At 39.0% G+C, this 72,089-nt stretch overlaps 2 pseudogenes; both read right to left on the bottom strand.

Moving 5' to 3' along the window:
• Positions 1-34,064: 34,064 nt before the first annotated feature.
• Positions 34,065-36,154, bottom strand: LOC148050562 (uncharacterized; annotated as a pseudogene).
• A 1,231-nt stretch (positions 36,155-37,385) lies between these two features.
• Positions 37,386-42,144, bottom strand: LOC148050561 (uncharacterized; annotated as a pseudogene).
• Between the last annotated feature and the right edge of the window lie 29,945 nt (positions 42,145-72,089).

The following is a 72,089-nucleotide window of genomic DNA, read 5'->3' as shown; positions in this document are numbered from 1 at the left end:
GAATATAAGTTATTGCATTTAACACTTTCTTGGAAGGTGCTCAGGTACAGGGTAAACAGGCATGCAGCAACATTTGCAGATGACACAGTAATGTGTATGTTCCATATATACCATCTGAAGAAAATACTTAAGTAATATAAGTAGTTAGAAAATGATTGTTTTTGTCACATCATCACTTAAGATATCTTTCCATTAGCAAAACGGCAAGTTACAATTTTTAATTAAACAATAACATCACTAGATTTTTGTGGTAAAATGGAGACTTAAACTAAGCTGAGGGATACATAGAATGCTAATTGTATTTGTTACTGAAATATTGCCATACCTCTTCTGTCTTTTTTCTTTGTTGTTTGTTTATTTGTTTGATTTCTTTTTGAGAGAATCACATCTGTTATTAAAACCTGCAGCAGGTTGCAGAAAATCAGATGCTTCATGACTAGTGCTGTGCATTTTGCCAGCAGACTATTAGAAGCTGCCTTAGCTTGGGGGGAAGCCAGTTTAAAAGAAAAAAAATAATCCAGCAGTTTTAAAAGCCTGTTTGCTTTTATTTTAATCTTGGAGCATTCAAACCTTGGCTTTCCTAAAAATAGGTTTAAAAAAAGTGCTCAAAATAATGTCCAAGTCTAGCAGAGGCTGTTCAAAAGCATTCACTGGCAACCTCATCCTGGCTTTGTAGGTGGCCTGAAGATGTCTGTTTATAAGGGAGTTCTGTTGAGCTTGCATGTGTGAGTGTACTACACATCAGCTTCATAATACAAGGAAGTGTAAGCAAATGAATTGCCATCTGAACTAGTGTTCCTTTGTTGTTTTGCTAAGATATTGCTTATGTCAACATTGCAGTCACTAAAGTGTGTTTATAATTTGTTAGACATAATGGTGCTCTTATTCTGTGGTTCTCATTCATGTCCTCAGCTCTGTCTGTAAACAACCTCTGACAGGACTTTGAGAAGCAATGCACATTCTTTACACTTAATACCTCCACCTTCAAACCCTTTGACCTGATATGAACAGAGAGCTTTGGCTGGAACTCAGGAATAAAAGGAGAGTTTATGACCTTTGGAAGAAGGGGCAGGCAACTAAGGAGGACTACAAGGATGTCGTGAGGTTATGCAGGGGGAGGATTAGAAGGGCCAAAGCCCAGCTGGTACTTAAACTGGCTACTGCTATAAAAGACAATAAAAAAATGTTTCTACAAGTATATTAGCAACAAAAGGAGGGCTAAGGAGAATCTCCATCCTTTATTGGATGTGGGGGGAAACACAATGACAGAGGACAAGGAAAAGGCTGAGGTACTTAATGCCTTCTTTGCCTCAGTCTTTAACAGTCAGACCAGTTGTTGTGTGGGTACCCAGCCCCCTGAGCTGGAAGACAGGGACAGGGAGCAGAATGAAGCCCCCATAATCCAAGGGGAAATGGTTAGTGATGTGGTACACCACTTAGGCATGCACAAGTCTATGGGGCCAGATGGGATCCACCCAAGGGTGCTGAGGGAGCTGGCAAAGGTGGTCACCAAGTCACTTATCATCTATCAGCAGTCCTGGCTAACTGGGGAGGTCCCAGTTGACTGGAAGTTAGCAAATGTGATGCCCATCTACAAGAAGGGCTGGAAGGAGGATCTGGGAAACTACAGGCCTGCCAGTCTGACCTCAGTGCCGGGGAAGCTTACGGAGCAGATTATCTTGAGTGCATTCACGTGGCACGTACAGGACAACCAAGTTATCAGGCTCAGTCAGCATGGGTTTATGAAAGGCAGGTCCTGCTTCACTAACCTGATCTCCTTCTATGACAACGTGACCCACTTAGTGGATGAGGGAAAGGATGAGGATATTGTCTATCTGGACTCTAAGAAGGCCTTTGACACAGTTTCCCACAGCATTCTCCTGGAGAAACTGGCTGCTCATGGCTTAGACAAGTGTAATCTTCACTGGGTAGAAAACTGTCTGCATGACCAGGCCCAAAGAGTTGTGAATGGAGTTAAATCCAGTCGGCAGCCAGTCACAAATGGTGTTCCCCAGGGCTCAGTACTGGGTCCAGTCCTCTTTAGTGTCTTTATCAATGATCTGGATGAGGGGATTGAGTGCACCCTCAGTAAGTTTGCAGGTGACTCCAAGTTGTCTGGGAATGTTGATCTGCTGGAGGGTAGGAAGGTTCTACCGTGGGATCTGGACAGGCTGGATCGATGGGCTGAAGCCAATTGCATGAGGTTCAACAAGGCTCAGTGCCGGGTCCTGCACTTGGGTCACAACAACCCCATGCAATGCTACAGGCTGGGGGAAGAGTGGCTGGAAAGCTGCCCAGCGGAAAAGGACATGGGGGTGTTGGTCCATAGGTGGCTGAAGATGAGCCAGCAGTGTGCTCAGGTGGCCAAGAAGGCCAACAGCATCCTGGCTTGTGTCAGGAATAGTGTGGCCAGCAGGACTAGGGAAGTGATCATCCCCTGGTACTTGGCACTGGTGAGGCCACATCTTGAATATTGTGTTCAGTTTTGGCCCCTCACTTCCAGAAGGACACTGAGATGCTGGAACGTGTCTAAAGAAGGACAATGAGGCTGGCGAAGGGTCTAGAGAACAAGTCTTACAAGGACAGGCTGAGAGAGTTGTGGTTGTTTAGTTTGGAGAAGAGGAGGCTGAGGGGAGACCTTATTGCTCTCTACAACTACCTGAAAGGAGGTTGTAGCGAGGTGGGAGTCAGTCTCTTCTCCCAAGTGACAAGCGATAGGACAAGAGGAAACATCCTCAAGTTGCGCCAGGACAGGTTTAGGTTGAGTATTAGGAAAAACTTCTTCACCGAAAGGGTTGTCAAATATTGGAAGAGGCTGCCCAGGGAAGTGGTTGAGTCCCCACCTCTAGAGGTATTTAGAAGACATGTAGATGTGGTGCTTAGGGACATGGTTTAGTGGTGAATTTGGCAGTGCTAGCTTAACGGTTGGACTCAATGATCTTAAAGGTCTTTTCCAACCTAAGCAATCTCTGATTCTATGATTCTATAATATAAAATTCCTTTCCTACTTTCCCTGTTTATTGAAACTGGCTCTGTGACAGCTTTGAGTTCCACACTAATGAATTCAGTGACCATCCACTAATAAGACTTAATGAAAAGAGGCTTTTAGCTGTATCACCATGTATACTGCAAAAGCTGGCTCTCTTGATGAAAATTTGAGCACCATAAGCAGAAGGCCAGCACGGAAAGGCTTGCATCTGGAGGTGTTAAAGATTTCCTGGCTCTAAGAAAGGCTCAAGAAAAGTGCTGTTAATCCTACTTGAATAGGCATTTACATTACTTCAAGACTGTAAGAGACACCAAGTTAGGTGTCTAAAATCCGAAGTACCTGGAGAAAGTGATTTGTCTGGGTCTGCCTATCAGCCAGTTGAGATGTTTTGGCTGAAATATTAGCAGTGCAGAACCAAGACCCCTCAAGGCAGTAATGGGCTGCTTTTCCCTCAGTGTGTGGGCAAATCTGGGCTCTTACTAGGAAGCTTAGAAAAGAAACCTAAGAAAAGTTTGAAGATATCCTGGTAGGTAAATCTATTGTTTTAAATGCAGGTCTGTTCCTTTTTCTTTTAAGTTCCAATAATCTCAATTTTGTTTATGCTTCTGTATCTCGTATTTTCTGTCTTCCTACCCAAAGGAGGTAATAAATAATGTCTTGGATGACCACAGTAAATTAAATTAGAGTCTTGGTTGTCAGGTTGAGTAACTATAATAACCACTTTTTTTTTTTATGCAAGCCTGTATGAATCATAATATGCAATGGACTCCTGAGTTCTGAGCAAATGCAGGCCAGTTGTGAATGTTACATGAAGAATGTGGTCTTAGTTTTGGTAGACCAGTTGATTTGAAACCATGATACCTGTCTTTCAAAGTGAAATCAATTACATGCTTATTTCAAGCCTTTGTTGCTACAGAGAACTTAAAATGGATGGTTAATTCCATCTCTATTCAACAACATGTACATATTTAACTTTAAACACATGTTGAATATATCTTTTTAAGAGGAAATTGTGTTTTCTTCAAGGAAACTAGCAACCAGATATCATATTTGGTGGTTTTTTTTCAAGGTGGGGAATGTTTATTTGCTTTCAGATGACACTTTCCTTTCAGGTTCTTTCAGGTGTCTTGACTAAAATTATTGCCACAGAGGAGGGTGTTCTAAAAATTGTAAATAATGCATAAGGGAATGAATAAAAGAAAGAAAACGTTATGTCTAAAAATTTTACTGGGCTTCTGCCTGATTCAATTGGGAAAAGAATACTTGGTCCATCAACTGTTTAAGGGTTAAATAAAAGCCTTGTTATTGAATTATAAAGACTTAGTTGATTATAAAAATCTATACAACTTTAGGCCTTTAAATGCAAACAGTTGAAATAGCGCTTCTCTCAATATTCATCTTACGGTGTGTCTGTTTGCTGATGTTAAAGTGAATTTGACATAATGGTAAGTAGTTCAAACAATCTATATTGCTGGAAGCTTTCCCTCACAAACTATTGATTTTCCTGCTCCCTCCACAGCATGCTCAGAAACACTTCCCATTCTGTTTACCATTCTGTACAGCTAGAATGCATCGTTTCACGTTGTCTAATGGAATTAAGCAAACCTTGGAAGGCATTTTGCTAGAAACCTTGATATATTTATTTGTAGTTCAGCATAACAGGGAGAAAAACCTTGCTAATTTAGCACCAAAGCCACAAGAAGTTTTTATTTTGGTACCCTTCTGTTTTGTCTGGAGACAGGCACTGGCGTTACCAAGCAAGGACCATATCCTGAGGGAAGCTCAAAGTACCTTCACTGGAGATTAAAATTGGCTGAGTTCATCCACTTCATGTCATGAACAGTGAGGGTGAGTGGTGAGCCTCGGTAGGTCAGAGTGTGATATGGCTTTACACAGAGGATTGTGCAGGATAGGTGTCCTACCTGTCATGTTAAATTCCTATGGGGTAGGGAAGGATTTGTCCTGGGACGCTTGAGAAAATCCACAGGGAGTGTGAGCTCTGCAGTGGGAGAGGGAAACCTCTTGAATCACTTGAGGAGTACATTTGGAACCATCCACTCTACCCATGACATGGATTTAAAGAGAGGTGCCACAGTGACTTTTGATGGCTTGGCTGTTATTGTGAAACACTGGAAGTATAAATGTATGCAGAGTGTAAAGTGTGAGAGAATGCAAAGAAGAAATGCCATTTCCAGTAAATACAATTGCGTCGTGGCTAAGTTGCAAGTGGGATTTGGCTGGAAGAGCTATTATCTCTGCTACTTTGCTAGACCTTTTAGAGAGCGGGTGAGTTGTTTTGGAGGCCTACCTTCTTCCACACCCACTTGGGCAGGCTGGGTATTCATGAAGTGTTCTAATAAACATTCAGCACTACCTTGCTTTTTTGTTATGAACTCATCATAAGATAGATGAGCTCATCATGTCACAGATGAAGCATTACCTATTGCGGGTCTGGTTTTTTGTTTTTCCACCTCCCCTTGATGTGTTGAGATTTTGTGCACAACCTGATATGAATCTCACTTTCTCTGAGCATCTCTCTCAATCCCAAACACGGATGTGTGATTAATCCTGTTGGTAGATTTACAGGAAATGAAAAAAAAAAGGAGTTTCTTGATCCTACACATGTGACATGTTAAAACTCCTCAGAACTTAAAGCAGCAAGAGGCTTTGATCCTGGTGAGAAAAACAGAGCAATGGCTTTTAGAGCCAGATGCCCCAGACCTTTCTGAAATGGCACCCATATGATCAGTCCTGCTTTGTTCAGTAAATGAGAAAACAGGCTGATAAGAGGGAATGTGAGTGCTGCAAAATAAAGATGAAGAAGACAGCTGCTAAAGCACTTTAAAACATTAAAGAAGACTTTCAAAAAGATCTCCTGTCAATTTTTCCAGATGCTTTTGGATGACAAAATAATTTTGTAATGTTGCTAGTGTACTGCAATTTTTTTGCAAGGGCAAGGGAAGGGTGTCTGAACAGACAACTGAAGTAGTTTCTGCATTTTCCTTGTGTTTTGGGCATGAAGAAAAGAGCATGTTGTAGTGTGATTTTCTTCTTTCAGGAAAGATATCAATGGCAATATTGTATATCTGTGTTATTTATATCCATTCATTTGTTTATATCTATATTTTCCATAGCTGTGTGATTTGTTGTACTATTGCAAACTAATTCTGATCTATAAATAGGAATATATATGCACATATTACTCTTGTTGAGGTTTACAGTGGGAAAGAAGTAATTGCCTTCTGGGCTGAGAAAGCGTCCATTAAGTAGTACTATTGCCCACTGGAGATCAGTATTTTAACCAAACAGAGCAATAGTTTTACCTATAAAACAGAAACTCTAGTCTATATGTGTTTTATTATACCTTTTAAAAATGTGTTTTCCTGTAGCTTCAGCTACTTTCTTCTTAGGCTTCTTTCTTTTAGCTTGTTCACAGCCCTCAGTCCTACAGGCTGGCAAATGTTTTTCATCCTCTACACATTAATGGGGATTATAGGTAAAAGTAGGCATTTATCTTATTTTTTTAGTATTTATTTTAGCTATTCCTTCAGATTAGGTATTTTAAAGATAAAAAGGAAAATACTGATAAAGTGTAATACTAAAATCATTGTGTACTTTTCTTCATGATATCATTTTCCCAGAATCATACAAATGCTGGTTGGAAAAGACCTACACGGTCTTCAGCCCAAACTCTTGCAGGATTGTCACCAAAACTAGACCAGGACAGTCATGGTGCTGTCGAGCTGCATGTGGAAAACCTCTGAGATTCCTTAGCCTCTGCAGGTGGACTCTTCCTGTGTTCTGCAGCCCTCCAGGTGAAATTTTTTTTCCTGATGCTGAACCTCCCAAGTCACTATCTATCTGTGGTCATTTCCCCTTGTCAGGTTGTCTGACACTATAATTTCTTGCACAAATAAATAAATATTGCATGAGTAAATTGGAAGCTCTGTAGAAGAGCAACTAGCAAAAACATCCATGCTCATCCACATAAGCTATAGAATCAATATCCTATTTTCAGGAAACTCACAAGCTGTGTTTGAAATTCAGTAGGGTACTGAGAACTGTAGAAGCAGAAAGCTGACAATGTAACTGCTATTATAGTGCTTAGAAAATTGTAGACTCCTTGACTTTGTTATTTACATGACGTGCATTTCCACAAACATGATGTTTCTTATTTCTCAGCTATTTGGTGTGTGTTCACAAATAATGTTGCCGGCAATTACAATGATCCTACCGTTCCATTGTCATGAGTTGCTGGCAAACTGGAAAATGTGAATATTGTCTTCTACCACTTGAATGTAGAATAAACTTCAGTAGGAGAAGTCATTAGTATTACCAGTAGAAAGAAGATTACTGGTTTATTTAATGGGCATTTCCTGGGCATTTGAAATACTAACTCTGATTAAAAAAGCCTTTATGAATATAAATAATAGGACTAGCTCTTAGGAAAGGTGGACATATTTTTGATCACAAGACTAGGACCATATGTGGAGTGAACTTTCACCTGAGAGTCTTGGAGTTGCATTTCCTTATAATGAAATAAATGATTTTGATTAACATATTTAGGCTGTATATAATTTCCTGGCATGTTCTGATCTATTTTGGCATACATTTGTATATATAATGTCTCTCTGAGGTAAGACAGTTATCAGATTTCCACAATTGCTATACTTAGCAACCAGTATCAGTAGCAAGCCATAAAGTTAATTTTGCTTAATATGATTTGTCATACTTCTGAGAATTAACTCTAATTATATTCATTATCCACATTGGATGGTGTCTTATTCAGAATAGAACATTTCATCATTCAAACTAGAAGAAAGTTGCTTCCCTGTGCTGATCAGCACCGAAGCAAATTTTTTATGTGGACAGCTTTTTTTTTTACCCTTAAATTTAAAAAGCTAATGTTTTTGAGGAGAAAAGGAAGTATAAAACAAATATTTCAGTAAAAAAAATATGCTTTTTAATATAAGTATCTTTCATTAGCAAAAACCTTTATGAAGACTATTGTTATGAAGACAAACAATAACAGTCTCCTGAATCTTGAGCAGAGAATAGTGAAAACAAGAAGAATTAAACGTAAAAATGAGTAGATTTTGTCACTTAACCTGCAGGCACTATTAAAAATAACAAAGGAGTAGAAAAATATATTAAAAATGGTTTGTCATAACAGGCTTCAGAAGAACAAGAATCAACTGTCTGTTCTATGTCACAGCTCATATTTTTTTCATTTGAAATTGAAAGTACCATTATACACCTGTTCTAAGAGTAAGCTCAGAACAGGTAGGCGTCTCTGTGTTGGGAACTCACTGCTACAGAACTATGGGGACTGGGGTGAATTTACTAAAAAATGCTCAGTGCTGCAGGGCAAGTGTATGAACTGAATAGATTAGTTGGGGAAAACAGGTACTAACAAGAAACACGGCATGCACAGCAAGCAAATGGAGGCAGTATACAGTTGTGCCTATAGTTTTTCTTTAAACTCTGTATTAGATTTTGTTGTATGAACAATTTTGTGGAGAAGCCACTCCTCAGCTCAAGCTTGAAAGCCTGAAGTAGGAACACTTTAGACCAGCAGATTTGCATGTTAAGAAATGCCAGATTTGTCTAGAAGTCATAAAAGATGGAGTATGAGAAAATATCCTGCATATCCAAATACAACTTCATGCTTCCACCTAGGTTTATAAACATAATTTTTTTTTACCACTCTCTCTTTTTTACCAACCAGTCTTTTACATAGTCATACACAAATGAAAAAATACATTTTTGTTTTGATTATAGCTGGATCAGATGTTCAATTGAATTACTTTTCACTTTTCATTCTTTCTGTCTCTAAAGATATAATTAAGGTCTGATGTCAGATTGCAGCTCAGTGCTCATCAATTCTCTCCACTTAACCACTTTTGGGAAGACAGCCTCATGGCCATGATGATAAACAAACAATTCACAGACTTAGATGTTAGCAGTACCTTAAAAACAAATAGCTGATAAACTTCTGATACTAATGAGATCCAAATTTACTTTGGGGTCATGCTAGCAACCTATACACATAGACTTCAAACACGTAGAACAGCAAAACTGTACATAGCCACAAGATGAGCATTACCAGATACAACAGTAAGATCAGATTTAATAAAGTAGGTCTATTTTGCAGAATAAGCATTTCTGCTTTTAAGTTCAACAAGTCAGTGAGGAACATGACAGGAACAGATTTAATTTGATGTCAGGAGATACACGATTTATCTGAAGTAATTACCCTGCTATTCAAAAGGAATAAGCCATTACCATAGCAACTCTGTATAACCTGACCCTCATGCATAGACTGGGACAGATTCTGATCTCATTCTTGTCAATGTAAATCTGAAATAAACCCCATATGAATGATGAATGAGTGTGTATTACATAGAACATTGTAGCTGGAGACAGCCTAGGCCATCATATACGATAACTATGCTGCCCTCTAGAACAAATTAATCTGATATATTTCAACTAACCAATGTGTAAGGCCTATTTTCCAGAAAAACATGGAGGGGATAGTAGTTACACTGTTAAATTTGGTTATAAGAGCATTATTATTTTAACAGATCTCAGAATGTACTGAAGTTTTCCTCAAATAAATAAAGCATGAGTTGCACAACAAGGGATTTGCAAACGAAGGCTCTGATCCCACGCAGATCATAGAATCACAGAATCATAGAATAGAATGCTTTGGAATGGAAGAGACCTTTAAAGGTCATCTAGTCCATCCCCCCTGCAATTGGCAGGGACATCTTCAACTAGATCAGGTTGCTCAGAGCCCCATCCAGCCTATCCTTGAATGTTTCCAAGGATGGAGCATCTACCACCTCGCTGGACAACTTGTTCCAGTGTTTCACCACCCTCATCGTGCAAAATTTTTTTATTGTGTTTAGTCTCAGTCTACCCTGCTTTAGTTTAAAACCATTACGTCTTGTCCTGTTGCAGCAGGCCTGGCTAAAAAGACTATCCCCATTTTTTTCTAGACCCCTTTAAGTATTGAAAGGCTGCAATAAGGTGTCCCTGCAGCCTTCCCTTCTTCAGGCTGAACAACCCCAGCTCTTTCAGCCTTTCCTCATAGGAGAGGTGTTTCATCCCTCTGATCATTTTTGTGGCCCTCCTCTGAACCCTCTCCAACAGGTCCATGTCCTTCCTGTGCTGAGGACCCCAGAGCTGGACACAGCACTCCAGGTGGGGTCTCACCAGAGCAAAGTAGAGGGGCAGAATCACCTCCCTCGCCCTGCTGGCCACGCTTCTTTTGATGCAGCCCAGGATACCATTAGCTTTCTGGGCTGCGAGAGCACATTGTCAGCTCATGTCCAGCTTTTCATCTATCAGTGCCCCCAAGTTCTTCTCCTCAGGGCTGCTCTCAGTCCCTTCATCCCCCAGCCTGTACTGATACTAGGGACTGTCCCAACCCAGGTGCAGGACCTCGCGCTTCTCCTTGTTGAACCTCATGAGGTTCACACAGGCCCATTTCTCAAGCTTGTATTGTACATGTTTAAAATTACATGCTTGCACACCTCCCCAGGCAACTTCTTATAAGCTTTACAGAAAACAGTCTACAAATCTTTGGAGGACTGGGTCCTAATTTAAGATCTTAAATAACAAAAGAGAGTACCATGACTGGAGGAATAAGTAAAGAAAAGAGAAACACATATTTCTTGTCTGATGTGACCTGATTTACAGGAAGAGAGGGCAGTGGTTTGCACAGCCTGTACTTTAAGTCGGGGTGGAGCACAGTGGTAATGGAATTGGGGGAAGGACACCCTGCTAAGACTGAGCGCTGCATTGTCATAAAGCACAGTCCATGAACAGAGTGTCCAACACGTAAGAGGAGTGTATGTATGGACTTACTATTTTAGCTACAGTAAATGGCTGCTCAGTTTGGGTGATGACGAGGCACAGCCCTGCTGCAATCCTGAGGAGCTGCTGTTGGTGCCTAATGATTGCCCATTCTAGGCACAGCTGAGCTTCAGGGTGCACAGGAAGAGAGGTGTGATAGAGAGAATCTGGGACATGAATATCACCTGGTCCCCACATCTGCGAACATTCCAGCCCTGGCAACTTGCCAACACTATACTTTGCTCTAAACCTGAACAGCAGGTAGTCTTCCCTGGAAAGGCCTTACTGTGCATGACAGACACAAAAGCAGCTGGGTTTTGTGAGGAGCCTGAGTGTGGGCTGCTCTTTAACATTTTAGTACAAGAGTCTGAGTCCCAGAAATCCCTTATATATAAGATAAACAAGACTGAATCATGGAGCATACTGAAGATTAGTCTGCTCACTTTCTTGGCCTCTTATAGAGTGCAGTCACAGCAAATATTACTTAGGTACTAAATACCCCCATATATTTTGTAAGCTGTAGCTTTTAGAGTGCAGAGTAAACAGTCAACTAGTAATAATGATATTGGGTGATAGAGTAAGATTGAATGCCAGAGAAAGATGAAAGAAAGGTTATGAGGCATCAGACTCTAAATACAGCCTGGTCTGACAGCTGTCCCATGAATAGTCCCACTAATTCCCTCTAGAACCACATTCAGGAGTTAGAGCGCCAGAGATCAACAGGGATATCCAATCCCAAGTTCATGTGCCTTAAGTAACAGAAAGCTGTCTACACTACTCTGAAGGTCTCTAAAAAGAAAAAGCTCAAGTTTGGTTCCCTTTATGGTAGCAGAAGTTTCTGAGAAGGTTCTCTTTCTTTTTGACAGTCCTTTTGAAATGTTCATGCCTGTATATGTACTTATAGTACAGAGAGAGGAAATACCCAGGCAAATCTACCCTTATGTTCAATTTGCTCAGAAGTTTTTAGATCCTGTCTTGGTTCTTTGTGCATAGGTGTGTGTAGGCAACCTTAACAGCATATCTGGAGCATGGGGGTGCAGACTTGCGGCTTCCAGTTTCCACATAAACCTGTGCACACTTAGAGAATGAATCACCATATTTGGCTCCTCTATAGGCAATGGTGCTTTCCACACTGCATTTTTCTTCTAGTAATGAGATTCACTCTGGTGAGTGCCTCACAGGTGATGGGATAAAAAAATGTTACTGGATGATTGAAGATACTATGACTTCCCTTTACTGCAAATATGTAGCCCATGTGCAGCCAGCAGCTCCCTTTAATTTGCAGCATGTTCTGAAAATATGATTGATAAACAATCACTATGTGGCTTAGGTGTTGTCTTTCACTGTTGTGTGTTTTTAATATTGGGGTGGGGCACAATCCTCAATCTGTTATTTTATTTGCTTCCTTTTCAATCCTACCACACACAGAAGTACATCAGGCTAATACTTCAATGATTAACTCTTCTGACTTTCATTTCAGGCGGATAAAAAGTGCTAGTGAGTGTGCCTTTGAGAGCCATGTGGGGAGAAACCCTTTAAAGAGCTTTTATTTCCGTCCCATCATCTCAAATTATCTTGTTTACCCCCTGAATTCTGAGCAGGTGCCATTACTGCACTCAGTTGTCCACATCACTCTTTTGAAGGGAAAATTAATTCTGAATTACTGGCCCTATAACTGCCTACTTCTTCACATCATCTGTCAGCAAAATAAGCAGACAAAAGCTGGCTAAGTGGATTTCTGTTAGCTGCCATTCAAAAGGAGAGGGACAGGTGTTGAATGAAGCTTCTTTTTCCAACTGCTAGTTAACAATACATATAGGAGAAGTTTAATTGCTTGCATCCACCTGCACCCTTGTCATTTCTTGGCTTTATTGATTTTAATGAAAATATTAAGTGCACTTCAGGAACAGCAGCTAAGTGACATGTTGATTGAAATATACAGGAAAATGTATAATGGAAGTAGGCTATTACAGTTTTAATAGAATCTGAAAGAAGTAACATCTAGAGCAGCATTTTCCTCTGCTATTCTTATGCATATACCAAGTTCTGAGATGAGTAATTGGAAGCTGAATAAATGTTTGGTTGTTGTTAAAGAAGCCTTTCACCTTAATAACCTAATTTTTGTTGAACAAAGTGACCCAGGATTTTTGGCTTATTTTATTCCATTAGGTACCCTTCAGGGTGCCACATAAACACAACAAAATGTGTATGAATGCTATCCAAATCATGATAGTTCAGCATTGTAAACAATGACAGCTTTGTAGTGGAGACACTAACAGCAGCCTCTCTGTTTCAGTAAAAGTCTGTGTGAATGGCTTGGAGTTTGCCTGAAGCTACATTCTTCACTCTTAGTTTTAGAGGACTTTGGACTTAAAGGAGCAAGCAATATAAAAGCAACCATATCAGCTTTGGTTCAGGAATACCATTCAATGAAAATTGTATTTTTAGTTCTTTGTATTCAAGTTTCTTCCTGGTTATACTTAGTGTATCTAAAGCTAGCAAAAGAGTTAAGATACATAAACCCTTTTGATTGAAGAAAGATTAGGTGCCTTTTCCATAATAGAAGTTCCTGAAGGAACTTCTATAATGCTAATACATGTTTACCATGAAGGAAGCTACTCAGCTTCTTCTCACCCCCAGTTCAATGAATCTTATGCATTTTGAAACTGCAAATCCCACACAGCTGCAAATCCCAAACTAAACTATTTTACATATTTAAAAATCCATTTCTGATATTCTTCATCATATTAATTACCACAATTCTCATACCTTTAGAATCCCTAGTCAGAAACCAGTGTCCCTTGTTGCTTGGTGCTGCACAGCACAGATCAGAAAATGCTGCTACTCCAAAGGGCTCACAATCTGAGCATAAGACAAGACAGACAAGTTAGCAGAAGACAAAGAAACAGGTCATCATAATTGGCAAAGGTCAGCACATAAACTGCCTGCTTGTCTGTCAAGTTATTTTGTAGGACTTGTGCAAAAGCACAGATTCATGGAAAGACCCTGAGGTGGCCTTATCAGTGTTCACGGGCAAGTTGTCCCGAGAGTGAGGAATTAGATGATGGAAAAAGGACTTTCCTGAACACTTAATAATGCAGGAATGACCATACTGAGCCCACTATCCTGTCTTTGTTGTTAATGAGGATGCCTATAAGAACAGAGCAAAGTATTAACTTCTAACGAGTACTCTCCCAGACTCTGGGAAGGAATTTTCCAGGAGACATCTTATCTGGGTATGCCTTGAATGATTTTTCTTTCTTGAACTTGCTTAATGACTACCTGAACACCTGCACATTTTGAACCTTCACAATGTTTCCACAGCTTAATTACTGGAAGAAGTACCTCCTTGAGTTATCTTTGAGCACACCAATGTAATTTATTGTGCCTCATTCTTGTACTGGAAGACACATTCCCTATCAGGCCTTTCCAGGTTTTGCAGTCCTCTTCCATAGCTGAAGCATCCTTATATAAAAATCACTTTGTGTGTAACTTTCACTGTTACTTTTCTATACCACTTTTCCAGTTCTACCATACCTCTTTCAACTATGGACAGAACTCAGAGTTACTAGGACAACATGATGGAGATGCATAAAGATGTTTTTCGTTTTTTCTCTGTGCATTTTTTAATGACTGACATAGCATTCTAGTTGCCCTTCTAATGACTACTAAGTATTGAGTCCACATTTTCAAAAACCAGCTTTTATAAATTTAAGACTTTTCTTCTCAGCACTAATAATCTAATTCCAAACCTGTTTCATAAGATTTGGACTTTTTCTCCTGTACATCTTACTTTACATTTATCTGCACTGAATTTCATTTGCCATTTTACACCATTACTCAGGCTTTCATCCAGCTCTTAGTAAGTAGCCCTTGTCCTTGCCAGCCTGGAAAACATAGTATCATTGCTGTCTTTTCCAGATCACTTGCAAATATGCTGAGCAATACAGAGTGCTGTGGGATTCCACTAGCGAGCTACTTCCTACTTTTTCTTTTCTATCTCTTATTTCATTACATATAAATAGGAGAATATTTACTTTTATTCCAAGAGTATTTTAGCTTCTTTGTGAGACATCAGTGAGGGATTTTATGAAGAGTCTTTTGAATACCAGCTGATCTATCTTGTCCCTGTGTTCGGTGCCTCTTTTAAGAAGTTGCAATAGATTAGTGAGGCATTATTTCCCTGTGCAGAAGCCACATTGATGCTTCTTCTAGACATCATATTTAGTCATGTAGTTTATAATTATTTAGAATAATTGTTATTGGTCTGTCTAATATGCACATCAGGCTTCCTGGTATGTAATTCCCAAGATCTTCCCTATGACTTCTCTCAAATTTTTTATTTTGCTGGCCACCATCTATTCCTATGACACTGACAGAGTTTTAAATGAGAGGTTACATGTTGCAGTTAGTAGCTTGGCTGTTTCATCCTTGAGTTCTTTTAAAGCTCTTGGGTGAATATCGTCTGGTCCTGGTGATTTGTTATTGTTCATTACAAGCAAGTGGGATGTGCAGGTTGGATGGAACACCTCATTAGTGAAGACGATAGAAGAGGAATAGGTTGGGAGTAATGGAAATATCTTAAAAGTAAAGATAAGCAGTTTATGGTTGACGTAAAAGGCAATAGAGAGGGATTCAGTGCGAGGGATATGGTCACAGAGGTGGTTTTAGAGAATGATCTTTGCAGGAAAACTTTGAATAGATCTGACTGGGTAAAATTTGCCAATGGTACAGAAAAGAACACAGAAAAATAAAGATGAAATGTTAGCAGAACCTGGCCAATGAACTACAGAAGAGTACTAAGAAGACTGTGTTTATAAAAGCCGTGGGGAAAAATTCTGCATATGAGAGCTTGATTGACCAAACTAATTTGTGAGAGTTTGAGTGTCAGAACCTGACCCATAGGGAGAATTGGATACCCAAAAGGGTGCTGCCTTGGTATTGTAGTCTGTCTGCCGTTTGCTGAGATTGGCAGAAAAAGGAAAGGTTATAAAAGAATAGGGACTGAGGCACAATAGCTTAAAATGAAGGAGGGCTCTCTGCATGCAGAGTCATACACAATAAAGAAAAGTCATGACTGAACATGGGTGGGATCTCCAGGGGGTCCTAAAGAAGAGTTAATTGAAAGTAATGGACATTGCATTTAGTAGTACTGACATTGTGCTTTATTTGTCAAGTAAAGTACTATTATACTTAGAAATGCTTTGCAAAGGCAGTTTGCTCATGTTGGTCATAAGTTTTTTGAAAAGCTGAATTACAAAAGAAGAGCTTCACCACCTTCATGTGGTGCTGGGTAACTGTGAATTTAAGCTATGTAAGAAAACTGGGAAACAGGCCCAGGACAGCTATACTGTATATTCCAGCTGTTGAAAAGGGCAATGGATAACAGAAACGTAACTCAGAAAAAAACACTGAGAATATAAGAGAGTGTCTGTCTATGCTTCAGAATACAAATTACTCCTGATATCCTTTTGGTGAGGGGTCAGTAATATGTACTCAGCCAGATTCTGACCAAAAATGTCATCTTAATTTTCTGTTCTTTAAGTAGACTTAATAAGAAAATGCTTCATCTTAGTTCACAAGTAGCTATGCTTCAGTACAGAAAAAATATTTTACAGACTTGGTAGACATTGTTATTTATACTCAGTTGCCTCTCACTCATGCTAAAAATCCAACTATGTGGACATGGGAAAGAAGAGGACTCCAAAAGCCATATGACAGTAAATAAGGCTATCAGAAAATGCAATGTGAACAAACAGGAAGAGTTGCTATGATTGTTCCATGCAAAATCCAAACTTGAATAAGAAAGTATGAGAAAAGGAGAGGGGAAATACAGGCATAACCAAGACAGTTCTTGCAAAATGTCATGAAAAAAATATTCTCCTTTCCATACATACCAGTTTGTGGAAACATTCAAACACATACACAAGGCTTTTCACATAGTCATTGGAAGGAGAATGAAGAATTTGTTTGCATGCAGCTGAACTTTTTTGGAATACTGTGTGCTTGCCACAGCTAGATTCTTCTCTCTACATAGGCAAGTCTCATGTAAGTGAACTCTTTTTGAAAAAGTATGAAACCCTAAATCTTTTCATCATATAATTTCCTAAACATCACTTTCACTTATTACATTGTCAGCATATTACTGGTGTTCACATGATCAGATTCTAGCTGCATCTCCTGAAAACCTTAAATAGAAAAGGAAGCAAATCTGAAAGACAGAGAAATGTTTTTCCTAATGACATTAATACTTTTGTGTGTGGAGGCTATTGTATTTTAAATAATAATGTGAGAAAGAGGGTATTTTATTAAGAATAATGGTAGCTGAATTTATAACAAGTATGATGACTTTGGAGATAGGCAGATTACTAATTTTGAAAAGAATATTAATTTAGTAAATCTTGAAACAAAATCCAGTCTATTTTGTGTACTAAAGACATTCAAGTTTGGATATGGTTCTGAATAATTTTTGCCAGTATTCAGACTTTTGGATGCATTTTTCTTCAATATTATTGATGGAATCAGCTTTTCCTTTTTCATCTTCCCTTTTGCAAATGTTACTTTTTCAAGCGACATTTAATTCAGATGGTCAAAAAGTTTTTGCATGCCTATTGCCAAATGAAGTCATAATACATGTCTTAAAAAGACAGGAGGCAGCTACTAAGAAGAAAAACAATAATATAATTTATTTAGAAAAGTTTATTTAAAAGGAGAAATATTTCTGTCATTCTCATTGTAATGGAAGGCAACAACTTTAACTTGTTTTTAATAATGAGCATATCATTATGGGCTGTATAGGTTTTGCTTTTTAGTGACTTTTTTAGGACTCAAGGACTGTGGTAGTTAGGTGAGATGCAAAAAAGGAAAAAAATATAAGATTTTTAAAATTCTGAAGTTTTGTTATTGTTTTCATTGGTAGTATAGCTGACAAGACTATATCTGACTCTGAATATCCTGGTCATCAATGACTATTCTAAAAAGAGTAGATTTTCAGCTCCTGATACGGTGTATTGGTGCCGTGTCCTCAAAAACAAATTATTCCTTAGAAGCCTAAAATTTTCTCTTTGTGACTTCAGGCTGTTTTCTTAGTATGTTTCACAGGGCAGTAATTATACACTGAAGTTAAATGAGCCCAGGCAACAAATGCTTAAATATTTGATCAGAATTTGGAGAACTTATTTTCATGTATATTTTCTTTTTCTCTAGCTATTACTGTTAATTTAATTTTGTTTTTAATCTGGGATTAATTTTACTTCTTAGGAAAGTCCAAGGTAGTGATTTTGACTCAAATATTCTCATGTAAACCTCATAATATCTTTAGATCCCTCAATGTTATTCTTTTATTAAATTCAGGGCAACTAATGCCTTAACCAGAAAGAGAGGTATAGGAGATCTGCTGTCCATTTGGACTGATGATTGGCATTTTGAAAACAATAGGGGAGATGAAATAGAGTTCTTATTTCTAGTTTCTTGTGCAAATGTGTCCAGCGATGTGTGGGGTTGTCCATGGTGTGAACCACAAACTTTACTCACCTCCAGATTAGCAAAGATGATCTGCTCCAGCAACAGGGTAATAAGATGCTTCTACTTCTTCAGGGTTTGATGCTGCAGTCAGCATCCAACTCTCAAAGTTTAGCCACAATCCATCAAAAGATTTACTGTGGACAACAAACTTTCCTGTGAACCTATGTGAGTTTATTGGTTTGGATGTTATAGGATAAGAAACATCAAAAGCAAAATCTTGAAACCGCCTGCATTCTCAGCAAATAAAAATTGAACTCAGTTCATTACATTTTGGCAAGGTGTTATTTAAGCTCATGTAAAATTTCTGTAAATCTCTATATAAATACAAGGCATGTAGGTATTTTGATTTATAGCTGTATCTCACTTGGAAAAATCCCACTGCTGACTGTGCCCTCAAATTTAAACACATTCTGTACAAATATGAAGATCAGTGAATGTCTGTAAGTTCTGTAGATTGCATTATCACCTCTAACTATTCCTATGTGTTCTTTAGCTCCTAAACTCAGAGTAGAAACTGATTTTTAGCCAGTTTTAATTCCACATGATTTTTTTACTAAGGAACTTATTTACAGAAATCTTTGGAAGGAAGAAAAACAGTGGTTTTAAACAGTTGCATATATATCTTATGGCTCATACAGCTGCATTGGTTTGCCAGAATTTTCAGTAAAATAATAGCAAACAGTAATTACATTTAACCTCTCTAATGTAAAAGCTGATGTTCTGAAGAAAAAGAAAAAAAAAAGCATTGTCTGTTTTTTAGCCCTGAAAAGCAAAGGGTTATCAGCTTTATCTGCCAGCTGAGCTGCTGGTTCACAAAGATTTGATGTATACATTTTACAGTTAGGTATGCATGAAAAAGATGGGATTTTGGGTCTGTTTAATGATTTTTATCCTGTCTAATATTAATTAGTAATAAGATATGATTCTATCAGACATCTGGTGCCTAATCTACTATGTCTTAATCATGCAAGAATATATCTGTGTGCAAAAATTGTGACACTATTAAATAGCATGAGTTAACAATTAACACATTGCACATTATTTTGTTCATTTCAATGAGTAACATTAGAGAAGGTAAAGTTAGTCTTAGCAAATACGTTTTTGCTAGTTCTGGAGAAGATCAGCTACAACAAGCAAAGCACTTTCATGTGGAAAAAATAAAACAACTCTTGAAGTGTCTGATGAATATTTCATAACACTTGCAACTTGCAGAGTGTTCTAACATGTCTCTTTGTACTCTAGTCAGCACTGGGTTAGAGAACGTCACCTTTACTCATATCAGTAAACATCAGTCACATACAAAGGACTACATTTGAAATCGAAATGTAGGCTACACTTGAACCCTGTAAATTCTCTTTACTTTTTGGAAAAACAGCATGGGCTTTTAGGGACCAACTTTACAGAACCTGAAATGTTTTGTTTGTCATTTTTAGGATAAAAAGGCAAACATTCAAAGAAGGTTTTTTTCTCTTCTTATCTTTTACTTCCTTTAAAAATTAAATCAAGTATTATTTATTGCACTGTACCCAGTCTATCTTGGCATTTCATAATTTCCCTTCCTTTCCAGACTGCCTCTTTTCAATGTGTGTCGCATATATTAAAACCATCTTAAATTGGAGTAAAGTAACATGTCACTAATTTAAAGAAAAATAATGTTACAGCAAAGTTATAATGACATTGTCTTTTAAGGAAAAAATATAAATCCAGGGAGTTTTAATAGAAGCTTAGGAAAGTTAAGGTATAGAACACAATTAATGGAAGGTGGAAACCGAAAATTTTTCCTCCAGTCAATGATTGTGTAATAGTTCTAACACAAAGTAACGTTGCAGCTTCAGATTAGATTAAACTAATTTTTAAACAGAAGAATAAAAAATTCTATGGCTCTCTGAGTAAAAACTAATTTTAAAGAATTAAGGAATTAGGAATAGTTCTTTCTTATGAGTTTTGTGCAAGAAATTCACTAATTTTGAAATAGGTCTGCACAGGGGAAGTGCAGCCGATCATGCTTAAAAATGAATAGAGTCACAGAATACAAGGTCACATCAAATATAATTTGATCTCCTCTGCATCAGAAGCCGCTACATTTCATTCAGGTGTTTATTTTCTAAAGCAAATACCTTGACTGTGATTAGTGAGTGATTTGTGTACCGCCTAACCCTTGGCACTGCCTGGCATCTGTGAATGGGAGGGATATTTACTTTCTCATAAAGCAAAAAAATAGAACTACTCAAACACTATGCTATGAATTTCTGAAGTTATGATGGAAGAGCTAAGATGGTGATTCAGCTGTTATGTTGATAGGTAGACACAAGTTTGGATTTTATTTGCAGTTAATTTTTTTTAATATTGTTTACATGTGAAGATGAAACCTGTCCAAAAAATACTGCTAACATCAGCTAATGTAATAGGAAAAATTATTCAAGTAGCTTAGTATTCAATTCTGCCAAACAGATGAATTTTTAAACCTCATTGTATTGAATGAAACACAGCCACGCTGTGATTTTAGTTATGGAGAAATGCCGTTGGAAATCAATAAAACAGCATGTTTTCCCCAACACAACAGCTCTCTAGTCAATAAAAGTATCAAGTTATGTGATGTAAAAACATGGTATTTAGGTAGATTTCTTGAGAATGAAAAGCTAGGTTTTTTCAGACAGAGTTTGTGGATAATGCTTTTCCAACTTGTTTCCCAATATGGCTTTTAATTTAATAACACTTAAATGAAGTTCTGAATCAAGATTACAGATGTGTCAGGTCAAAACTACCCATCTTTTCCCCAACAATTCCTAGTGACAAATCTTTATATTTGTTTATTTATATTTATTATTTATTTATATCACTATCTGTTCTTGAGAAGTTTCAGCGTGCTGGAAATTTAGCTTTCTTTATCATTACACAAAAATTGTCAGTTCTGAATGTGAGTTATATGCTGTCTTACAGAAAAAAAAAACCACTTTTTGAAACTCTTCTGAATCACAGCTTATTTGTGTATCTATCTGACTTGAAAACAAGGATTCTGTTTCCCAGCTGTTTTTTGAGGCTTTGAAATGTGAAATAATTTCACATTAGAAAGAAGAAGAGTCCTCAGAGGATCAGCCTGCCCCTAAATGGGAAGCAAACACCATTCCAGAGCTGGACAGCCTGAACAGCATTTTTCTTTCTTGAGTCCTTTATGTGTGGCAACACTGAGCAACCCGCGTGCTTGATTATGCTTGTTTATGTATACGCATTGCAAGACAGCACCTTAGCTGGGAGGTAAAAGGAAGAAAAATACTCAAGTTGATTTGCATTTGCCAATGAAATAAGAAGTATATTGGCTTGGATAATGCCACCCTTGAATGTCACTGACCAGATTGGTGCTGACCAGCGCCATAAAAATTAGGTATCTATCTTGTAAATACTGTGTCCTGCAACAAGCTATAATGATTCTTCCAGTACTTGCCCCTCACAGAGAGAGAAAGCGGGGACTGTTCATGTCATGCATTGCAGTCAGTCACAGTCCTGGCTGTCCCGTTAATGTTGTGAGAAGGAAGTCTTCTTTCCTCACCCCTCTCTGCTGCAATGTTCTCTTGAGAAAATGCTGCCTTCAATGTGGATCTGAAACTTTATATATTATGTGTGTGTACATACACCCACTTAAATGTATGTATGTTTACATTTATATACACCCACTGTATATGTTCACACACACACATTATACATATGCACACCCTCTTACTATATATAAATAGCAGAGCATATGTGAGGGCAGAGCCTGTAAATCATAAATGAGACAACTGCTGACACACAGTGACAACGGTGAATGACCTGAGCCATTAAAAGGTGTAAGTCTGAGCCTGTTGAAAATACTGGCCAGGGAAAGTAGCACGTAGATTGTGCTATTCCCAGTCATGCAGGGAAAATATGAAAGAAAGAAGTGACCTTGCACATATTGGTTCTGCTTGAGAAGCTCTGAGTGTGTGGGGGAAGAGCTGAAGGGAAGAAAATAAAAGATAGGTTATCTGTATGTAGTTACAGTAAGCCCAGCTGAATCAATACAGTGGGTCCCAATCATCATTAGCTGGGCCTAGAAAGAGGGCTCTAAGAGACAAGGTTGCATTAAGAAATGTGTACTTCCTATTAATGGGGATGGATTGCGAGGATGCTTTCATTTTTGCTTTCATGCCTTCTCAGAGCATCTCCTCCTTGCAGAGGAGGGTGGGTATTCCCCACACTCTGGGCAATAACTGAGCTGTGCTCAGCCCCACCTCTCGTGAGCAACTGGATCTTCAAAGCTCATACTTTTCTGGAAGCTACAACAGGATCTAAAACTCCTGTGGAACTTTCACAGTGAAGAGACGATTGCACCGACCTTAATCCCCATTAAATCCTTTCCACTATAAAATCATTAAGCACCTTTGACACCACAGAAGCACAGAGCCTCAAGGTATAATTATTTGTATTGAATTTAATAAGCCCAGCAGAGGTGGGATTCAGGGATTAGAATGTTATTATCATGGTATGTAAAGCACACATTTTAACAAAAAGATGCTTGGTAACTTAGGAAGTCTCTGTAGTCTAAATACAAGTCTACTAGCAGATTGAGGTATCTCTGACTTCACTGGGGCAGTGCTCATTCCCAGATGTGCTCCAGCAGGCTTGTGAGTTTTCTGAACGTCTTACTGTTTTCTGAACAGCTTTGCACTGAGGTTAGTGAAGATGTCAGAGCCAGTCCTCTGGGAATTCAAGGTCTACTTTAGTGCTCATTTTTGAGACTTCTGTGAGTAGCTGGTTTGCTTAGCCTTTTTTCCCCCCAAACTTACTCCACTTCACTCCCTTGCACAAATAACAGAATGAAAGGAAAAACACTCAGGAAGTGAAAACACTAGGTACAGAATAATATGTATGTCACATTCCCCATCAAAAGGCACACTAAAGGAGATATAGATAACATTTAGTGTTCATCTTGTAATGCTTTAAACAGCGGAGTGCATTGGCTGCTAGTGCTTAGCGTGTTGGGGTAGATAAAAATGTACTGCCTTGTTTTTTCCAAAGCTGTCCTTTCCATCCATGCTCAAATATAATCCTTCTCTAATGAATCTATAAAGATAATAATCCCAGAATCTTTTTTCCTAAATGACTCCAATTTGAGTTTACTTGAAGAGTATTTCTTGCTGAAACAGCAAGCTATACTATTTCTTGCACATATATTGTTTCTGACAACAGATCATATAGACTTCTCAGTTATACATGGGTGATTTAATTGCCTTCACCCTTTCTTCATTTAATGGGGTGCACAGAGGTAACTGGGGACAGAATTGTCTCCACTGTGGAATCTCTGTGAGCAGTTCTGTTCACAACAGGCCAGACCCACTACATTTGTGCTCTCTCTCCCAGAAATAAATGGACTCTATCATACTAATATAAGTAAAAATGTATTCAGTGCAGAAATGAAAGAAGGCATTATGACTTTAAATTTGTATATGCAGGAACAAATGTAGATCAGAAGGAGCTGGGGAAAGGTTTTTTTCAGAGCAGAAGAACATTTGAGTATTTGCTATTCAGCTCAGGCTTCCGAAAAGGGGAGCAATCCATGTAATCCATGAAATATAAAACGTATTAGGGAGGCTTGCACTGTGATTTTCAATGATATGTGAGATCTAGGTCTTTTCCTTTAGCAATTCCTGTGTCAGCCTTCTCTGGTCTGCTTGTGAAATCCACCCTCTTACATGCATGTCAGAACTTGTGAGAAATCAAAACAGACCCTGTTAGTCAGTTTAAACAGTATCAGGTGTTTCTTAAGGAAGATGGTAAGTCTTCAGAGAGCATCGGATATGACTATGTGAACTAATAAGAAAGATGTCCTTTGATAACACTGACAGACAGGAAGAACACAAATGTGTAAACTTCAACATCTGGATCCTGATTCTTCACTTTTGTTGTCTCTGCCTAGAAGCTGAAAACAAGCAAACTCAATTTTATATGTAGTTATGGTGCAACAGAGAAATGTTATTTTGAGTGACTCCTGTTCACTCTTATGTGCTTTGGCCATAACCTCTGCATTTCTGTGAGTAAATAGACTGTGGCAGACGATCCTGAAAGATTTGGTCTTGGCAGAGATTACAGCTCACAGGATGGGTGAATGCATGAGGCACTTGGGGAGAGCATGAATGATGCCTTGTCATATTGCTTTCACAGCTAATCTGATTGTTGTAGCGTTGGCTAGATGACTCAAAAAGGATAATTCCAGCAGAAGCTGTCTTAATCACCTAGTTTCTGCTTGTTTGACAGTGTTCTGCTTCCACGAGCAGGCTCTTCTCATCACCTTTAGACTCTAGTGTGAAATGACGTTCACTGATGGTCAGTATTTCAAATTTGGGATATACCTCATCAACTCTTTCTACCATTGCACAAACACTTTCTAGTATTATCCTGACACTTCATTTGATATGTCCTAAAATTTCATTTACATTTCTCATGACTGCATTCTGTGAGTGTGATTCAAAGAAACATCCAGTTTTTTCAGTTGGTACAGCTAACAGAGATTTTCCTAATTAATTCCAGTGTGCATCACTTTCTGGGAGCATACTACAGAGTATGGTTGCTGTTACTCTTGTATTCAGGGTGACTTGAAAGTGAGTGTATTGGCCAAAGAAACACCCAGCCATCTCCCATACTTATGAAATCTTCCAGTACTATGCCATCAGCAAAAGTTGTTAGAAGTCTCCTCTCTGTACTGAAGTTATTATTGAAGCTAATTTTGGTTCCAAAGCAAGTAACTCCTCTAATCAACTCCCTCTAATCAAATAATTCTTCTTACTATCAGGTTAATTTAAGACAATGTATATTTGACCATATGAGATTGTATTCTTATTTTGCATTGCATTTCATCTCATTATCATTAATTTTTTTTCTTTTTTTTTTTTTTTTCAAAACACTAACGTTGCATTTTCTGGTTATGTGACCGCAACAGACATGTCTGTTATCCACTTTCTCCCTAGTTTGTTAGTGCAAGTGCTATGTTAACACATTGTATAGTCATACAAAACACCACACTTACTCCACCCCTTAATAGTATCCTTCCCTGTGTTAAATCCTCAATACAGAACAACGTGAGACATCCCTTTAGAGACCACTTTTGCTTATGCACACCTGAAGATGGGCTTGTGCACCAATACTAAGTTGTTTTTTTTTTTTAATTTATTTCCAACTATGTCAGTTAATATAAAATATTATGTTTTCCTGCAATTCTTGCCACATGTATTGGTTTTGGCTGGGATAGAGTTATTTTTTCTTCATAGTAACTAGTAATGGGGTACGTTTTGTATTTTTGCTGGAAACAGTGTTGATAATGTAAGGATATTTTCATTATTGTTAGGCAGTGCTTACACAGAGTCAAGGCCTTTTCTGCTTCTCACCCCACCCCACCAGCAAGTAGGCTGGGGCTGTACAAGAAGCTGGGAGTGGACACAGCCAGGACAGCAGACCCCAACTGACCAAAGGGATATTCCACACCGCATGATGTCATGCTCAGCAATAAAAGCTGAGGGAAGAAGAAGGAACAGGGGGGAACACGTTCAGGGTTATGGCAACTCATGAGTTTTGTCACTGTTACCCTTCTGATTCTCCCCCACATCCCACTGCAGCAGGAGTGAGCAAGCGACTGCGTGGTGCTTAGTTGCACGACACTTGGTGTCATGGTTTAACCCCAGTAGGCAGCTAAGCACCACACAGCTGCTTGCTCACTCCCCCGTTCCTGGTGTGATGGGGAAGAGAATCAGAAGAGTAAATGCAAAAACTTGTGGGCTGAGATAAAGACAGTTTAATAGGTAAAGCAAAAGCCACGCATTCAAGCAAAGCAAAACAAGGAATTCGTTCACTACTTCCCATCGGCAGGCAGGTGTTCAGCCATCCCCAGGAAAGCAGGGCTCCATCTCACGTAACCGTTACTTGGGAAGACAAACACCATCACTCCAAATGTCACCCCCTTCCTTCTTGCTCCCCCAGCTTTATATACTGAGTATGATGTCATATGGTATGGAATAGGCCTTTGGTCAGTTGGGGTCAGCTGTCCCAGCTGTGCTCCCTCCCAGCTTCTTGTGCACATGGCAGAGCATAGGAAGCTGAAAAGTCCTTGACTAGTGCAAGCACTACTTAGGAACAACTGAAACATCAGTGTGTTACCAACATTATTCTCGTCCTAAATCCAAAGCACAGCACTCTACCAGCTACTAGGAAGAAAATTAGCTCTATCCCAGCTGAAAGCAGGATACCAGGCTGTGTCCAAAACCTGTGGGGACCATCTTTTAGAAGAGATAAATGACCTCAATCCTGGAAGAAAGAAATATTTTAGATAGTAGAAACCTTACCAAAACCAAACTTTTTTAAATTATGAGTGCTTTTTTCCTACTGTTAATCATTATAGCAAAGTTTTATAGTACGGTACATTTTAATAGAGTATATTGCTGCACTATAGGCTGTTTTACTTTATTCTGCAGCTTCAGTGGTGAGGACACAGAGTCCTGTGGTAAGACTTGTATGCAGCAGAGCCCACAGTGTGTCTGCTGGGGAGTCAGGGCAGACAGGCAGGGATTCCACAAGGCACAGTGGAAGCATTGGTGGCTCCAATGCAGAGGACATAAAAGTGAATGACTGAACTCCAGAGGATTATCTCCAACTGAAACTGAATATAAAGGGTTAAGAGCCTTCCCATCTCTCTCGAGTTCTGTAAAATCAGCCTTTAATTTGAGAACTTGCTGTTCCATTCTTTATTCTTTGACACACTCCTATTTTTAATCCCTTACCACGTGATGCAGCATATTGTCCAGCAGCCACTTAGCAAGATTGTTGAACTCCTTTCATATGTGGTCTGTGCTGGATGATGCAGCTCACATTTCTTTAGAAGTAAAGAAAAAAAAAAGAAACCTTGAGTGATTCACAATGACCCGAGGTTCCTGTGTATACTATAAATACTAGCAAGGGCAAGTCTCATCATTGTATAAAACTGGAATAATGTTCTTCCCAGTAGATTGCAGGAGACTGAAAGGAACCAGAATGCATTAGGCTTGACATTACAACAGAATACTTCAAGTTGTCTAGCAATGGTGTTTCTCAACTGGAGAGCTGCCCTTGTATTGCATTTCCTGTTCCCTGCTGTCATTTGCTGTGTGCATATGATAGGGAAACAAAACCACTGCTTGTGAACACTACACTATATTTGTCCAAGGTGCTGTATCCTGTCTGTGCTTTTAGTATACATACATCCACATTATGTATTTTTATTCTGTACATTTACATAGACCATAGTTATATGGAGAAGCATGCCAGGCTGTGGATAAAAGCTTTCCCTGTTATTCTCTATCCACAGCACTTTGTGGAAAAGAGAAGGAAATACATATATGTATGTGTGTGCTTATGCACTCGGATAATACACGTGTGCTCTGTACTGGTATTAAATCAAGGACAACATTTTTAGGGCCACACCTCTGTCGTCTTCGGGTTTTTCTAGCAATTATATGGCAAAAGTAACTATAACACTAATGTAATATACAAGAAACAGAGTCTCTTGAAAAATCTTTCCTACACATACTTTTGCCACACTGAAGTCCTCCTTTTGCAAAGTAAAACTTTTAATTTTTTTAAGTGTCAGAGGGGAAGGAAGAATTTTGCAATGTTTTAAAAAGGAGAAAGAAGCAAAAGAAGCTGGTTTGGTTTTGCTTCCAGTTTCACTGAAATATAAACCCTACAAATATTCCTGGAAGTTGCTGATACTGACATGCAAGTATTTTAATATATAAAAAATACATTTAAAATTTTTTCACTAGCTCTTTTTAGCTCAGAGAGTGAAACAGACTTACTCCACACTAAAATCTAGTTCTGTCTCTTCTTACCCTGTACCTTCTTTTTTTCCCTTTATTTTTGTTGACAATCACTCTCTGGGAATATGTAACTAAAGGCTTTATCTGAAGCCTATTCAAATGGGAGTCTTTCCGCTGACTTACATGTACTTTGCACCAGACCATGTATTTGGTAGAGTTTACAGGAAGAGCTGAAAGTCATCTAAAATTAAAACACACCATTCACTATATAGGGAGCCCACTGTACAGACAAAGGTCTGCTGCTTGTGTCTGTCAACATTTCTGTAACTTCCAGGACAACAACCTAAACGCAGTAAGACCTGATTTTCCATTGCCTCACATCTTGTGTAACCATTTGCATCTCTACCTTATGGAAACTGATTCTTAAAACCATTCCTGTTGTTGTTGTCAATACGAATTATTACATAGTGTTTCATTATCCCTGCAAGAAAGGTAGAGAAATAACTCCAGGATACCAGTAGTTGAAAAAAGATTTTTTTTTAAAGGAAGTTTGCTTTCTTGTTCAGCTCTTTCTTTCAGGTGAACAGTCTAACTAAAGACACGGGAAATGTAAAAGCTTAGAATTAGATTTGTCTTAACTGAAGAGGTAGTGATTTAAAAAAGTTGATCCTCAAACTGTGCCCCTTTTGTATACAGTTTATATTACAGAGCAACAGAGAAGAATGCTCAGTATCTGTAAAATATTGATGACTAGAAAAAAATTAGCTATTGAGATTGTAATTATATCACAAGGAAGGTGCAGTGATTGTTTGGTCTAATGTCACTACTTTATGCAGTTTCTACGTGAGAAGCAGGCATTGTTTATTTTGCTTCATTTGTTGTTGATTGCTTGCATAAAAAATTTGGTAAACTTGTTTTGTTCTTTTGAATTCATAGCAAACTGTCTAGAATAAATGTATTAAACAGTAGCTTCATCATGAAGGGTTCTAGGTGACTAAGAACACAAGAACAAATTGGAAAATAAATATCTTTATTTGTACATTGTTTGTCATTCACTATCAAAGGAAAACACATCATAGTCTAAGAGTCCTTTAATTTCCTAAACAATTGAAAACACTGGACACTGCAACAGTTATCTGCAGTAAGTAGTGTTAACAGAGGCATTATTAATTATACAATGAGTGGGGTTTGCAAGATCACTTAGAATATCAAAACATTAGGTGTTACTTTTCATGGCTTGGAAGGCTGATGATTCAGAATTAAAAGAACAGCCTCAGAAGGTTGAACACTTAAGATTTCAGAGAATTGTTAAAGAATTTCTTTATCTGTTTTCATATGTCCATCAGATATATGCATGGCATAGGGCTGAAACCTTATCAAGGGGATTCTCTCCCAGTATCCCAATATCTGTTCATTCCAGTGATTACCACCAATATCTTAGGAAAGTGAGACTAAAGTTTCCTATCCAAACTATGATGAAAATGGATGTAAGTAGGATATAAAAGAGGATAAAGTACTGAAATGATCTGAGGTTGTTTTAGCAATAATGTTGCCAGGAAATAATTTCTGGGATGGAATTGTGGATCGGAAAGAGAACTCGCATCCTAATACTCACAGGAATCATCATCCAAGGGTTCCTTTACACCCAAGAGCCTCCTACAATATTTGACTTACTCCCAAAGTCTTTGTGCTGCTCAGGGATGTCTGCAGCTCCCTCCCTTTCCAATTCTGCACTCACTCTGTGCTTGCTCGGATTTGCTCAAGCAAGTTTGCCACAAAAATATTAGGCTTTGTTTCCATTTTTGGCCACTGAACAATATACTCCATTTAGACATCTTCCTTCTGTAAGTGTTGTAATGACTGCCATTTTTTGAAAAGTTTTGTGTAACATTTTGATACTATAGGTCATATTATGTTGTTTTCACTGTGTATCTTTGGGTATTTTTTCCTCTTGGCAAGTGGTTGTATCAAGCCAAATCCTGATCTGTTGCATGTGCTAAGTTTTTGTTATAAATTCTGGTTGTCTGGATGATGTTAAAAATGTTGTCCTCAAAGGGGAAAGAAAAACAGGATAGATAGGAATTTTTAAGCAGGCAACAGAAGCAGGAAAAAAGTAGTTCTTGCCATTCTGAATATGTTTTATTTGTTTGTTTTGGATTTGTTGTTCGGTTTAAAAGCATATCAGATACACGCATGACTGTGACTTGCTATTATCACTCTAATCTTCTCCCCTGTGATTTTTGCTAGTCAGAAGATCTTTGGAGAGACATATTAAAGTCCATTTATGTCTATTAGAATTTGAAATTCATCTTTTCTATAGTCTCTGTGGGTTTTGTTGTTTCTGTTGAAGAGATCGAGCATTATATCTAAAGCTTGGTACAGGATTCTCTGTTTATTTGTGCTCTAATGGAGTTGCAGAAAGAATAGAACTGTTTATTTAGTTTCTTCCATAAGGAAAGGGTATTTTATTATCATTTTGTAGTGCAGTATTCCTTACTGCTCCATTGAGCCAAGTATTGCTAGCACAGATAATTAAAAAGACAGACCTTGCTGCAAAGAGCTTGTGAACAAAAAAAACCAAGCAGAAGTGACATGGCAGAGGAGCTGGGCAGAATAAGGTAAGGGTGGAACCATCCCTTTTAGCACAATAACCAGAAGTCACAGGAAAATCTTGCTGTAAATGCTAGCAAATGTTTATTGTCTACTAGTGCTCTAATGGCAGGATCCAGTTCTCAGGAGGGATCTGAGTGAAGAAGACGATGGCAATGACTTTATGAAGACTGGAAGTTACATATTTTGCTCAACATATGTTTAGCAGATATGTTTATGATGGCTCCAAAAGACATGCATTATTATTTTTCTTTTCAGTGAGAGGAACTCTTGGAAAAAGTTTTGACATTTTGGTGTTTTATTGTTCAGCTTGTTTCAGTTGTGCCTGAAAAGCACTGGAATACCCTTGTAGAGCCATCTAACCAGGAGGTGTGTGCTAACTGCTGATTACTTTTAGTATAGTTTGACTATAGTTTAGTATAGTATATATTGCTTGCATCAGTCAGTGTAAATTAGTCTGAAAACCATAATACGTGTTTATTTCTGAGTTCACATGCAGAATGAAACCAGTGAAAAGGGTTAAGTAACAGGATCTTAGTCTCAGACTTGGACAACGGTTTATGTCTAATGGCATTATCCATATAAACTTTATAATAATTAATATTGAGTAGCTACACGGATTAGTAATGTTTCATTAATATTAATTCAGCATGCTATCAGTCACTTACCGATGATCTGTTGCAAGTAAGGGATCTCTCTGTCTTGGTCAGGGAAGGATCTCTTAGTCTCGGGTAAGGGATCTCAACCCTTGAGAGGCGTCTCTACTCAAGGGGGTAGTAACCTGCTGTGGAGTCCAGCTGCAATTCAGGGAGAGCTCAAATTGATCTCATCCTGGTGGCAATATTTGTAGAGTCAAGTGGTTGGCTGGTAGTCAATAATATAGACAAGATACACGTCTTCATTACCGCTGGTGTCTTGTTCTGTACTTTGGTTATCTTGCATTTTTGGGCTTCGAAACCAGCTTTCGAAATATTTTTCTGAGGCACCTTCACTCCCTTGTAGGTGAGCCAGGAGCTTTCCAGCTTGCAGGTTCACCACAAGGCATGAGGCCTGTTGCTCCTTAGTCAGCCTGAACTGAAGTACAGCTAGGGGACAAGTGTATGCATCACACTCCACCCTGTGACTACAGTCAACTTACTTCATGTCATAGAGTGGTGGTACAGTCATCTCTTGCCTCTATGCTATAAACATTTGACATACCATGTTGGTACGCTTGCAGATACACAGTAAGCAAAAAGCTTTTAGTCTAAAATATTACTATGAATTGCATATTATTTTTGTACAATATTGGGTGATTTCACACGATGAACAAGGAGCATTTGCTTTGTTATGTACCAAACCTTTACATACAGAATGATTATAAGTAATAAGCATAATATTCATAGAATCATAGAATTGTCAAGGTTGGAAAAGACCCTTAAGATCATCGAGTCCAACCGTCAACCTATCACTGCCAAGTTCAGCTATACCATGTCTTCAAGCACTGTATCTATCCATTCTTAAATACCTCCAGGAATGGAGACTCAACCACTTCCCTGGGCAGCCTGTTCCAATGCTTGACCACCCTCTCAGTGAAGAAGTTTTTCCTAATATCTAACCTAAACCTCCCCTGGCGCAGCTTGAGGCCGTTTCCTCTCGTTCTATCACTCGTTACTTGGGAGAAGAGACCGACCCCCACCTCCCTACAACCTCCTTTCAGGGAGTTGTAGAGAGCAATAATATCTCCCCTCAGCCTCCTCTTCTCCAGACTAAACAACCCCAGCTCCCTCAGCCTCTCCTCATAAGACTTGTGCTCTAGACCCTTCACCAACTTCATTGCCCTCCTCTGGACACGCTCCAGCACCTTGATGTCCTTCTTGTAGTGAGGGGCCCAAAACTGAACACAGTACTCGAGGTGCGGCCTCACCAGTGCCGAGTACAGGGGCACTATCACCTCCCTGGTCCTGCTGGCCACACTATTCTTGATACAGGCCACGATGCCATTGGCCCTCTTGGCCACCTGAGCACAATGCTGGCTCATGTTCAGACGGCTGTCAACCAACACCCCTAGGTCCTTTTCTGCCAGACAGCTCTCCAGCCACTCTTCCCCCAGCCTGTAGCATTGCATGGGGTTGTTGTGACCCAAGTGCAGGACCCGGCACTAAGCCTTGTTGAATCTAATGCAGTTGGCTCCGGCCCATCAGTCCAGCCTGTCCAGGTCCCTCTGCAGGGCCTTCCTACCCTCCAGCAGACCGACCCTTCCACCCAACTTGGTGTCACCTGCAAACTTACTGAGGGTGCCCTCAATCCCCTCATCCAGATCATCAGTGAAGATATTGAACAGGACCGGCCCCAACACTGAGCCCTGGGGGACACTGCTCGTGACCGCTGGCCAACTGGGTTTGACTCCATTCACCACCACTCTCTGGGCTCGGCTGTCCAGCCAGTTTTTAACCCAGCGTAGAGTGCACCCATCCAAGCCGTGTGCAGTCACCTTCTCCAGGAGAATGCTGTGGGAGACAGTGTCAAAGGCCTTACTAAAGTCCAAGTAGACAACATCCACAGCCTTCCCCTCATCCACTAATCGGGTCACCTTGTCATAGAAGGAGACCAGGTTAGTGAAACAGGACCTCCCTTTCATAAACCCATGCTGGCTGGGCCTGATCCCTCGGTTGTCCCACACTTGCTGCATAATGGCACTCAAGATGACCTGCTCCATGACCTTCCCTGGCACCGAGGTCAGGCTGGCAGGCCTGTAGTTCCCTGGATCCTCCTTCCACCCCTGTAGAGGGGCGTCACATTAGCTGACTTCCAGTCATCTGGGACCTCCCCGGTTGACCAGGACTGCTGATAAATGATGGAGAGTGGCTTGGCCAGCTCCTCTGCCAGCTCCCTCAGTATCCTCGGGTGGATCCCATCTGGCCCCATGGACTTGTGTGCATCCAAGTGGAGGAGCAGGTCAGTGACTGTCACCTCTTCAACAACTGGGACTTCACTCTGCGTCCTATCTCCGTCTCCCAGCTCAGGGGCCTGAAGAACCCGAGGATGGCTAGCTTGACTATTAAAGACTGAGGTAAAGAAGGCATTAAGTACCTCTGCCTTCTCCTCATCCTTCATGGCAAGGTTACCTTCTGCATCCAACAAAGGAGGGAGATTCTCCCTGGCCCTCCTTTTGTCACTGATATATTTATAAAAACTTTTTTTGTTGTCTTTAACGGCGGTGGCCAGTTTAAGTTCCAGCTGCGCCTTTGCCTTTCTGATCTTGTCCCTGCATAACTTCACAACATCCTTGTAGTCCTCCTGAGTCACCTGCCCCTTCTTCCAAAGGCAATAGGCTCTCCTTTTTTTCCTGTTAGAGCCAACAAAATCACAACTGTATGAAGCATTAGATTTAAAGTTCCTGTTGCTGTTGGTGACCATCTGAAAAAGGTATCCCATCAATGATGTTCTCCATCCTTTTTCACTCTTTCCAGAATGTGGTGTATTTCTTTCGCTTCAGGATGTATGGTAATCAGAGTTCTTTGTCCATTTTCTTGAATTTCTTTCAGCAGTCAGTAGAGATCATCGTGCTGTAATAGCATTCTTACCAATGTAAGATTCATTCCAATGGGGATAGGCAATAAATCTTGATACGATGTACAGTTAGATTGCAATAATTGATGAGATGTGACAGGAGCTGAATAGTTAAAGTTGCATCCCATAATTTCAGAAAAATTGCAGATACATATATTTGAGTGATTGTTTATATCTACAGTGATATTGCTCACAAATATAAAATCACAGAGGGTTCTCACACAAACACATCCATTTCCAATATACACAGTACAGTGTCAGAAGTTTCATCAGGATATATCCCAAAGTGGCAAACATTTTTTTCAGTGTCAAGAGAAATGTCTTGGGCTTTAATGGCATTGCTTTCACAAATAAATTCTTGTTATTCTTGCACAACACATGTATCAACATAAACAGTCTGACATTTGTTTCCATTTTTTTGGGCCCATACTCTGTGTGCCATTGGATAGAGTACCGTTCCATTGTGATTTAATCCCCATGCAATGATTGGGTATATGGTATATACCAAAGCATTGTGTATTGTTAGAATAAAAGTTGTGGCTTTACTGTCAGTAGGGTCATAGGTAAAATTGACTAGACACCACCAGGATTGGAATTCCCTTTTAAATTCAATTGCATTATCCCAAATTACGTTTCAAATTTCAGTGGGTAAGGTGCCTTCTTCACCTTCTCTCACAATCGCTGCCACAATAGATTGTACCTGTAGTTGAGCCTGAATACAGCTAAGAGCGAGAGAGACATTAATATGGCCTGCGCCTAGTGCATTCACAATTAGTTGGTGGTCCTTTTCATTAATTCTTTCCCATTGGGGTAACAGATCAGATAAGAGCCATTGGTTAGTTCCCAATGCCAATAGAGAAGACTTCAATGGGTGTTCTAATTTGTGTAAATTACTTGCTGAGCTTATTTTGTTTGCTAAAACTTCAGCGTCCATGGTATTTAATACTCTTAATCCTGTTCCTAACATACCAGTCACATCTCTTCTTGATCATTTTGGAGAGGTGAGGGTTCACCTGTGCGACCATGCTAACCATCCTGCATAGGACGTACTTAAGAATGGGGAGCAAGCAGGTTTAATTGCAGAGATATTGATCTGCATTGATAGTTCCACTTGTTTGAGGGACCATGATGGATTAAACAGCACTTGCTGTTGGCCTGTGTATTTAATAGCATAATGTCCAATTTCAGAAATTTATGGGGACAGAGCAGAAATCTGCGGGGATGGAGTTTCTTTACCTTTTACAGTTGAGGTGGATGTTGAGTGAGGAGTGGCGGATGTTGTTGTACTAGGCTTAGTAATGTCTATTTTAAATTTAAATAATAGTCCCACGTCCCCACAAGCCCAGAGGCAGATTACAAAAACAGGTTGTACTAAGGTAAAATTGTACCAACAGTCTAATTTTTCAGAGGCACAATGTTTTGTATCTGTGATGTTTGATGTAATGTTGTGCACAGAAATCTCTGTTGCTTTCTCATGGGCAGAGCCATTGACCATCCGCCATCCTATTTTAATTTCTTTCCCTGCCATTCCCTGAAGCCAGGGAACTTTATTAACATCAGTTTCATTTTTATCCCAGCTCCATTTGTTTTCTAAGTATACTTCAGTTGCAGGCATGACCACGGTGGAAAGATTTAAATCTCCCTTACTAGGGAGTATTCCCATAGTCCTGGTATACTTAACATGAGCTTGAGACCACTGCCACTGGTCATTGTTAGGATTTGGAACAGTAACATGAACACAGCATTTCCATTTGCCATCCTGTGGGGTGTTAGGTTTAAGTGCAGCATCTTTAGTAAGTCTCCTTAGTAAAACTGGGGGCATATTCAAAGCAGGCACTGATGTGGTTGTGATAGGTTTAGTGATTCTGAGAGATATTGTTCCTAGTATTACATTGCGTCCCTTTAGAGTGTTCCATCTGCATGATACTTCAACATCATAATGTTCCTTCACTATGTCACTGTGTATTGGGCAATGGCTTATATTACAGCATTTTCTTTATGGTGTGTAAGAGTTATTGTGAATAATCATAACATATATATATCCCTTATTAACAAGTGGTCATGTTTTACAAATCACATTTGTATTATCGTCTGTTAGTAACAAGAAGGGTGGCTTGTCTGTATTGACAAAATCACAGCTGATTTCTTGATTGATGATTAAGTTGAGACAGGTGGGTGTTCATGGAGAAGCAACTATTATTGAAATTTTCAACAGCAGTAGGATGATATATCTTACTTTCATGTTGGAGGAGGCTGTAAGACAAAAGGGTAAAATAGACTGGTCTCAATGGGGTTTTCCGGACAGGTTACTCCATTAGAAAGAAGGAAAAATCCACTGCGCACTAATTCTATGTTTTGCACCACTGCTATCAGTGGCTTCTCAGGCAAGTGGGCCATGAGATTTAGTTAGAGTCGTAGGTACAGTTCCAATTTGTGGTAAATTTACCATGGCAGGTTGTCCTGGCTGTAATGCTATCAGATATTTTCTTTCATCAGAAGGTGAAGCATCAAGCTCAGCTTTGGCTCACAGAGCTCCCAGTGGGCCTGTACCAATTATTCAATTGACCAAGTACTTTGGAAAGTCGAGTATCCCACTGGGCCTTGTGTGGCTTGACTCTTTTTCAAAAAGCCATTAGCTCTTTCTACCATCCCATTTGATTGAGGATAGTATGGGGTGTGGAATACCCATTGAATTTCTTCTTGTTTTGCCCATTCTTGCACTTCCTCACAGGAGAAGTGCGAACCATTATCACTTTGGATGACATCAGGAGTAGGTAGACTTGAGAACCAAAACGATAGCCCTAATACTGTATTTCATCCATTGGCCTTTTGGCACTTAGTCGCCATAAGCAAGCTGGAAACCACCACTCCTGTGAGGATATATCGATATTCCACAGAAGGTTTGAATGGTCCAATATAATCAATTTGCCATGTAGACCAGAAAGTTTTTCTTTGATTGATGTGTAGGGGTGGTGCTTTAGCAGGGTGAGTTGTTTTTAATTTTAATCTACATTGAGGACATTCTGTGAGAATAACTTCACAAGTTTTCCTGTTTAGGGGCAATCCTTGCTTCGTGCAGCAAAGTAAAGCACTTCTTTACCTGTGTGATCTAATTTTTGATGTAGCCATTCTCCCAGCTGATGCCACTCAGGATTTAAGGAGTTCCCTCTTTTTCTTTTCTTAATTTTAGTCAATTCATCTACTTTTTCGTTCCAGTTAGTAGCTCGTTTATTGTCCTTGGTGTGAGCTTTCACCCATCCCGTCTTGCATGGTGTTTTTCTGGCTATATTTAGTAATAGCTGCCAATCTTGAGCTCTCCAGACTGGAGTTCTGTTTACTTCCCTGTTCAGGGATTCCTGTTTACAGAGCCATTGTGTGGTGCCAGCCCACACAGCATAGGAGTCTACATATATGATTTTTGCTCCATTCTGTGCTGCTAAAACAACTGCTCTTAATTCTCCTGCTTGTGTGCTGCCTTCACCTTCTTCTATTATTTGTTTGCCAGTGGTAATGTTTAATGCAGCGGCTTTATATTGCCATTTACCATTTATCCTTTTTGCTGAGACATCAGTGAGCCAAATGTCTTCTGTTGGTGTTCTCTTGGTGAGGGGAGGTGCATTTAAAGTCGGTGAGGGTTTAAACGGTTGTTGTAATGCTAATGGATCTGCATTTATAGGGATCTGTAATTGGAAACTTTAGTATGTCCTTCGGTCAATTTTATTTCCTCTGCAATTTCTGTCAAGTAGGCTTACTATTTTCTGACCATAGGTTTTTGTGCAAATCCTTCTGGGGGAGTAGTCCCTTTTAGGATTGCTTCTAGCAAATTAAATGGTCCTCTGGTTTGCACAGGCTGTCCCTGGTGTATTTTCTCAACTTGTTTCACTTCTTGGACTAAAGACAAAAGTCCCTTTTCCAATTCAAAGTATCTCTGTTCTGTCAATTTAAATGCAGTTGAGCTGAATAATAAAGGTCTCTGGTCTGTCAGGGCCAGTTTGGAATAGGTTACAGTAAGTACCATGTTCACCAAAATCCCATTTGGCTATAATAGGGTCATGAGGGTGTTCTGGTCCCAATGACTGATATGTTTTTAATTCTTCAGTCAGAGTTTTTATCACCTCCTTATGTTCTAATTTCTGCTCCCAGTGTTTGCACTTCCATAAAAGCAAATATAATGAACAAGCAATGATAAAAAATCCAGGTGCATACTTTCTGCAATATCCTAAAGTTTCCATTAACAGTTGTAACTCCTAGATTGGGGCATTTACAACTGTTCAATTTTTCTTAAGGTATCTGGAGGAATTACTGCACTGCCCACTATCCACCAAGTACCTAAAAAATTTATTTCTCTACTTGGTCCCTCACATTTCTCGGGTGGGATCTCAGCTTCTACTTTATGTAGTGCTTGTCACACTGCTGCTGCCACTTCCCCCACCTTTTCAGGGGAAGTTTCTCCAATTAGAATATCATCTCTATATTGGTACAATTTCACATCTTGTGGGAGTGAGACTGTCTATAAAAGTTCAGCAAGTGCAGCATGAGCAATCGTGGGTGAATGTTTATATCCCTGTGGGAGTCTGTTAAAGGTGTACTGTATACCCTCTCAAGTAAACCCAAATTTCTCTTTATCTTGTTCCTGTAAGGGGACCATAAAGAACAGATCTTTCACATCTAGCCCTGCCACCCATGTGTTTGTGGCTGCTTGTAGCATGGCTGTTAAAGTTGCAGTGTTGGGTACTGCAGCTGTTAGTGGTGCTGTGTTGGCATTTAAGTGCCAATAATGAATTGTTAGATGCCATCTCCTATCCGGTTTTCGGACTGGCCAGACTGGTGAATTGTAGGGGCAGTGGGTTCTGGAAATAATGTGCCATTTTTCCAAGTCTGCTATTAACTCAGAAATTCTGTTTTGTGCCATGGCAGAAATAGGGTATTGTGGTACATTAGTAATCTTTGAATCAGGGAGTGCAGGGGCTGTGCAGAGTACACACACTGTAGTGTTCCGATTTCTGTCAGGGTTAGGGTCAACATTTGAACTGAAGGACCACACACTGCTGTCCGGCACGGACCAGGTTCAGCTGTTCAAAACATCGAAACACAAAATATTTTCATTGTGGTCTTTAACTGCAAAGCACATAGACAACATGTGCTTCTTGCCTAGAAACCATAAATTAATTTTTTCAGTTTGGCATATAGCACTTGCTCTGTTCATTCTGGTAATTTTAATTCTTTGCCACCCAGGTTGTACACCCAGCATCTCAATATCCTGTTGTGTTACTAGTGAAATTTGTGCTCCCATATCTATTAGGAATTTTACCAATTGTCATCGAGGACCAACTGGAATCAAAATATATGGGCCATTATTATTTATACATTGATAAGATTCCAATTGCCAGACAGGCAGGCCCCGTTGCCGTCCTGGCATTACTCGTTTTTTGGCCTCATGCTTTGCAATCCAACTCTAAGTGGGAGGAAAGGGTTAATCTCTCTTTCTTGGAGCTGGCGATGGCACCGGAGTATTTGGAGTATGCTCTCTCCTTTCACCATCATCGTTTCTCTGGAACGCTTGAATTAGACTCAAGATAATGAGTATAGACTGTCCCTGAATCGCGGCTCTGGGAATGCCTAGTGCCAATGCTTTCCTCCACAGTTCATTTCTCCACTCCTGAGACTCTGCTCATGGGTCTTTAGGTGTATTTTCCTTGGTTTAGTTCCTGTTCCCTGTGGGGTGTTTGTTTTACTGATTGCACTCGATGATCTCCTGCTTGGGGTCTTGGGTCCGATTTTTTGGCTAACGAATCATCCCACCCCATTTCATAGGCATGGTTTACAATGTCGTGTATTAATTCTGCCCAGGTAGGGAGCTGGTTGCAGGGATCATTACCACTTAACCCTTCATTGTGTTCTGTGTCTCTTTTAATTTCATCCCATTTTGCAATTAAGTAGGGTTTAAGAACTTCTGGGGCTCCTTTAAGTAGTGGTTTTAGCATTGCATAATCAATCATAGCAGATATTGGGATGTCATTGGATTCTCATTTATGCATGGCTTGTATGCAGGTGGCTTTTGTGATGGCTGTAGAGAGCTCATTAAGAGATCTTATGGGGATTATGGAGGGTTCACCTTGCTCCATGGCACCTATTCCCCCAGCCCAAAAGGCTACCCTACCAGTGATAAAATAGGATGCATTTGCTGGGTCTGGTCCTAAATTTAAGAGAACTCCCAGACCCCAAAAACCATTTGCTTCTTCTCCACTCAGCAGTATTCAGTTGCTGCCACTTAGGCAGACTCCCCACAAATACTCTATTTCAGTTTCATCTGGCTTTCTGCTGTATTTTTCTTGTAAATCTGACAAATGTAATGCATCCCAGGGAGTGATTCACACAGTATATCGCAGAGCACCACCCCGAGGTCCTTCAGACTGTTCTGTTTTAATGGTGGGTCTGGCTTCATATACAGGAGGATTTGAGGGAAACAAAGAATCATCCTCCACCAGTTCGCTATCCTTGGGGTCACCCCATAAGTTCCCCTCCCATTCTTCAGGAAATACAATTAATTTCCTAATCTGTGCAAAGTCAAGGGGATGGGGAGCCCACATAAGCGTCATTTAGATCTTTTCTTCCAACTTTTGTTTTTCCTCCTTTTCTTCCTGTAACTGTTTCTGTAGCTGCTCAATTTTCAAAGACAGTATTAGTTCAGCTGCCTTTCTGCCTTTTATTTCTTCTGCTCTCTTTTATTGTTATTCTTCCTATCCTGATAAACAGCTTCTAAACAGCTACCCAGCATTTTGCAAATAATTCCTTTCCCTTTTCCATCCTTTATATGCCCCCTGGCCACATTTAGCTGTTCTTGAACAGTTTCCCAATCACGCCAATTATCATGAGCCCATTTTTCTGAGAAGCTGGGACTCGGGTTTATTCCATGCCTCTGTAAATAACTGGTGATATTACTTGCAATCCTCTGACTATGCAATTTGTTGTGGATGAGCGGAATGCACTTCACTCAAAAGAGAGAAGCAGCAATATGTTTTATTGAGGTAAAATAATAATTTGACAGAGTTCAATAAATTCAATGGAATTTAACAAAGTTTAGCAGTGGTTTACAAAGGTTCAGTAAGTTTGATGGCAAAGTTTGCCTTATTAATTACTGCATGGAAGAAACAAAGGAAAATTGAGTTAGAATCGAGTTAGAATGATTTGCACAGAGACCTGAGACTCAAAGGATAAGGAAGACCCTCCCCTTGAGTTATGAGATTCAGAGTGGACCCCCTTGCCTTCTAAACTCCTTATGAAGCCCAGGTGTGGCTAGGTCCAAACTTAGTCGCAGACTTGGACAACGGTTTATGTCTAATGGCATTATCCATATAAACTTTATAATAATTAATATTGAGTCGCTACACGGATTAGTAATGTTTCATTAATATTAATTCAGCATGCTATCAGTCACTTACCGATGATCTGTTGCAAGTAAGGGATCTCTCTGTCTTGGTCAGGGAAGGATCTCTTAGTCTCGGGTAAGGGATCTCAACCCTTGAGAGGCGTCCCTACTCAAGGGGGTAGTAACCTGCTGTGGAGTCCAGCTGCAATTCAGGGAGAGCTCAAATTGATCTCATCCTGGTGGCAATATTTGTAGAGTCAAGTGGTTGGCTGGTAGTCAATAATATAGACAAGATACACGTCTTCATTACCGCTGGTGTCTTGTTCTGTACTTTGGTTATCTTGCATTTTTGGGCTTCGAAACCAGCTTTCGAAATATTTTTCTGAGGCACCTTCACTCCCTTGTAGGTGAGCCAGGAGCTTTCCAGCTTGCAGGTTCACCATAAGGCATGAGGCCTGTTGCTCCTTAATCAGCCTGAAGTACAGCTAGGGGACAAGTGTATCCATCACAGCTCAAGTTTTTGCATACTTTACTGCTGATGTGTAGTGTTTATATTGCTGTGTATATTTTGCTGTTTTCATATAAGAAGCCTTTTCCCCTCTTTCAACAGGATAAATTGCTATGGAAGCAGCAGACTTACTGAGATTGGTGCAATGCACAGATTCTCATGTGAACAGTAGAAAATTAATTTCTAACACACAGTCTGAATCACAGAGAGAGTTTGTGGGAGGGTTACAGTCAGAAGGAAACATATATGTACTACAAAGAAGTGTTTTCTGTTTTTTTGCCAAGCATAAAAGATATGCATATGAAAATATTTCATTATTACTTTGTAGCAGCTTAGTCTATGTCTCTTCAGATTCCAGTTTTCTGAGTACAGAAGCCCGAATGCTCTAAAGACATAAAAGAGTAGATTCAGATGGTTACCATTTATTGTGAGGAAAAATGTACGCTCTCTGGATCCTGTGGGGTTTGTATCCTGTAGTCCAGACATTCCATATGTTTGCTTATTCTTAATTTCTTCCCCATGGTATGTATATGTTTTAGCTTACTCTCCCAGATGTCCTGTCTGAAACAAATAAACACAATGCTATTATGTCTGTAGCAGAAAACAGAACTCTCTGAAAACATGTCAGACAAGTATAGGACATCCACACAACACATTATGAATCTCTTAATAACACACACACACCCACCCCCCCCAAACTTACTGTGGCCTGCTGATACAGGTTGTCTCTGGGTCCCTTGGGAATGCTTTTACACTGTTGGAACATAGCTCTCTTTGCTCCGATTGACTTATCCCATAAGGAGTTGCTCCTTGTTTCAGTGCAGTGTCTTTAAAAAAATCCTCTGAGAAGATTAAATATGCTTAAATACCCTACTGGAGTCAGGGGGGTTGCTCTTGCGTGGTGACTTGTTTGTCCAAAATGAGTGCAAAAGAGATGTAAAAACAGTCAGATCAGAAATAATTTTCTTCCTGCTCTGCTTGCCACATAAACTGATCCATAAGACCCTGGTTATATAAAATATCCCTGGATCTCAGGTAGAAATGTAATTAGAATTTTGTCTAAATACCACTTTCAAAAAGTGTCAGTGTTTCTTACCTCTGAACCCTTGTGGGAAAAAAGACTTCAGCACAGCCAAGGCACTTCTAAAAGCTGTGCCACATATTAACAAAGAATAGTCATCCATGGGTAGTAAGGAAAGAAGTGAGACCTTCCATTCTCTCACTGCCTCAGTGCAAACTGTTTTACCTTCTTCCTTCTGGTCAAGCAAAGGCTGTAGTACTGGAGTCCATTGTGATACTAATACATTGGCACAAGAGTGATATGCTTTGTTGGGAGGCAAAGTCACAGAGACAAATACATTAGACACAAATTATAAAGATTTATTTTTAGTTGATTTTAAATTACAACAGGCTTACTACTACGTTGCAGAGAACTGTTTAAAAGTTTTTCTGCATGAATAACTTTTAGGATTGCTGGATAGGGATACTTGGTTCCTTCATATAAAAAGAGTTTATAATAATGGTCTAGATCTCTTTAAAGTGTAGTTATCAGTGTAATTGAATAGAGGGAGTGAGATGTATACTGCTGGCCTTTGAAGCTGGAGCACGATTAAGTATTTGAAAAAGACCAGAGAGAAGAAAGAGGTTACTTAATAGTCTTGAGAGATCATATTTTACTTGGTGAGTCAGGAAATGCTTCTGATCTCCTGTGTCTGGGTGTGCACCCATGCTGATGGCAACTGTGTATGAGGATGAGGTATGGCCACGTTGCTGCCTGTGCCAATCAATTCACCAATTTTGGTGCTGTGGTGACCAGGATCCTAGTATGAGGGCACACCACTAAGGCTATCACTAGAGATAGATAACAGCACAATTTCAGTGAATGGGAGCACTGCAGTAAATGACCTCTCTGCCAAGAACTGTGAGGTACAAAGTGAATTAGAAGAAAATGAAAAAAAACCTCTTCCTGCTCATTTCTGTTCTAAACTAACTGCAACAGCTCAGTAACATGACCTTAGGTGTCATCAAGGAAAATTCTATGAAATTATCTCTGTTATGTGCAGTGATGGATGAGGGAAATAACTAAACAGAAGAGAACAAAGCCACAAAATAGGATTGAATATATGTGGGATGGAATTGAATTAAGATAAATACAAATAATTATAAATAAAATTATGGTAATGTCATAATATTAGCATAATTTGTTGCAAACTTAACAAGTCAAATCAACATAATTTTTTTTGCATGAATAATCATCTTGTGGAATTCAATGACACATGTTACAATTGAGACAAAAAAGTGGGCAGAGAAAAGAAGCAATATAGGAGTATAGATTTAATATTAATTACTTTCCTTTACAAAGACCAAAGATTAGTTCTGATTTTTGGTTTACCCAATAATGCTATATCAATTAATAACTCTGAAAAAACTTGTAGATTTTTTTTTTTTAGGTTTAAAAGGAAAAAAGAGTTATCATTCAGCTTATTTTGAAATTGATGTTTAGAGAAGTAATAGTGCGGAATGATGACATAACTCAGCCTGATAAATCCTGTGACTTATGAATGACCTATAAAGTGAGAAAATAGCAGGTTCAAGATATAGAAAGTGTTAAAATGACATGTTGTTTCAACACTTTTTTGGTCACAAACCTGTTATTTCCACAGTCTCTAGGTTGGTTGCTTGTCTCAAGCTGAATAATCTTTATGGACAATGTTTCTTTTGGAACACTCTTTAGTACCTCTAACTAGAAGAATTACAAATGAACATGAACAGCTTCAAGATTGCCTGCATTAATTCATGCTATATTTGTGTAAAGATATCAAAATCTGATCATCAACAGAAAAGTTTTGAAACTACTCTCATTCTAATTTTTAAATGGATTTGGTACCAATCTGGACAGAATCTTCTTCAGAATTTCTTGTAAATATCTGTTCAACCAAATTTGTCCAGTAGGAACGATCACAACCTAATATTCAAGTCCTTTCAGAAAAATAATTCAGGTTTTAAGTTTTAAATGACCATTTAGATTTTAAGCAACCTTTGGAATCTGAGGTCTCCTCAGGGGGCCTCTCTTCTTCTTAAGAGGCTGCTACAGTCAAGATACACTGAAGTATCTGAGATGCTTAGGCTAAGAAATCCCACTCAGGAAACAGATTGATATATCACAACATATGCAACCAACTGCAGCTTAAGGAGGAACTGGAAAGAGTGTGGTGGCTGCCTTCATAGAGCAAGGCAGACTAAAGCATGTACAGCAACTATTAGGATTATCTACTATTCTAATATAACCTTCTATGTCCCTTTTCTCCCGAATAAATATATAAATAAATAGTCCTGTTTTACCTGAGGCATGTACTGCCCAGGAGTCCAGTTAGAGCATGGCATGGAGCAGCCCAGCTTTCCATGCCTCTGCACTCAGGTGGCCATCTCACCTGTGTGGGGCTGCCACTTGACAGCAAGATTAAATGGCTAGTGGTTCTACAGTGTTTGAAAAAGTCAGACAAAATATCTGGTTGAGAAGTACATTCATCTGATCAATATTTCTTCTCTGAAAGGATGGGCTATTTTGCATTGGGAGATATCATGATGTGTGGCAGGCTGTAAAAGAAGTATGACACCAACTTCTGAGTACAATGGTCAAACATGCTCTTGGCATTCCTAGCTTTGCCTGTGAAATCACGGACAAGAGCACTTAAGCACAAATACTGCAAAATTAGTGATGCATGGTATTTGATTTGTTTTGGGAGAGTATTCTGAGCTCTGTCACTTTTTAAATTTCAGGTATTTCTTTCCTATAAACCCTCTTTTTCTTCTGACTCCCCCATCCTTTTTGTGATCTGTAACAACTTCTGTTATTATGCCTCTGTCTTTCTGCACCAGGACCCTTCACATGTGTCATCAGTGGGTCCACCCGGAAGATCTGTGATTTGTCTGAATGCTAAGCTATGTAGAAGTAGAAATTATTCCTACTCTGGTGCCTCTTTATGAGCTGTCGCTGTGAGAGAACTGTCATGAAAAATTTGAGCTGAATGCTTGATTCAAAGCCTGGAGAAGAGGACAAAGACCTTTTTGTTGAAATCTGCCTCTGTGCTTTAAAGATGTGTATGCAACTGAGAGATGGAAAGATGGCTGCAGCAGGTATAAGACACTCCAGGTAAAATGTAATATGGAAATATTAAAAGGGATAAGGGAAGAGAAATGAAGAAAGGTTACAAGGCCTGACTGAATAAATTAGAAGGAAAGTCTGAGATGTGAGCTGAACATTACAGGGAGGAGGACTGGTTGCTCTTTGATGAAGGAACAGGCCAAATTAATTGTAGTAGAGAAAGGGAAAGATGAAGGCAAAGTTGAGACGGATGTTAGGGTCATTAGTCCAATGAAGAATACAAGCTCTCAGAAAGCAGAGGAGCCAGTGGAAAAAGAGGAAAGCTTTTTCACCATTTAATCAGAGCCCCCGTGACTTCACCATACTGTGCATATCATGTGCAAGTTCTCAGGACCCATGTAGTAGAACATGATTTGCTTGTGGTCTCTGGTCAGTAGTTAAGAAACCTGCTAGTGTCTCCCTGGGTGTAAAGTGAGGGAAACCTCGCAGAGTCTTTAACTATTTAATCTGTAGTCTATTGACTAGTCCAAATATTAGATGGTCTTTTTCACCTGTGCCAGTCACAAACCTTACTGAATTTGCTGCCTGGATAATTTTGCACAACTGTGACTCCATTCTTGGCAGAAACACAGGTTCTTCTGGGAATATCCCACTTACGTTTTTATGAAATCTGTTAGTCAGTATAAAAATGCATAGCATATTCTGTAGATTGAAAGAAACTCCCTTTTTTTAATGAATGAAAGGGTCATTAGATTTCTGCAGAATATAGAAAATACCTAAGAATTTTTCATTAAGTAGTCACACTTAGGAGTATCTGTGACATATTTTGGTTCCACTAGTTTGCTGATACACTGCTTATCATGTTTATTTGCCTGCAAACTGATTGAGATAATGGCAGTTATGTCATCCACTTGGCTGTTTCCAGTGAATCAAAACATATTGCCAGTTTTCTTTCAGCTTTTTCTCTAATGGAATGGAAACAAAGCAAGGTGAAACACCTTAGACAAACAGTCTCTGTGTTGACTGTTCGTTTTCAAGTGGATTCTTACCCCAGACATAGATACATTTTTCTATTTTAATTATTTAGAAGAACAAAGTCCTAAATCAAAGGTTGCATTTTCCTTCTTCAGCCTTGTGCTCTGTCTTTTTTACATACATGTTTTGACAGAAAACATTTCTTCTCTAGCTCATGTTATTTCCATCTTCAGGTCTTTACTCCCCACTTACTTGGAACTTTGCCTTCCTAATAATGTTGTGCTCCCCAGCTGGGGTGGAACTCCTAAACTACCAACTGATTTAGTTGTGAATGCATATTTTATACATTTTATTAACAACTGTGAAAGACAAAAGAAACACCCAACCTTGTTGTACCACTTTGTTTTGTGGGAAAAAAAAAGCATACAGAAGACTACAAATATTGTGGCCTCCTCTGTAGTTGTCAGATGCTTTTGTAGCCTGCCCTAAATCACCATTTATTTAGCAAGCACACCTATAAGGTGCTGAGTAACTAAGGATTCAAAACTAGACATACTTAGTGATAACAGTTCCATCTAGCCCAGTATCCTATGTGTGGCAATGGTCACTAGCAGATATTTTTGGGAAATGTGTAAGAACAAGACAAAGACATGGTTGACTGACTTGGTTGGATGTTTGTGTTTAACGTATCTAGATGTATTTCTTTCTTCCAATTGTTTTTCAATCCTTAAAAATTTTGGTATCTCCGTTCTATGACAGTAAGTTCCACAAATTAATTGCATTTCATGTGGTAAAGGATTTCCTTGACTTAGTTTTAGGCTGCCCCTTGCTGATGTCACAGAAGGCCTACAGGTTTTAAACCACAGGAAAAACAAGGAATTACAGTTTTAAGTAACATTGTTTTCAGTTTTATTCCTAAATCTATATACTGCTATCACATCTCCTCTCAATTGTCTCCCAATTGATTTAAACTTCCTTTCTGCCAGGCCATTTTTCTTGCTTGTATCTTTTCCAGCTCCTCTATTGTCAGTCAGTCTGTCTGTCCATCTGCCTGCCCTCCTTTTAACATGGTAGTGTCTCTGCTCTTTGCGCTGGCTGGTACGATTGTTGTCAGTATATCAGACCTCCTCTGACGACACAACCACAAGCTCCCATGATCTCCTGCTTGTTTGCTTTTCACTGTTTCTCAGTGCCCTAGTTCTGTTACTGGAATTGACCATGCTAAGTAGGCTTTGTTCCTCCTTCATCCATTAAAATGCAGTTTGCATCCACACACACAAGTGTTCAATCAATTAATGGTGAAACTAAGGAAAAGAATGTTATTTTATATCCATGATAGTGAATTGATATCAATTATTACTCTGTTCCATGTGCATTGTTGTTAGTTTCTTAAAGAAAACAGGATTTAAATGCCACATTTTCATTTTCAGACCTGATTACCAATAGATATATGCATTTTTTTTTTAAATGTATATGGAAATTTATTGTTAGGATAAAGAAAGGAGATTTATATGTATATGCAAGTACATAAAATCTGTGGGATTGTAGTATTTGACTTTGTATAACAACCAAATTCAATCAAAATCAGTTGTACGGAATAGTGCTTTTTAAAAAATTCTCATTCTTTACACAACTTGACCTTTCAGTTCCAGTTCTGCCAAAACTGTCGCTTTCATTCTTGTTCCTATTAAGAAAATATATAGCTTTCTGCTCTTGTTCTAGTTCTCATTCACCAAAATAAAGTTCCAAAGTGACTCTGCTTTTGAGGGATTAAGCAATGATTGAGTCTCTGTCATTCCTGCCCCTGATGCTTTAGATCCAGTGTGCATGCAGGTGCTGCTTAAAAATAACCCCTCTCCATAGGAGAAGTGTCAGTGAAGCAGCCATCAGTTCTGTTCCACAGCAGCCAGAGCTGGCAAACCTCCTGCAATGTTAGAAGCATGTCACAAGAATAAATACATAGGAGGACAGAAATCAAAGAAAAGGTGGAAGTGCACAGTAGAGACAAGAAGATTTTCAAAAGCAGGATTTTTCTCAACTGCTTCACCAATAAATAATGATACCAGGTTGAACATAGGCCAACACATAAACATTGATATGGATTCTATATGGTTTCTTCAAGATACATAGGTTTGGCTGCATACTACTTTTTTGGATGGAAATTTCGGTAACCTTTTATTCCACATCTTGAATTTTATCCCCTCTCTAGCGGTGAAATTAACTACACCTATTCCACGACACATTTTAGGCTCGGCCAGAATGATATCCACAAGGCTGCTTTAAGGGAACTTCCCTCACTTTCTGTTCAGAGCAGGCTTTTCTGTCTTTTTATTGCACTGTGTTCTGACACATGTTGCATTTGCCAAAGCATCACCTTCTGCTGCACAGGGAAGGGGCAAGGAAAATACTTAAAACACTAGACCTGACCTGTAATTATGCCGCAGTCCCTTTATGTAATGCTGATAGTAGAAATATCCTGTATTTTAAATAAAAATGATCTCTATTTTGTCATATTCCTGTGGCTACTCATGAAGCTGATACAGCCCTTGAGATTTCTCTTCCCAGCCCCCAGTCTCCTAAGAACTTGTCTCCACATTTTCTGATGTTAGTGCATTGCACACTCTTAAAAAATGGACATAGGAACCACATGCTGGGTCTTCAAATGTCAAGATGAAGATAATGAATCTCAGTACGTTTTCACACAATGGAACTGAGCATTACCAGTTTCTTTCTGGCTCTGAAGCTTTGACTACCCCCCGTCAAAAAATAAATTTAAAAAATGAAGTTTCCTTTCCAGTGTCCTTAATGTGCTTTCAGAAGCAAACTAAAGTAAGTGCAAATGCATAGTAAAGTTATGCACAGTTTCATGCGTTGAAGATAATAGTAGTAAAACATATTTCATGTACTTTTCTTTCTTTAAATGTCTTTTGTAATAGGACCTTGTGAGCTCTAAGGCTTCAAGTTTCTTGTTGAATACTGTATTTACTCCTTCCCAGAGTGGTTACTATTTTAAGAAAGTGCTTTAAATTTTCTATTTTTTATTCTACTTTTCTCTACTGTTTGTTTATTTGTAGCTGTGTAAATTGGACTACTACCCAAGCACCATGCTCTAGCATAGCCAACCCTCATCTAAAAATTTCTAAGTGTTTTGTGAACAGTCATCCATTAAAATCTGCAACATTCTTGTCAGGTAGGCAGGTTGTGTTAGATGTCATTATAATACCCATGTTTTAGCTGAAAATCTTTAAAGTCTTGACTCTGAAATTGTGCCAGTGAAAAAGCATGCATTTCCTTAGGAGTAACATATTTTCCTATGCTTGGTTTGAAGGGCGCTTATAAAGGGATACTGATATACGTAATGACTTGATTACTGTATACAAATACACAACCTCATAATCTCTGGATATAAATTACATGCCCATATTTGAAAATCTGTAATTTAGTGGTTATCTTGAGATCAATTGAAAAAACAAGAACATAACGTAGGAGACTTAACTTGCAGCCCTTTACTGCGTTATCACCTATAGATTGTGTTGACTAACCTGCAACAATTTTTCCTCCCTCCTACTTCCTGTATAATCTGAGCTTCCTGCAGACTGGAAAGTTTGCCATGATGTGATCAGACCTTTCTCTAATTAAAAAATCTAAGAAACAAATTAGCAAAATACAAATTTGATCTGAGTACAGAGAATCAATCCAAGTATGTCCTGAAATGTGCATTTTTGCTGAAAAGTATACAGCTTTTTTATACCACTAGAATTTTCTAATCTTGGCAAGATTTACCACTCTTTCATTTCTTAGATAATCTTTATAAATTACTATTAATCTGCTAAACATTGAATCTTTCAAAACATGACAGTTTTGCCATGAAGAGACAGAAAGACAGATGGATAAGGGTCAAGAAAATCAGTTTCCTATTCAGCATCCATATTCAGTATGGGTAAAATATAATCTATAACGTACAAGTTTAAAAAGTTCCCTTGATTCTGATGGTTGGGTATAGGAGATTTCCTGTAGTTAAAATAGGTAATACTTCTAAGAAGACTTCTGTTGGAACTGAAAATGAAAGAAACTTTCAAAGTGGGGCAACTAGTTACAATGAAATAGCTGAAAACATGACACAGGAACTGCCAATCTACAAAGAGAAGTTCTCTGTATGTTCTTCAGCTTGTTGCTGGATTTTGGTTAGTTCTATAATTCAGCTACATTCTCCATAATATTATTGTATCCATACTTCATGGAAAATTTTATTTCCCCTAATACTGTATTGCAGATTTTATTTAAACTCTTTAAACATCGTTATAATATCCTATAAGCTAAAATTCTTTATCAAAACAATAGTTAAAAAAATATATTCCATTAACTGAACTTTTTATATTTCAAATGAGGCCATCTCAGATGTGTGCCCCAAGTGCAAAGGTTCACTGACCGTAACATGCTGACCTCTAGCATGGGGACACCAGGTGAATTAGAAAGTGTCTGTGCATGCTTAAGAAGATTGCTCGGATAAGAGAAATTTGAGTTTATTAGGAGCATGGGAGTCTTTGGAGGACGGAAGTATCTATAATATAAGGAATAGTCCCTACCATAACCAGAAGGAAACAGACTACTATAATGAATATTAAAAAGTCTTAAACTATGAGCTGGGGAAGGCGTACAGCAAAAAGACAATTCAGCTAGGAATAACAGCAATACAAATGAAATTACTTTATGTATCCAATAACTAGAATTGAAACTGAAATACAATTGCTTGGGTGATATGGGAGCAAAGAGGAGAGAAATCCAGAAAGGCAACAGAGGTCACTGTAAATGATCTTTCCAAATCCAATAAAATAACAGGTCAGTAGTAAAGAGGTCAATGAAAATGACCTCACAAAATTAAAAACTGCAAACATTTATGAGTGAATGTTCGAAGACTGTCACAGTTAGCATAGCTTATACGAAAGCAAAAAGTTAAAGAGCGAAGACATTTTTGATTTAGGCAGAGAATACCTCTTCTCAATGAAGACTCTAAGACAAAAGAAAGTCTCTTTTTTCTGTTAGTTCCCTTTGCTCACTCTCTTTCTCTCTCTTTCTCCCCCCTTCTTTCTTTCTTTCTCTCACTCTCTTCCTTCCTTCTTTCCTTCCTTCCTTCCTTCCTTCCTTCCTTCCTTCCTTCCTTCCTTCCTTCCTTCCTTCCTTTTCTCTCTCTCTTTTCCTTCCTTCCTCTCCTTCTCTCCTTCAATTTCCCCATGTACTTCTGGAGCAGAGTATTTTTCAGTGCTCAAATGGTAAAGCTGTGTGTGGAACAGTTATACTTACATGCAGTTCTTTACAATTCTTCTTTTTTCTTGGAGTCTTCTTTACAGAAGAAGGTAGTGGCAATGCAGTGTCCAGTTTGGACTGGATTTTTTTAGGAGGTATCTCAGCATGTTGTTTTTGCTATCTTGTATACTCTTATTTGGTGTATCTTATGTATTTTGCAACATTAATTATCATGTGTAATTAGTCATAGAAATGTGTATATCAGAAAAAAAATGGTTATGAGCTTAATTTTTTTTTAAAAAACTCTTTGGGAAAGAAATCCTTATTTATGTTAAGATTTAGAGATAGAAAGGTACAAACGTGGGAAAGCTAGATTCAATTTCTGGTACTGAGCTTTGAGAATATTGTTCTTATCATCTGCTCAGGTTTCCATGTCACTAACCTAGAATACAGTGTTTGGCAATCTTTATCTGATTTCACAAAAATGCAGCAGAAAAACCAGAGGAAAGGCAACTGATGTGCTTAGATCCATACCAACCTTGACCTAAGGAAAGATTAAACATTTCCGCTTCTAAGTGGATTTATGGAATTAATTAAACAGTGGAGCAGGTTGCAAGAGGAGCTTCTAAAACTTCAGTCCTGGGAGGCTTGGGGGATGTGACTGGACAAAGCCCTAAGCAATCTTGTCTAAATTCAGTGGTGACACTATTCTGAGAAGAAGGTTGAACTGAAAGAACCCCTAGATCCAGTCCAACCTGTCTGAGTCTGGGAGTGTAACGTGAGATCAAGTTACACTCAAGTTACACTGTATGAGAGAGGATATATGAATGATAAGTGTCATAATGAATGGTATGGAATAGGTTATACGCTTACCTCTGTATTTTTTTTTTTTGTGTGTTACCAGAACAAAAGTGGTAGTGTATGTGGAAATATAAGTGGTTATATGTATCATATATATAAATATATATATACACATATATACATAAAAGACCATTAAAAGACAATACTTTAAAAAAACAATTGCTGTAAAGTTGAGAAACTTCCTGGTAACAGATATTTGAAGAATATTTTTTTCCTAACTTGAAAGGATTCCCCTTTTCTCTGTGTCTTTTTAAAATTTTTTTTTACTATGGTAATGTCATAAACACCCTTGCTTCAGGTAGTGATAGGTTAGCAGCAGGAATTAAGAAGACATACTTCCCTCTGGCCCCACATCACCTTTCTACAGCAATACAAATTAATGGGACAAGTAAAAGCTGCTTTTTCTCTTCTCTCTATGGCTTGTTGTCACTGTCAAGCTGTGTAAGGCCAAAGAATAAATCCCACAGCATCTCTGAGGGGTGGAAAAGAACGCAACAGACAAAGAGACGGTACCATATCTGTTGTATTGCTGGCTGCTGAAAATTCCTAAAGCAGAGGATCCAAGGACAGGATTCAGATTAAAGACTTTAAGGGCTTTACAGTGGGCTTTCCTGGGCAATGCATTTATGTGTCATATGTTACATATTGTTACATACCATTGCTTACCCAAAGTGAGATGTAGAATCCCATTCATTACAAGAGAGTATCTGTTTTTCTCTGAAGTACTCAGCTTTCACCATGGTCAGATACAAAATGTAGCATTTATCTTGTACCGTGTAGTGCTTTCTGTGTTCCCAGCTATTGGAATACCAAGCATGTCTTTTCCCATTTGCTGGTGGATCTCCTCAGGGCTGTAAAAACGAAAAGATGTTTTAGAGATCTAAATATAAAGGAATGCAATTTTAACATATTGTGTCATTAAGAAATTTAGGAGCTTTTAGACAGATTCCGAAGGTAGTGGAAAATGAGATGCAGTGTTGCATTAGACATGTTTTTAGTATTTTCTTCTTTTTGTAAAAGCTGTAATTTTCAGAGTTTAGAACCAATTTAATGTCCCTGGAGTTAGAGCTTTTTTGTATCCATTGTCCATTAGGTGAATTACTAAGCCAAGAATGGAATCCATTTATAATGTATAAAATACTGTAAAATGTCTTAAAAACAGTCTAGGCAGGGAAGAAAGCATCAGGAGTCCATTAAATTTGAAGACAGTGAGTTCTGAGGTTCTTCTTATAATCAGATAATGGGTTTTCGTGCTTTGATAAGAGGCATTAGATATAGGAAGATTTATTTAAAAAGTTTGAATTCAATAAAAATTTATACAGAACTAATGCAAAATGCCTTCTGTTTGACATTTGAGACAGCTTTCAAAACAGTATTTTGCTTTAAAAAATCCATGTTACTTCAGTAATATTTATTATGTTTTAATACAAATTAATAAATAACACCTCAATGATAGCATCACTATTAGAGACTTTAAAGAGATCTGTCAGAATCCACTATAAACTTACATTCTCATGGGATCATAACTTGGACATAAAAATATGCTCTGGGCTAAACTCTTATCAGGGAAGATCACAGCCGCTGACATATTTGTTAACAATTAAAACCACATTTTCTCTGCAGAGAATTCAAATTTTAAAGAGCAGCTTGCACTGTTGAAAAATAACCAAATACAAAGAGAATGACTGATTCAAAGGCTGTCTGAAGAAGGTTTCATGTTTCACAGTGTCTTGTTTAGGCCCATCCTTAACTGTGTCCTTTTGCACAGCTCACCTGTGCCGAGTGTCCTTTAGCAGTGAGGTGGTGGTCCGCAGGCACAGCTGTGGCCAGTACCGCTTGACTGGAGCCGGTCATGAGAGAAGCTGTCCTTTAAAGCTGTGCTGTTCTCAGATTTAATGGATTTATTTGGGGGGGAGAGGAATTCCCAAATTGTTCTCTCCAAGTCAGCAGCTGCAGAGGAAGGAAGGCCTCAGCAATGTGTACCTTAATCAGGAGGGGGACACTGTTTCCAAATATCTGATGAGGACTGGAAGACATAGGGACAAGCCTGAGGTGTTGGATTTGCATTTATTTTTACCCAGTGGCTAAAAACACACTAAGCAGAGGTATCCTAGATAGTTTTTGCTGCACTACTGATTCTTGGTTCCTCTGTGGTTTGGAGTGAATGTTTTCAAGCTTTTTATTCTTTTTACTCCAGGAAGAAGATCCATCTCCCAGTAGGAATCTGTGAAAGTTACAGGCAAGGAAATAAGGGATATTTTGGTTGTGGTAATCCCAATGTCAAAAAAACCAAAAAAAACCAAAAATTTTTTTGAGTTGAAATTAAAATGGAATTTTCCAAAACTTTTCAATGTAGCAAATGCATTTTAATGCTCAGTCAGCATAGATTATATATGTTTCATCCCCACTAATTATATTTTTTCCAAAAAGTTTTCTATTTGGAAAGTGTTTAAGCCATGCAAACATATCATTGTTTCCCCTATTTTCTGCTTATTATTCCAACACAGTTTTGGCTACATGACAGATGTTCCTGTAGTTTTTCCCTCATTATCCTTATATTGCTTCTACTCAGATCCGAGAGGAAATTCTGAAGGTTTCTGCTAAGCTACAAGCTGAAAACAATTACTATTTCTAGGTTTTATTTTGGATTGCTGAGCTGATCATGGGGGATGCAAGCAGTGTAGAAGGCAACTTTTGCAAAGCAGTGATTTGGGATGGAGAAGGGTCATAATCTTCTAGAGTGAATAGCAACCTCAAGAGATATGTAGGAACTGAGATAATTCACAGAAAGCAACCAGGATGCAGGCAGTGAGTGATTTCCACTATCAAGAAGCCACAGCTGAAACAAGGTGTTAAAACTGTTAGGTGGTCCTTTCTTCTCTGCCTCTCCCCTGTGTTTCTGTGTTAACCTACCATATTCAGTTTCTGCATTAGACAGTGTAGTAGATACACTTAAGCAATAAAACTTTCTCTGTTCCCTTTTTGACATTCTCCTCTTCATCCATGCCTTGCTGAGTTCAAGTTATTTAGTTTTTATTTTTTAATTCATTTTTTCCTGGAGTAGGATGCTGTATTAACAGTATTGATTTTACAAAATCGGACTTTTTATGAAGCTTTTTTTTATACCCTTACATACATATTTACAGTTTTCTGGCTCCTTCAGAGCTCTCACGATGAAGTGGATAAATAATACACATTTCATAGAAAACATTCATAAATGTAAATTCACCCAGGAGGTTTAAATGACTCCTTGGGGTTAAACGAAATGCATGTTAATGACATTCATGTATGGTAAATAGCATGGATTTTAAAAAACACTCTCTATACATATATATATAATCCAACAGCAGAGCTACAAATTAAATAATAACATGGGTACTTCTGATAATCTTTTAATTACAGGCAATAGTTTGTATGTGAATCTAGCACCTTCAGAAATCTAGCTTCCACTATTTGGAATTAACAGGCATTTTAAACAGTATACCACAACTGGTGAGGTCTCAAGGACAATTGTGAAAATGGGACACATCATCAGTGGAGAGAATAGTGGTGACTCACCATGTGACTTTGACACAGCAGTATCGTGATTTTTGGTACAAAGCAAACATACCAGACGAGATACTTCTAGTACAGGGAGAAGGATGTTAGTGACTTCATACTAGGCAATGGAGTGAGAACTTGTTTGCATATTCCTTCTTGATGTGGTCACCCATGCCCATAAAACCAAATTGAGCTGGAACAGCTACAGAGTAAGGCTACAGCAATGGGCAGGGGAGTGCAAAACCTCATTCAGGAAAAGCTAAAAGAATACACTTTTCAGCAGAGAAAATGAAAAGTCATTTCCCCAGTGTTTTAGCTAGATATTTTCTGGTTTATTTGGTAGCTATTTTTTAACTTGTGGCTATTTTAGCTACCTGTTTACATGCTGAATGTGGTTTGGAGTTTTCCAGTCACAGCACTGGGGGCAAGAACCCTTAGAAGCTTTGAAACAAACTTTTATCATTTCTGAGGGAGATGATTAGTTGGTGCGGTTGCCCATGATAGCAAGATCCAGCATGGATGTCTATGTTTTCAGCACTGGATGTAGGACAAAGTACTAAGCCAGGGGTCCCTTTTAGCTCTCTAGCTGGACCTCCAAAGCAGATTATAGGAGCTTGGGAAGTCACTGCCAACTGTCCCTAGAGTCCACATGACATCTGGGCACAGCGTGGGAGAAAACGGTGTGCTCTACTCCCTCCCACTGTCTGCTGGAGACACAGGAGCTACCTACAGCATCTTAACATGTTCTGGAATCTCTTACATGTAAGAGACAGTGAGGTCCCCATCAGGGGATTTCTTCACAGTTTGCACTTCCTGGCTAGGAAAAAATAACACCTGCCTCTTTGAAGATTGCTAATAACAGCTTTTAGGTCTCTGGCATTCTTTTTTGGTTCTCTTTTCAATTATATAGGGTGTGTTATGAAGAATAGAAAGCAAAGACAGGAGAAAACCATGGTAATTCAGGAAACGCTTGTGAATCCTGGCTAACATTTCTTCTGTAATGAATGCTGTTTTAAAACTAATGCTTTAACAGAACATTTTTTCTTTGCTCTTATGATTAGGTTATAGTGATACTTTTTGTGTTATGATTTAATATGTTCAAGTGGTCTGGATCAACAACCTTCCAACTAAGAGAAGCAGTAAGTCTTAAAATAATGCACAATACAAGTAGTAAAGAGTATGCTCTGCTTTTGGCTCTGCTAATGTAGCAAGAGGAAGATTCAGAAATTATTAGAATATGTCTACGAAGACATTTTCTTTTAGCTTCTCATAGGCACTATGTTGGTACCCGCACACCTTGTCTCTGAGTCCGGAGAGTAGATGCCTCTCGTGGAGGGCGGCATGTCCCCAGCTCATCACTGGAGGAGTACAAACCCCAGCTGTGCCCCTGAGAGACACTGCCACCTCTCTCTCCCTTTCCTTCACAGGAAAGCCTAGTGAGGCAGAGCTGCAATGCTTCAGTGACAAACTATAACATATAGCATAGAGTGATGTTCGGACACTTAAAAGCATTAGCTATAATGTAAATCCCTGCTCCTTGACCTTTACTTTTACTGTTGTACAGGTACAGACCTCCAGATCCTGTACAGCCCAGTCTGGGGTGGGAAGGGGGAGGGGCTGGAGTCACCCTCCAAAATATTGATGGGAGAAAAGATAAAAAGTAGGTCTTCTACCTTTTATTGTTTAAACTTTAGTAACACAAGATTTTAAGTGTTAATAAAGCCAAACTTTGTGAGACCTACAAGGCATTAGGAGATAACGTATGTACCATTTTCCTTTTTGAGAAGGAGATGAAAAAGATAATGAACTACATACACTAGAAGTTTGTCATATTGTTTAATGTACACTGTGTTGAAATACTATATTACTGCAGTGCTGAAGTTGCCATAAGAACCTCTGTAGGTTATTGCTCAAAAGATTCAGTACATTTAAGTTGTATTTTATCCTCCAGTCTAGATGTGAGGCTAAATGCCAGAACTCAATGTCCTGGGAGGTCTTTAAGCTGTCTCCCATCTTCCATTTAGCTGTTTGTCGGACAGACTTTCTACAAAGATCTGTCAAGCCTACAGACAAAACACCTTGGGAACAGACATGTAAAACACAGTGTGAGCAAAATAAGTAATATTATTCTTTTTGTATATGAAATAATAAAAATTTACAGAAAGCAACATCAAGTTGGGTACATGTACAAGAGCATACTTAATCTTCTTACTCGATGATAAAGGTCTCTATATGGAAATGTTTCCCTTTCCTTCAACTTCATTCTGTTTGGTTTTTCATCCCCAAGACCTTTTTCAGCAGTGCTCTTTGAAAACTCTGTCATACTGGTAATTTTTTTCTGCTTTCCTTGTTTTCTCTCCTTTCACTGAAACAATATCCTCTTATATGAGCACGCTTCAGATATTGAAGAAAATGAAGGTTTGCAGAATCCTTGTGACATAATTGGAACAATTTGTGCTACTTAATGTGGGCTTTACAAGATGCATAGCCTCTTTTTTCTTTAATGTATAGCCTACTATTACTCCTCAGTGTAAGGGAAGATGTTATGCAACAAATTGAAAATTGGTGCATCAAATAAAACTCAAAAGAAAATGTAATTTGATAACTTCAGAAGATAACGCTGTTTTCTCCTCTTTTAGGTAAAGCAGACCATTGCAATGCCTGTATGCATTTAGAGCACATGCAGAAGTAGATTCTCAGTGTTCAAGGCCTGATTCTCAGTTATAGTAAATTCTGTCTCTGCATGTTTTCCTAGGCAAGTTGTACATGCAAGATATAGATACAAAAATGCAATGCAGTAATCATTGAATATTCATAACTATGGTCTTACATAGTTGTAGTGGGTTGACCCTGGCTGGACACCAGGTGCCCACCAAAGCCGCTTTATCACTCCCCTCCTCAGCTGGACAGGGGAGAGAAAATATAACGAAAGCTTCATGGGTCAAGATAAGGACAGGGAGAGATCATTCACTAATTACCGTCATGGGCAAACCAGACTCGACTTGGGGAAATTAATTTAATTTATTACCAATCAAATGAGAGTATGATAATGAGAAATAAAACCAAATTTTAAAACAGTTCCCCCACCCCTCCCTTCTTCCCAGGCTTAACTTCACTCCCAAATTCTCTACCTCCTCCCCTGGAGTAGTACAAGGGGACAGGGAATGGGGTTTGCGGTCAGTTCATCATATGTTGTCTCTGTCACTCCTTCCTCCTCAGGGGGAGGACTCCTCACACTCTTCCCCTGCTCCACCATAGGTCCTTTCCATGGGGTGCAGTCCTTCAGGAACAGACTGCTCCAGCGTGTGTCCCCTGTGGCGCCACAAGTCCTGCCAGCAAACCTGCTCCAGCCTGGGCTCCTCTCTCCATGAGGCCACAGGTCCTGCCGGGACATCCCACACATTCAGCCATACCATACAAGACTTCAGGATATGGTAAGACCAAAACTAAAACTAAAAATTACTATAAAGAGAATATGACATAAATTCAAAGAAATATGATGGAGAAATAAATTGAAGTTATACTACAGTTAAAATAGTTAAAACATGAATGTGGCAGATCAAAACTTGCCTGACAGTTACCATTACATGACACTCAAAACAATTTAATTGTGGGCTTGACTTTCTAAACTTTGACTTGAGCTAGAGTCCTGGGAATTTGGGGCAAATTCTTCTGGCACTACAGAAAAATGTTCTTAGAAAGTCAGAATACATGCAAGAAATTGGGGAAACAAATTAAAATGAGAATGCAAAATTAGATCACTAAGTCAGGGATTGTCAAAGTGCCCAGCTTCAACCTCCAATACAGCTGAAATTGTCAGGGACAGAACTGGGCACTCTGGAGAGCTTTACAGGAGTGCAGCAATATCTATTTCCATTTTCAGCTTGGTGAACAACTGCTTCAGCGGTAGGAAAGCTTCAAATTTCCCCATGTATGTGGATCCAAGTTCAGGGAACTCTCTTCCCTCTGTAGTGAAACATAGGTATCTAATACTTTCAGATACTTCTCATCTTAATTGTCAAAGTGCAATAAATTAATAGTCATAGTTTTATCATCCATGGATTCTTTTTTCACTGTAATTCCAAGGCTACTTTCTGTATGTTTATTCTATATTTATTTCTATAGGTATTCTATATGGCTTTCATTGCTTGTGTGGGCAGACATAAATTAACTTGCAGTAGCACTTTAGTGACCAACATGGACAGTGAGAAAGAGATGTGTGTCACTGTGTTTTCAAGACATGAAAATAACACAGATTGGACAAATATTTTCTTCCTTCTATATAGTAGAAATAAACTGTTGGGGCAAATATAATCTGTCAGGAAGAGAAGGAGGGTTGGGAATCACCCTAACATTTTTTGTATCAGTGTTCACTGGTAATAATTTTATAATCTCATGTCTCTCAGATGTTTACCAGTTATTGAATAGTTACCATTAAATTTTCCCCATGGTTGAATAAGGACTGGCAGGACACTGCTATAAAGATAAAAGGGACATAAACCATAAATTTTATATTATTTAACAAGCATCAGCACCCTCTTTTTTGAGACAAACTGAAATATTTCACAGGAAAAGAACACTTTGTGTCTAGAAAAAAAAAAGAGTATCATGGTCAGATAAACATGCAAAAAATTATGTGTCAGCTGAATGAGGCAGCTCGTATGTGGTTTTGGCCTATTGCAAATGCTAGGAAATGTTGCTTCACTCTTCTATTACTGTGGATTGAGACTGTTGCAGTTGTTGAAGGTATTACAGAAGTGAAGTGATGATTATCATGGCTCAGCTGATGAGTGGTAACTTGCTAAGCCAAAATAGCCTCATGGCTCAGCTGAGCTTAGTAGACAGAATAATGTACAGCTTTTGTTTATTCTCAGAAACCTAAAAACATTTGAGCTCATATTTTCGAAAATTACCTAAAAAAAATTACAAAATTAATGGAGAGAGGGTGTTCAGATTTCTAGGCTGGCTTTACAAATCCCTCTCATATAGAGCTCGTATCAAAAGGAGGAAATGAGCATTTTGTAGGATGCCCCCTTGGCACCTTCATGCTTTTCCTCTTTCCCAGTAAGACTACATGATCCCATCGCCCTCAAGTGAGCAGTGAGCCTAGTTAATTTAATTAAAAGTATAAACTCCATACTGACTCTGTCAAGGATAAAATGACAGCATTGTCATTTGCCAACAGTGAAAGCAGCACCCTGACACTAGGCATCTCTCAACAGTCCTTCCCAGGGTAATTATGCCAGATCCCACATATTTCTGAACTGTGTGCAGTAACACAGTGTGCCCTTCTCCTCTGTCTTCTCACTTCGCCCCCGCCCCCCATCTCTTGCTGCCTCTCCCTTTTGTTGAAATGGCACCTACAGAACAAATTGGCTCCTTTGTCTGAAGCCTGCTTGTTCACAGTGGGGCTCTTGATCTGAACAAACCCAAAGATGTCAGGCTGTATAAACACTCAGGGAAAGATATGGTTCATAAAGGTTCCCGCTCTGGAAAATTATATGCTACTTTCAAAATGCTTTGCCACATTTAGAAGTGTAATTATACCCTTCTCCTTAATGACTGACGTGGCATATGTTTACACGTGTTTTAGCTGACTTATGACAGTACACAGAAGCACATAGTACATTTGGTAGCAACAGCTAAAAGATGATGGGAACAACATCTGAACCTGTCTGTTAACATTGCCCAAGTATTTTTGAACACAAAGTACACCTAGGGCCAGTGCTGTCCCCTCCCCTGTCCTTCTTCTATATAGTAAATTACATTGTCCTTTTATTCTCTAGTCTGCAATCCATGTCGGCTCAGCCCTTCCAATCTTGTTTCAGGATTTTTTTTTTGTTTTATTTGTAATTTTTCTTCAATATTTTCTGAATGCTCATTTAGTTGTGGCGAGTGGTGGCGGTGGCAGAAATCTTGTTAGTAGAAATGTTGTGCACATATTGTAGGGCTGAGTTTCAGCCTGGAGTAAATTTTAATAGTTTGGCTTTAAAGAACTGGATGGAGCAGAGGTTTAATAACAATATTATGGAGCTTTTCAACCTAGGCCAGTGGCTGAATATGTGACCTAGGGTGTAGTGGCTGAAAATTAGTATGCCTTAGTGGCTGCTACATGGGGTTATGAAACAAGGTGGCCCCAGCCCGACTGGCACCAACCAAACATTGTTGTTGCCAGTCGTTGCCACCTCCTTGGCAGTTTTGGGGAGGAATTCAAGACCTAAATGTGGATGGAAAGGACCTGTTCTCTTTGATCTTTCAAAGGATGCTGTGCAGACTGCTGAGGAGCTGCTGCCATGTTGCTCAGCCCAGGGAGCGAACAAAAGCAAGCTTTCGGCACTCTGGGGAGGAGCACAGGCACAATGAATGCAGAGAGTTGCCTAAGCCACAGCTGCCAGGAAGATTTTACATGCAAACATAAGTGGAACAGGGCACTCGTTTCATACTTTGTGAAAAAAAACACTAAACAAATACAGGATCATATGGTCTCTCACTCTCTGTGCCTCTATGTTTGGGAGATCTACTGAGAAAGGGAGTTCAGTCTCTTGAGGGAGAAGTTTCCTTGCTTCACTTAACAGCTGTTCCTCTGGCATTTCTGAAGCATCCACTAGAGAAAGCAGAAAAAAAAATACAAGTTCTGAAAAGTTTTGGTCTTGCTAAAGCAACAAGATGGTCAAAAAATATACAGAAATATTCCTGATCATCTCTGCTGATAACACACATGTTCACTAGGCCATCCTCCTCCGCTAACGCTCTCACAACAGAAGCGTTTCTGTTTCTTATGAACAATTCACACACATGGGCAACTGCTTAGAACTAAAGGAGTAAATAATTACATAAAGTGACAAAGCTGACAGTGCACATTTAAGTTAGACAGGACATTAGTCTAGCCAGCAGAATCAATGCATTTTTCCACTTGTGCATTGTTGTTACATGGTGTTCCTCTTTTCAAGGTTAGTTAAAAAGTTTTGGTATTTTCTATACCCAAATCACAGACTCCGGCATATCTTTATGATGTCCACCCTACTGAAACGCAAAAAATTTCAATTTCCTAGTCATAATAATTCAAATCCACAGTGCCTTTTGGAAATCTCCTCAAAGATAAAAATATAATAAGATGTAGCCTGACATAAAGTTCTTCAGGATATAAACACTGTTCAGGAAACTTTGAGGAGGCAGCCATGTGATGATTCCCCCTTCATCAGTGTATCTTTCAGGCTGTATACAACCCAGGAACCCAAAAGATAAGTTGGTGTCTGAGGAAAAGGGGTTAGATTCAGAGCTGGCGTGGGGTTGTATAGCTTAGCTGAATTCAGTAAGAAGTAATACCTTGCTCAAGGTAAATGATTAAACAAAATTATATATCATTTATACTAGCTTTTGCATAAGCAATATGGCACCACTGAAGTTGCCTCTCACAGCCTTTGAGACTAGAAAACCAGTAAGCTTGGCTGGGACTAATAGTGATTATTTGCTTGGACAAGCCAATCAATCAGTGGAATGGATTTAACTCACTTCTAAGGCAGAACTGGTAAATTTTGCTTTCTCAGTGGTCAGTGGCCATGAACAGTTCCAGAACAGCTTTCTGGGGTCAATCTCATTTTGTGCTGTGCAAAAGTCAAACAAAATCAATGCTTCCCACTAACAATGTCCCACTGCTCAAAGAACAGTGATTCCCTAAGGTATGTTAATTTATTTACTGCTTTCACTGACTCAGTGGAGTTAAAGTAGTACGTATTTGAATATCTCTGATCAGCTCATAGGTAATTAAAAATGCCCCTGAGAAAATACCTTTCCCTTTCAAAACCAGTATACATCTGAAGCATTACACAGGCAAAAAATCACAAAGAGGGTCAAGCTTAGTTAGAAAGAATTAGAACTTCTTTTATTGTAGCTTTCGCCTCCGCACATATTTAGATAAGAAAGTGACTTCTAAGAAAGGTACTTTATTGTAAGAATTCTTCAACTGCAGATGAGAATTTGGGTTATCTTATACTTTTTATATGCTTGGCGTTTTATCTTTAAAGCACTTTAAAACATGCTGCATTAGAAATAATGGTTCCCAGGACATGTACGTAACTGGGATAAGGATAATTCATATGGAGCCTGGAACAACAGAACTCATTTAATAAAATGCATGTGGGTAGACAGTACTTAGGGTTTTCTCCTGCGCATGCTCAAAATGCTGCATAAATTCAACTTGTGTATGAGGTAGGGGCCTGGTCATTTTTCTAACACCTTGCATCCTTCTAGCAATGCAGAAGTACAAACGGAAGCCTCAGGGATTCACCATGCAGTATTCACCTATTCTGTTGGTACCCAGCAAGCTCTGAAGGCTCTCCATATCTAAGTAAAGTTGTAGGTTGTCTTGACTTATCATGGAGCAAAATTGTCAAATTCCAGTTGGGTTTGGTTTTTGCCTATGTATTTAGTATGTAACCAATATGTGACCTAAGCTACAAAAATCCTGAGGAATTTAATTGCAGATGAAGCTCTTTGCTTTGACATCTTAGATATTTTCGTGTGCTAAAAGAGCACACTGGCTACAGTGCAGATAGGGGTTACACCCCATTTTAGTGTTTTCAGTACAAAGCGAAAAAATGCAGAACCACTTGACATGTAGTGCTGAGTCAGTGCAAACTCTCTCTGTTCCTTTAAACTCATTTGAAAGACTTTTGAAGGGGTGATTTTCTTGTGATATAGTTCAGGGTAACTTCAGTATGATCTGTCTTTCCCTAGCTAGTATATAAAGCTAGAATAAAAACCATGTGTGTTCTTTTGCTAAAGCCACATAAATATGAGCCTGTGTTCACATCCAATGCAGTGATTGGTATCATGCAGGTGCAGCATTAATGATCATGGAAAAATAGCCTCAGCTTACCTCATCTTAGCATAGTTTCCACTAGATACTTGCACATCACCTCTAGAAGGGAATATAAGCATACTGAAATCAATAATGAACACTGTGCAACACAATTAGATTTCATGTATGCTTTGATACTTCAGTTTAAACAACAAAGCCAAGACTTTCAAATGAGATTCCCTGAAGGACAAATACGATGTTTTTCTCTGTGAGGTAGATGTTCAGATATTTTGGAGGCCTTCTCCATCAGAAATGCTTGGAATTTTCCCATAAACAAGCAGGCATTTGAAACACCTTATTACACCCTATCATATAATGTATAAGACAATTCTTCATACACAAATTCCACTAGTTTTTGGAGATTTACCTTCTTTCACAATCATTTTGAAATCTTTATAAACCTGAGTTAAAACATCAGGCAGTTCTATCTGGAATATCTGTCTAAGAGGTGTTTTCTTCTCCTGTGCCTACCAGCCTTTTGCACAATCATCTCCTCCTTTTTCACTACCAAGAGTTGGTACAGGGAGAAGTGAGATGGAGGAACACAGTTTGGCTGTATACCTCTACCTTTTTTATCAGCCCACACACTGCATCTGTTCAAGGGGAAATGTTCCTAGGCCTTACCCAGGCTACAGTACTCCATGTGCTGGTAGCCATGTTTAGCAATCTTTAACAGCTGCAAGTGAAGAGTCATCCTTCATTTGGCATCTCAAAGACCACAATCAGATAGAACAATGTAAAAGAAAGATTTATCTTATAACAACACTTTAATAATCACAATAACCTGTGAAAATGTCACATATAGAAGTATCCCTCTGTTTGTTTGGGTTTTGTTTTTTAATATGATGATGATCCTCTATTAACACTTAGGCAAACCTCAGGCAACTGTTTATACACATGTATATATAAAATTCACATTCAGACATCTAAAAATATGTCTGACAGTCTCAGGTGAGAAACACTACATCAATGTAAGCTGAAGTGACTTAGTATCTCTGAAATCCAGGTCACTCGCTGGGTTGCCTAAATACTGATTTAGATGCTTCACTTCGGACACTCAAGTCTGACAACTTTGTCCTTGACTGGTACTTTCTTCTCTATACATCCAGTGCCAAAGATGTCAGCAAGAATAATCTTTCACTTGATTTTTCTCCCACTTAACTTTCTCCTCAACTAGTTTCCCATGTTTTCCTGATGTCCTATTTCCTTCTTACTCTCACTTATCCGTTTCCACACTGAAACATATTGTTGAACATATCAAAAGAAGATTATCGCTCATTTGAAGTATTTATGGTTCCCCAAACCAAATCCATTTTCTCTATGGCTTGTACTGTTGGTTAAACCATATAGAAAAAAATCCAATTTACTGGACATTTTCCTGTCTTCATTCCTGCCTCTCTTGCTGCCTAGATTGGTTGTCAACTCTGATGGCCACATCAGGCTTTGTGCAATTAATCATCTCTAAGCAGTCTGAGCTGTACTCGTGTAACCAACATCAAGTATCTTTAATTGTCTGTTCTTCTGACATGCAACTTCATGCACAGATTTTCTCTGCCCTGCACTTACCTCCTTCAGAGAAATCTCTCTTAACAGCAAATTGGCCACCTTGTACCTTCCCAACTTTCAGGACTATAGATTTTTTAATTAGCATTGAGAGCCAAGATGACAGTAGTAAATAGAATGAGACACCAGGTTTTCAGGTGAAAGAAAACCTGCCCACTGAAAATGGTGTTTGATGTTTTGTACAGAGAGAACTTCTGTCCTGTCCTTCTGGTACTACCACAGCCCGTAGACTTCTACAATCCCACTGATAATCCCTGAGTGAAGGCACAACCAGGTGCTGGTCTTCTTCTTTGTTGTCTGTGCCAGAAAGTATTGCACAGGATACAGATTTAGCCTAGTTTGCATGCACTACACTGTCTTCATTTCAAAAGCACTAGGGGAATAGCTCTTGGCAGTGGTTAGAAGAGTGGCAGCTGAATAGAAAAGAGGCTACCTTGGCACCAAAGCATCATACAGCAAGGATGGAGAGGTGCCAGGGAGCAGTGAACGTTGGGTGGTGAGGAAAGAAAAATGAAAAGCAGATGCTTGCTTTTGGGTTGTTTCCCTGTAGGCCAGTTACAGAGATACCTTGACCACCTAGGCTCTGAAGATGCTAATATGGCAAAGGGAAGATAGAAAGGTGGACCCTAAATTTCACATGCTGAATTGAAACCAAGGTTCTGAACTTACAACATTTAGCTTCTTTTAGTACAAATGAATGAACAGTTATTAACCCAACTGAAAAAAAAAAAAAAAAAGGCTAGAAGGAAGATCTTAAGTCCTTGTCTGATTGTCAGGCTCGGGGAAGGTTTGTAATGATCCCAAGAGTGAAATTAAGACACAAATGAGGTCATATGCTGCCAATCAGATGTTTTATTGGGTAAATATAAAAGAGTAAAGTGATAGGAAAGGCAGGAAACATTAGGAGGAAATTAAGCAGGCATTCAGAGAGATAAGCGAAGGATAGTCACCACCATGGATCCAGCGGCGTCCCGTTGGTCCTCAGTCTTCAGTTTTTCAGTGGTGGATGGCTACACCCAGGTTTCGTTGTGCCGTCTTTTATCTGGTGTTGGAGAGGGGGTTTGCCCTCTTGATTCCGTTTGGTTACCCAGGGCAACATCAGGTACCCAACACGTGAACATCTAATATGTTGCTGGTGAGGCAAGCAGCCTGACCCGGATACCAGTTGGTGTCCTATTCTTGGTAGTGCCTGATAAACCAAAGAATGGCCTGCTGCTTCAGCAAGTTTGCGCAAGTTTCCTTGCCAGATGGTGGTACCTGATAAGCCAAAGAGTGGTCTGCCCTCGGTCTTGTCAGACAAAAGAGTGGTCTACTGTCTGGTCTTATCAGATAAACACACACAAGCAAGCTTTGAGACAATTGTTCTTAACACTTCAGTCTCTTACAGAAGAGTTCAGCTGCTGTTATATTCTTAGGGTATTTGGATTTACCTTCTAGTTTGGCTTTGATAATGATGACACTATTTTACTGAAATGAATGAGCAACTAATGTAACTCTCTTGCTCCTAGGGAATAGATCTGTAATGCAGAAACAAATAAAAGACTGATATTAGAAGACCTTCTTAGTAAATCTTACCTTCATAGTGTAAACACAACAGACATTTGACACTGTGAGAGCAAGATTATGTAAGGCTCTCACTTTTGGGATATTATTTATCATGTATTCACAATACGTCATTCTCTCAAATGACCTAGGGCACAGTAGATAGTCTTCTGAGACTGAGCTTCCTAAGTGACACTGTCTACTCTGAAATGACTCTGCACCTTTCCTTTCTTTGCTCTTTTCTTAATACTTTGATAGGAATTATTTTTGCAATAGGCACATCAGCAAGCAATGTTTATACTATAAAATAGACACAAATTGAATTCTTGTGTGCGTTTTGTTGGTATCCACTTTAATCTGAGAGAAGGAATTTTGAATAAGTAGGAACCTATAACATCTGTATGAATTTATTTTGAATGATGCTTTCAAACATTTAAAGATTATATACATCTTAAAACATTTTAAAACAATTACAGTATAGATTATTAATATCACAGAAACAATTTGCAAAGAAAGAAAAAGGTAAAATCGGAAGACATTTGCTGCTTTGAATAATTATGATGTAAAGTAGAGGTTTTCAGTGTGAAGTTTTCAAGTGAAAAGATGTTAACATGTCTTTTAAACAGTATACTATTTTTGAAGAATGGGAGTATGAATTTTTTTGTGTTCATTTATAATCTACTTATTGCTTTTGGTTTTAGAAGCTTAAAAGATTGTGCAGACAAAGAGTAATTAATAATACTGTGGGATACTCTGCCTTTGTTGCACTCCTGTACTTGATGATTAAAGTACGGGTCACCTAGCGTACAGAAAACAAAAAGAAATATTATTCTCGATTGTGAAGTTTCATAAACACTAATTTTTCAGATCTCGTTCAATTCAAAACTTGAGAAAATTTGTAACATACAAATGTTAGACAGTTATTGGGACTCTGCTTTATTAAATCCAATTCTGTTTTTCAGAGTGTAAACTCAGAACATGAAACTGTAGGGCAGCCTTCCATCAGCATCTTCATCAGTTTATTGTTACAGGGAGATTTTAAAAGGCGTCATGGTGAGTATGTAATTTGCCCAATTCCTTTTATTAAGGGCCTAATTCTGCATCTTCTTGCATATGCTTGCTAGGCTATGCTAGTTCCTAATTACACAATACATATTGTTTGGGTCACTGGAAGCTGCATCTGTACATCTGAGAGAAAATGAAAGTCTATTTTACATCTGCACTGTGCTCACCTGAATACTCTGCTTCGCCCAGCACCAAAGCTTCCAACACCACGTTCGTTAACATTTTAATCTGATGTAGGCTATATGCATGTGAAACAAATAAAGTGCAGAAATTGTTCAAGGGTTGGAGGTGCAGACATGCCTGAAAAGGTGTGCCTCTAAGCATATGTCTGCATACAAAGGTGACTGCTCTGTTTCAGAGCACTTGGACAAGCATGGAAAACCTGGCACATAAGTGGCAGTAAACCAGTCTATAATTACTGTCTCTCTCAGCCAGGTGTTAGGTCTACCTTGGCCTGAGGCAGAGAGTGCATGCACATTGAAAAATGTGAGAGTCCTGTACTGGATGGTTAAATGCTTTGTACAGAAACAAACAAGAGAGGTAAGAGAGAGCGAAACAGGTGAAATAATATTGCCAGGACGGTAAGGTTCGTAGGGCACAGATTAGCCCTGTCACACTCACAGAGGAATAAGTGTCCCCAAACCACATCTTTCAAAATCAAGCTTTCCATCATCGCCGCCCAAGGTCAGAGAGGCCTCGGGCACAGCCCAAGCACAGCTCAAGCACAGTCCAGCTTGGCACAGCTGTGCACTGTGAGCAGCAAGTAAGACTACTAATGCTGCAGTCAGATTTCAGATCCAGGGGACAAAGCAAAGGAGGCATCTTTGACAGCAGACACCTTCTGTGACCTGCAATGCACTAGCGTGTGATGTGCTGTCCTTTGTTGGATGGGAATCCCAAAAATCCATCTCTATCTCACACACACCTCCCTGCCCACCTGTGACCTGTTGGGAATCCCATTAACCACTCAGGGAGGATGGATTGGCAATGATTTAGGAAGCTGGGCAGCTTTCAGGAACAATGCATTTTACATTTACAGGAAAGTATTGTTTTGTAGCCTTGCCATACACACATCACTGCACCATGGGGAGCAGTAAAGTCTAAGGACTGAAGCAGTGGACAAATTGTCTTCACCTAAATTCAAAAGTTAGAAATTAACAACCAGTAAGCTGTCAATTCATACAATGCCTATTGTTAGTCACTGTACATGACATAGGAAACAAAAATAAGTGTTTCTTCTATAGGTCCTGGCCATAACATCACATTTCAAGGACAATCTCATAGATGATTCTATGTCTTCATAGCTATGTGTGTCAGCCCATCTCTGTAGCCAGCATAGGTTAATCTCACCCTGTTAAACATTTGAGCTCTGATTCTGTACAGGAAAGGGAAGCAGTTTCGAAGGCAGTCCATTATCAAGCCTCCAGTTACCCTAATCTCTTCGTACTCAGGGATTTCAAGGCTTGTGAAGATCTGCTACTTTAATTTCCTATTCTGTGAAAGTGTGACTCACTTCCTACTTGGTGTCACTCTTCATCCTCCTGTCTCCTCTGCTTACTTTTAACCTTAGGTCTGCCTCTTCTCTTGATTCTGCAAATTTCTGCTTCTGTTTTGCTACTGGAGTGAATGACTCCCTCTCTTTCTTGTTGTGTATTGTGCTGTTCTTTTTACAATCCCCCATGTTGTAACCTGGGTTCTGCTGGTCACATCATGTTCCACAGCTGATGTTGATGATTTTCTACAATGCTGGAGGCTTGTCAGCCTTTATATCAATTATGTTGCCTTTCTTGTGTCTACCAATATAACCAAAGTCTCTCTCATCTCTGGCCTCCTCTGTGCATCTGGACTTCCCCTCTTAGCGCTAGCGTGTGCTGCCCTCATGCACTCAGGCAAAGGGTTCTTTGAATATTACATTAATTTTCTCCAAGCTTTTCATTAGTATTTCCTTAATCTTCGTCCTGTACCACTACCTTTGTGACCTGCTGGAGAGTGTCACCCCTCCATCCTAGTGTTGATTCCTTACTTCAGAAACTTCACTGACCAGAGACAGATATTTAAACACCAGCTCTCAGCTGGTCTCAGTTGTCATGTCAGCACCAGTTCCTGGAATTACACCAGCCCCAGG

This window comes from Nipponia nippon, unplaced genomic scaffold (assembly GCF_047370975.1).
Source record: "Nipponia nippon isolate SJK-2023a ecotype South Korea unplaced genomic scaffold, ASM4737097v1 scaffold_8, whole genome shotgun sequence".
Taxonomy (NCBI): Eukaryota; Metazoa; Chordata; class Aves; order Pelecaniformes; family Threskiornithidae; genus Nipponia; species Nipponia nippon.
The sequence above is the reverse complement of the archived record's forward strand: the minus strand, read 5'-3'. Positions and strand labels throughout refer to the sequence as shown.